The 72,089-nt window shown below is 34.3% G+C and overlaps 1 protein-coding gene across 2 annotated transcripts; it reads left to right on the forward strand.

The window, feature by feature from the left end:
• Positions 1-8,399: 8,399 nt before the first annotated feature.
• On the forward strand, positions 8,400-41,186 carry LOC129946790 (protein trachealess). Of its 2 annotated transcripts, XM_056057121.1 has the most exons (10): positions 8,400-9,557; positions 22,484-22,722; positions 35,667-35,734; positions 35,813-36,086; positions 36,155-36,276; positions 36,722-36,793; positions 37,245-37,438; positions 38,177-38,283; positions 38,375-38,522; positions 38,671-41,186. In XM_056057121.1, exons 1-10 carry the CDS (start codon positions 9,331-9,333, stop codon positions 39,932-39,934), a joined length of 2,715 nt encoding a protein of 904 aa, XP_055913096.1. In that variant the 5' UTR covers positions 8,400-9,330; the 3' UTR covers positions 39,935-41,186. The 2 variants fall into 2 exon arrangements, with proteins under 2 accessions (XP_055913096.1, XP_055913097.1); XM_056057122.1 differs by lacking the exon at positions 36,722-36,793 and having other exon boundaries at positions 38,671-41,185.
• The last annotated feature ends 30,903 nt before the right edge of the window (positions 41,187-72,089 follow it).

A 72,089-nucleotide genomic window follows, 5' to 3' on the forward strand; every position in this document is an offset into this window, starting at 1 on the left:
GGACAGAACACTCAAAATCGCAACATGGAATGCAAACGGTCTCTTACAGCATGTATCAGAACTAAACATCTTTTTAGACATAGAGCATATAGACATTTGTTTGGTGTCCGAAACCCACCTCGCTATTGAACAAAATCTTGATAATAAATTACCAAACTATACATGTTATCACGCTCCGCACCCAGCTGACAAAGCTAGGGGAGGATCAGCAATACTTATAAAAAAGTGCTTAACACACTTTGAAGAACCAAAGTTTACTAAAGAAAACATGCAAGTAACAACAATTAGTATTGGTATAAAAAAGAAAGAATTCAAAATAGCAGCTATATACTGCCCTCCGAGGCGCCCTCCAACTGAAGAAGACTATGCAGAACTCCTACATTTGTTAGGACATAACTTCCTTGTTGGTGGCGACTTCAATGCTAAACACACCCAATGGGGATCTAGGCTCATAACAACAAAAGGTAAACGGCTATACCAAGCAGGCCGAAAATACAACTGCGAATTTTATTCTTCTGGTTCGCCAACATATTGGCCATCTGATACTAACAAAATACCAGACCTTATAGACTTTTTCGTAGTTAAAGGTATTAAACGAAATCATATAAGTGTCGAAGGTAATTATGATTTATCATCAGATCATACTCCAGTAATTTTATCACTGAGCGAAACAGAAATAATAGAAAAAAGTAATCCCAAGCTCGTGAATAACAGAACAAACTGGAACGAATTCAGAGACAAACTTGAAAATTTTATAAACCTAAGATCCCCTATGCAAACAATTGAACAAATTGATCATGAAGTAGAACAATTTATTGCTGATGTGCAGCAGGCTGCAGAAGAAAGTACTCAAACTATTTCGAATGCGAGAGAAAAAGAAATAAAATATCCTATCGAAATAAAGGAGTTGATATTGGAAAAAAGAAGAGCTAGAAGAAAATGGCAATCCACGAGATTCCCAGATGATAAGGTAGTTTTTAACCGTCTTAACAACGAATTAAAAAAAAGAATCTGTGAGTTTAAAAATGATTCACTAAGTAGATTCCTGAAAAGTCTGACGACGGATGCTTCTACAGAATACTCCTTATGGAAAGCAACTAAGCGCCTAAAAAGACCTCAGACACAAAACCCGCCGATAAAATCTCAAGATGGTAAATGGATCGGAAACCCGAAACAAAAGGCTGATCTCTTTGCTGAACATCTCGCGAATGTTTTCAAGCCATTCCCAGCAAGCACAGCTACAGATCCCTTACAGTTTGTTGACAGAAACGACGAATGTGAAATACCTTTTGTCACGCTCAAAGAAGTAAGAAGCATGTGTCAACATAAGCTGTCAAACAAAAAATCACCAGGGTACGATCTTATAACTGCTCAGGTTCTGAAAGAAATGCCTCTTATAGCCTTCAAGAAACTCCAATTTATAATAAACGCATGCCTTAAACTAAGATATGTGCCACATCATTGGAAAATTGCGGAAGTCATTGTTATACCTAAACAAGGTAAGCCACCAACAGAAGTTACATCTTACAGACCAATATCGCTTATACCAATCATGGCAAAAGTTTTTGAAAAACTGCTACTTAAAAGGCTTAACAAAATAATTGAAGAAAGAAGACTAATTCCGAGCCATCAGTTTGGATTTAGAAATAAACATTCCACGATAGACCAAGTGCATCGAATTACGGATGTTGTGGAAAAGGCACTTGAAGAAAAACAAGTATGCTCGTCTGTATTCTTAGATGTTGCTCAAGCTTTTGACAAGGTTTGGCACTTGGGACTTGAGTACAAACTGCATAGGGACTTCCCCAGGCAGTACTACGAAATACTGAAATCGTACATTACGAACCGACTCTTTAGAGTACGGTACGACCAAAATTACTCGGAACTTAAGAAAATTGAAGCCGGTGTACCACAAGGAAGTGTCCTAGGACCAACCCTGTATCTGTTATATACAAGGGATATTCCAGTGGACATCAACGCTATCATGGCCACCTTTGCTGATGATACTGCAATATTGGTGCCAGATAAATCCGTTACGAAGGCTACACAAAAATTGCAAAATGCAGTCGATAAAGTTAGTGATTGGACGCACAAATGGCGTATCAAATTAAACGAAACAAAATCGACGCATATAAACTTTACAAACAAAAACATAAACAATGTTCCAATTTGTATAAACAGTACAGAAGTACCTTACTCCAATACCGCCAAATACCTTGGAATGAATTTGGATGCAAAGCTTAAATGGAAAGAACACATCAAAAAGAAAAGAGAAGAACTAAACTTGAAGTACAGAAAAATGTACTGGTTAATAGGAAAGAACTCTGACCTATCTATCCAGAACAAACTAATGTTATATAAGCAAGTATTGAAACCCGTTTGGACATATGGCATCCAACTATGGGGCTGTACAAAGAAAACAAATGCTGAACCCATCCAAAAATTCCAAAGCAAGGTCCTTCGTGGAATAATAAATGCCCCTTGGTATATAAGAAATAGCGATCTACATCGTGACCTTCAAATTGAAATGGTTACAGAAGTGGTTAAGAAACACGCTGTATCACACAATAAGCGGCTGCAAAGTCATACTAACTCTGAAATGGAGACCGTATTAAATGTACGAGACAATGTTCGGAGATTAAGAAGAACCAAGCCTCATGAGCTGATGGGCTAAAAGCTACGGGAAAGTGTTATAACCTTAAACTTCCCCCAATGCGATTTTAAAAATTAAGAAATAAAAATCATTTGTCGATCTTTCATAGATTGGTCCTGATTCACCGGTGGTTTTAGTGCGGTAAGAGTCCCACACTACTCGGTACCGATTCTTACCGAGTGTCTTTTGAAGATTTCCATCGGATATAAAAAAAAAAAAAAAAAAAAAAAATTAAGAAGCTTCCGTTCCACAAGATATTTCTTAAAATGATAATTATTCAGTGTTTCCATGACCTTGGAAAGTAGAAATGATAGTCAGAGGGGGAGGATGATTCTTTTTTTTAGGCATTTTTCTGTAGAGTATTAAAAATGGAAAAGCTTACGCAGTGGTCTTGCCAGCGTTGAAGAACACCTCTTCAGAACAATAGGGGCAATACTATCCGGCACAGCGTAATTGTGTGCAACTCTAATTATCAAACTTAAAAAAAAAATGCGAGATAATTCAAATTAATAAGGAACAATTTACGAAAGTGCAGCAGAAAAAACAACATTAACTTTTAAACTCTTATCCTGAAAGACTGTATAAAAATTGACTTATGTTGTTTCTTCTTATGACCATAAAACGATATTATTACATTTTTATTGAAATCAGCATTTAAAAAAATATCTCTAAATACAATTTGTTAACTCTATGAGGCTAAAAGGTACACTGAGGCGTATACGTACTTTTTTATATTTCTATTACCTATAACCTTGTTTTTTGTGATCTTTGCATTTTTGTTTTTCTGTGATATAAGCTGTTTTCTTGAGATTTTCCGCTGCATACCTGATTAAGCACTATTATAAGCTCCCCCTGCAATGGCTGTCCAGGCTGAACACCACAAACTACCCCTTCCCTTTCTTTCCCAAACTAGTAAATAGAGTTTTCCAGCTGTCGACTGTCATACTAAAGCTACGTGTCCTTTAAAACAAAAACCTATGTGCTTTGTAGCATAAACATCAAAAAAGTAAAATCCAAGTTTAAATCTCCTTTTCAGTCAGGTCTTGATGTTTACCTCACGTCACAAAAAACAAATCGCATCTCGCATGCAAAATACGCAAATATTGTTAAACCGAAATATTACTAGTTTCAGTGCGTTCGCTAAATAAACCTAAATAAGGATTCCAATTACTCACCACATGTTACGTTATCTATGTCTGGTCTTGGGTCTACCTCAAAAACTTAATACTAACTTCTTCTGGAACACGCATGTATCCACGTATTCGAATGAAAAAGATACAAAAAAAAAAAAAACTAGATTGAAAACGTTCTTCGATGCGAACAAGATTTGCGTTTTAAATGAGCCCCATGCCATTTATTGTCAAGTTTTGGATGTGTTTGTGCGTTTGGTTCTTATGTGTGTGTTGGGGGGAGGGCTTTGAATTATTTTAGATACTCAGAAGCCAGATTGAAATAACTTTTCAATATTATCGAACAAATTGTAGAATCCAAATCCATCTCCACCGCAGAACAACACAGCACCCCCCAAAACAAATGCTTTGCACGTAGATTCATCTTTTCGTAACCCTAAAAAACGATGATGCCAAAGAGAAAGGACAAAAGCCCTATCCGATGTTTTAGAGGGTTTAAATGGGCAGAACGTCGTCGCACGTGTTAAGGGGCTAACTGCTAAACGAAAAGAGAATTCAACTCCAACTCCATCCAGATTCAGGAGGAAAAAGAATATCTAATAACAACAATAACAAGAACAACACCAACTTTCGTTCAATCGTTCGTTCTACATGGACCTTGACGTCCATGTTGGATTTACGAGTTACGACTACGGCGACAGCGTACGAACGGATGTGGGTATACGCGCGCTGCTGTTCTTCTTGCAAATCACGAATTTTGCAGCAGCAAAAATGCTTTGCGTCAATTTATGAATGGAATCGGTCTGAGAGATCACGTTCGTGCACTGCCAGTTACAAGTCTGTCCATCACGTTCCATCTGGACGCCATCACCACCGCTACTGCCTTCGCCGCCGCCACCGCCGCCGGTTTCTATTTATGGAGGGTGATGTTGGTGGGTAAACTGCATGCCCATGCCCATAACCATACCCATATTCAAACACACAACCTCAACCGACAACAATAGATCCCCTAAGGGTGGAAGCTCTAATGAGTCTCGGCCGGGAACTATTCAAACATCTGGGTCAAGTTTTGAGGCAGACGCAGACAAGCATCAGCATAGCTGGGAAGGTGCTTGGTGCTACTTGCTGCGTCTCTATCAGGTTCTCCAGGTCTTGGCACCTTACTACGGGACTAATGAAACGTTACGTTACGTGATGCGTGCAAGTAATTACTTGGCCGACCGACGACATCATCACAATGTAGCGCCGGCCAACTATACGACGACGACACGGACGCCCGCCGCCGCCGCCCTCCGCTGCCAACCCTCTTCGGGCAACACAAAATGTGGAGCAGGTGATGATCGACATTTCTATTCAGCTCAGATACGCGATGGAGCTGAATCGAAGTGGTGCGGTGCGGTGCGCAGGCAGGTACCTGGTGTCGGTGGTCATGAGGGATTTGTGTATGTCGACAACAATTTGTATTCGGGATTCGTTTGGTCTCGCACACTCTGCGTGTTCTCGTATAATATTCGTTGGTCTCAGTCCAGTCTCAGTCTCGGTCTCGGTAGTATAGGCATAGGCAAGGTATAATGCTGATGGCGATTTAGACTGTGATTTATTTGCATTCCGCATTGGAGATCTGATGTACGTTCATATATATTTTTTGTATGTATGTACGAGCGTTGTCCCAAATAGGACATTTAACGGTTTTTGAAAGTTGACTTGGGTTCTGTTGATGATATGGTTGGGGTTTAAACTTATTGAAAAGAAATTTTTGCGACGCGTCACGTCTATGAGAAATCGAAATTAAGAACAACAAAACAATTTGTTGGGCTTACCTAAGCAAGTATACGACATACCTACCTAACTTCTATAGGTTATAGTTTTGGGTTAAAATGTTTGGGTTTGGTGCATAATAATTTATGCTGAATGAGTATCAGCAAAACAGGTTGTTTATGGGTGTTTTCGATTTGAACAACAATCAATAAGAATTTATAAGCAAAGTAGCAATTCTTTAAATGTGTTATGTTCTAAAAACTTAAATTATTTCTATATCTTCTCTGAACTTTATTAGTCTTTGGGCACTCCTTGGCACCAAATAAAATTAAAAAACGAGTGAGTGGAATTGGGAAATTCGATCACAGAGTTTTTGGAACAACACGGGTTTGACTTAAATTTTAAGGTTTGTCATTTGCATTTTGACAGTTTTAGGACCTTAATGGCTTAATCACAAACACGCTTCAGCTTCGGCTTCACCTGACGTTTACGAGTTTAGCCATAGGAATTCAATGTATGCATTCACAATGGAGCTTCGGCCTCACGATTCATTTGACAGTCGTAAGGAAAAAAACGTAATGTAACGTAATGTGACTCCAAACGGAAGCTCAACAGCTGTAAAAAAATGTCAACAAACAAAATATTTGCTCTTTGGAAGGATGAAATAATAGAAATGTCAAAGCAACCTCGAAGCAGGCGAAGCCGAAGCTGAAGCGTGTTTGTGATTCAGCCATTAACCATTAGTTTGTAAGTCAAAATCCACATATGTCACACGCTGGTTATGAACAAAAATCAATAAGGTAACGTGAGCAAGACGACTAATGTCAGGATTCTAAAAGCCCACAATCAGCCTGTTCTTTGCGGCAAACATATAGAAGAGTGCTTACAAGTATTGAAGGTATATAAAATGTGAAGGCATTCAATACTCTTTTTTTGAAATGACGTATCTAAATAAATACATTCCGTTGAGAACTAAGGCCTAGTGACTTACAAATTTCAACCATTCCTGTGTGCGAGTAATATTGTCAGGTACTTATGTAAGGGACCTACAGTTTGCGGTCGAATTTTGAACGGCTTATGTATTTGAGTAAGCACTTTTCATAACAAGAATTACTCTTGGAGCATTTCTCAATTCCTCGCAAGAGGCAGTACCCCTGAAAAAAAAACTTTTTGGTGCTGGGATATAATTCAAGACCTCATCACGCCACTGGTACTACGACGAATCTACCTACCTAATTAGTGTCACTTGAATTTACATGTCTGACTTTTGTGGAGAGAATCCGAAAAACATTTCTAACGAAGGTAGTTTTGACTAAGGACAAGTAGTTTTACATGAGTCTACAATTCTACATAGATTAAAAGTAAAAAATTTAAGCCTTGAGTTCTTTTGTCGAAACGTTGGGCCTCCACATGTACCTACGACTTGTAAGTAATTTGCCGTTTTTTTAATATAGAAATTTGTTTGGATCCTGGAACCCTTAGAACTTTCGTAGACTCCTAGTTTACTATAATCTGTAATTATTTCTAAAAGAACCTTTCTTTCTCCCGAGTCTCGGATTTAACTATTGGGGAAAAGGAGTTAACCATAATTCAAATTTAAAACTCAAAACTCTACTAGGCATTTCAAAGAATGGATTTTGTGTTTTCTCCTCCTACCCAATTCCACCACGAAAAGAAGCACTTACCGTAAGATCTCAAATACTATCGAAATGCACCAACGGCAACACCAGCAACGGAATTCAAGTGACAGAATACATATTACACAAAACAGAAACCTCACAAGTCTTCTGCCATAGTAAATAAAACCTATAACCATCACCCCCGCTCCAGGAAAATAAAAAGAGATAGAAAAAAAAGCTATTTCATTTTGCATATTTCAGTCACATAGGCAGAGCACTCACACAAACAAACAACAACAAAAAAACAAACACATAAAAATACTCTACACACTGCCTCATAGTTTATACCTACCTTCCTACAACTTGAAACGTGAAGCTATGTGCTTGACACACCAACTATACTTTACTCTTCCAAAATCCCAAGCTCCAAGCTCAAAAAGATAGATAGGTATGATTTGGAATAAAAAAAAACAACCAAAACAAACCTGAATTCTTCCTCCCGCATTCACACCATTTTGCCCTAACCGCAAAGGAGCGAAGGAGACGCCCGATAACTCCTAATTGTCGCACATGACTTGTTGAATCGAGGCGTGGTTGAGAGTGGCTCTCTCAACAGAATAACAAAATCTGGTGCTACGAGCTATGGTAGATGGTCCTGTTCTGCCTGTCGATGTCGAACGAACGAACTATAGAAACCAAAGACCAAGTCAGAGATACAAGCTACTCTTCAGCTACTCCAAACTCACACACTCTCACGCGCACGCCATTATGTATTCGACGGTGATTCGACAAATCCCCTGGCAGTCACGTCCCGCCCATTTACGAAACCCGAACCTGAGCGGCTTCTGTGCGTGATGCTGCTTAAAATGCCACTGGTGCGCCTTGTACATGACTAGCGCAACGGTCAGGTTCCAGTTCCAGGCCTCTCGTACTCGTAGCTCGTACTCGTACACACAGTTATATTTGACTAAGGCTGTGTGTGTTGTGTTTATCTAACGCGATGGACGCCGTTCATTCGTTAAGCAATATGAAACAGTGTTTGTGCGCACCGTTGTATACACATCGACTTCAAAGCCGAATCGACATCCACCCTTACCGTAACCAACAACAAGCAACAACAACAACGAAGGCCTTACCGTCTTACCGTCATCCTCATCGTCAAACAAAAAGTTATTCGTGGCTGCACGAAGCCAACCACTGAAATCATGCAGAGCCTTTAGTTTCGTTTGTGACGTGAGTTATTCTGCACGTCCGCAGCAGAAACAGTTTAAGGAATATACACCGACCGCGTTCAGTGGACAAATTTCTTTCTTTTTCTTCTTTTTCACTTAAGCTGTCAAACAAAAGATCTTATACCTTCCTACGTTATAGGTATTTACTACTAACTAAAGTCGAACATAGATAGCTCTGACAATTTTAAGACGTTTTTTTTGTATTTTTGGCCGCCTCGCCTCATTCTGCTGCCGTTATTGCACGGCGAAGGTGGTGTGTTGTGATTGTGATTTTGTTTCGTTGTGTTACGTTACGTTTCGCATTATCGTTGCTACGTGTCGATTGTGTCTTGTGTGTGATTGGACTTGACTGAAGTGTTTTCCGAGTGATGTACTGCCATTGCATGTCGATGGTGTCTTCTTCCTTTTCCGGACGTCAATTGGTTGGTCACACGAGTGAGTGAGAATTCTGGCTATAGTTATTACGTGCGGTCGTACTTTTTGCGTGCGTGTAATTTTGTGGTGCATTGTGCATTGTGCTCCTTGCACCTTGCAATCATTTGTATGTAAAACGCGCCTGAGCTATCGAAGAGGATAGTAGTTGTTGTTCACTCCTACGAATACGTGTTTGTGATTTTATTAATTTTTTGAACTATCGTCGCTGAATTCTTTCATTCAAAAAAAACTAATGGAGTTCCTTATCCGTTGTCCATTCAATAATAATACAAAATAGTAAAAATAAAAACAGATGAACTGTTGACCGCCATTCAGGAAACGGAAATACAAAAAAATGTTAAATTAACTCTTTCTTAAGTCATTCTCATTAATCGTAAACTAAATGAATGCGTTCAGACAAAAGTGCGAGAAATTATAATTGCCTATTTGTGAAAAATCCTTTTCGGCGGTGTGCGGTGTTTAAAGGACGATATTAATTTAAATTCGAAAAAGAAAAACTCATAATGTTACCTTATCAAGCTGTAGCAATGGATTATGCTGGTTATCAAAGACAAAGTTCAAGTGTCCCAACGGGACCGATGGCAATGAGCTCATTAGGAATGGGTGGATCACCATTTGGACATTCTTGGCTGGTACCAACTCAGGATTTGTGTGCGGTTCCTTACAAACAAATGCCAAATCAACATCAGAATGGAGGAATGCATCCGAATCAACAATCACTGGAACCTGGGCACGTTATTTTTTAATTTTTTTTATAAATTTTCCTTACATTTTCTTTTTAATTTGTTGATCCCACCATATTCAGAAAATTATAGAAACTTACCAAAGTCTTAGTCGTTAAGGACTCTAACAACTCATGGAAGAGGAGCAAGAAATATTTTCAAAAACATACATTATTTATAGGAAGAAACTCATTTGGATCAATTAAATATTTTGAAGAACTTGAACCTTTTTTGAGCTAGAATTAAAAAATCTTACTTCATTCTAAAAATACAAAAAATTGATTGCTTTGACTTCTTAAAGAATCTCACTAAAAACTTGAAAAACTTCATCAGATGAAAATCGACGGAAGCATTTTCTTGGTGCAAACTGTTTCTATTATCCAACACATTCAGCATTAAACGTTATTAAAATCATAACATTCATAAACTTGCTCAAAAAATAAACATAGCCTGATAGCGACGGAGGTACAAAAGTTAATATTTGTATAAGTTTTCATAATTTGAGGATTGAACAGGGTTTTCCTGATGACCTGAAATATTTGTAAAACATAACATTTAAAAAAAAAAACAACAAAATAATTCGAATTCGATGAGCTCAAAAGCATATCATTAAAGTCCTTGATTTTTAATACTGTAGATAAATGTTTAATTAGTTTCAACGAAATGTGATAAGACCGTCAAAATAGATTCCTTAAACGCCTCAACGCGACGGCTCACACTTTTACCCATTTCTTCATATTGATAAGGTGTTTTTTGGCTACTGTCACAAATTTGGTCTTGACAAATAAAACACACTTCAGTTCCATAAACTTGAAACTTTTTCATTTAAAGTTGACATCTCTTCTGCAACCGAAAACAGACTTTTCGAAAACTGAGCTACGAAAAAGTGATGCTTTCGAAATGAGAAGCTACCGAAGTACCGAACAAATCTCTGGAAATTATTGGTTGATGAAAATAAAGGTTAATATTCAATACATAGAAATTCTTATGTTTGAAAAAATTGTGTTTTAGATAAAGGCAATTTTTCGACACTTTTTAGAGTTAAAAAAGTCATTACAATAAATTTTTTTACAAGTTTCTAATTAAATGAAGACATAAAGTTAATAATGAAGATCGAATTGAAGTTACTGAAACATCGCACTCTGAACTGCTCAGGGATTCATCTTCTACCTGTAGTATACCTTCTGTTTCCCAACACCTTAGTTTTATTTTTCTATCTCTTTTATATTTTGAAAAGACAATCAAATAAACAGTTAAGGGTCGTGGCATAAATTTCCTAATCTGTCAAAATAGTCTGTACAATAATTTCTCTTTACAAATATTTCTGCGAACACACGTCAGTGATAATAACTGTTTTCCTATTTTCGATGCACCAGCACCTGTAAGAGGTGAAAAGGCAATCATATGGATCTTGAACCAGATTTGATTTATGGGTTTCTGGTATTTAAACATCAACATTATGAGTCCTTATGTTTTCTTTTGTTCCCTTTGAAAAGAAAGACAACTTTTTTAATTGAACGTAGACATCTTTAATTTATTGTCAAATTGAGTTTAGGCACATTTTGTCAATACCAAATATAATCAGATTTTTTAAGAAAAGATACCATCAATTTGAATGATATCAACTTCAACTATTTAGGATATTCTTTATGGAATCTACTAAAAGTTTGATATAAAATGATAAACAGGTTTTTCTATAAACTTTATTGGTTATAGTTTCTTTTTGAAAGTTAAGTTATCTTTAGCTTCTTTTGATGCCTCTTAGGTAGTTTTCACTTCACTCTGAATCAAAATTCTTTGCCGAAGAATTAAATGATATTAAACTGATTTCTTGACTCTTTTATTGCTAAATTAATAGTCATGACTTATAGGTATCTAATTTAGAGTTGGACTTGAAACTCTATCATTAGGTTATGATTTATCTTTTCAAAATAATCTTTTTTTTGAATGGAGTTGTTTGGAAAAAATCAGTTTCACAAGATTTCTAAATTTCAGAAAATTTGGATATTGCAAGTCGCATGTTTTCTTAAATTTGGCTAAACATGTTTAGAAGTTTGTATAAAAGAGTTTGAAAAGTTCAATAAGTAAAACTGTTTTTATTTGAAAATTCAAGTCTTCTTAAAGTTATTTTAAATCCAGAATTATTTAATTTGTTAACCTTAAAATTAATAAACAAATTTGTTTTCCTTTAGTCTACCATTTCGTTTTGATTAATTTATTAGAAATTGAAAAACTAAATAGACAATGTTTATTCTGAAAAGAAGATTTTTTCCAAGGGTAAGCAAAATTTTGAAAAATAAAATAACCACCTCCTTCCCTACGGAATTTATTTAAAAAAGGAAATTATTTTGAGACTTCGAGTATACTAGATTTATTGTCATCAATATTCCATTTGGACCATCTAACATACCAATTACAGTTTTCGAAAGAATAAAGTTTTTTCCTGCTGTTTTTTGAGAGGAATAAGATGTCTTTAATTCGTATCTCGCCTTTAAATTGTTCACATTAGGTTTTTAAAATATCACATCAAGTTTTTAAAATAAAATATAAACAACTAAATTTCTAAAACTACCCAAAACGGGGTTCTTAAGCCTAAATTAAAACTCAAAATATCTCTTAAAAATAAATTATATGATGATTTTGAAAAGTACAAATCTTTCTCTTTTAGATACAATTCAAAGCATTTTAGTATCTTACTTAGTTTTTGGAGATTTGCATTAGTTATTAGTCTTTATTTGAATCTGTATGAAGCTTAGTTAAAAACATGAATATTATATTTTTAGATGATATTTTATTATGTGAAGTTTAAATTCCAACCGTTATTACAGGGTATTAACAATTTCATAAAAATCATAAAAATAAAAACACTTTGACAAAAAAGTAAATAAATACGGTTTTAATATTTTTTTAAAATGTATTTTAAATGTTTTTTTTTTCATTTTATTACTATTAAATTATTAATTGTAAATCTTTTATTAAAAATGACCAAGGTTGTTTGATGAGTCATGGAGTCCTTCAATCTTTGTTATATTTCACGTGAGATTGAGTACCAAACTTCTAAAAATCCGATTTTTTGGATGCCGCTTGATTTTTTCAATTTTGAATTAATTCCCCAAGTCTTGACACGGATTCGAATCCAGAGCGCGAGGGTCACTGGGAAACATCAAATCAACTTTCTTAAAAACTTCTTTTTGTAACTTTTGCCGAGTACGTGGGCTCGTTATCCTATTGAAATCGCAACGTTAAGGGCATATTTTCTTCTGTCCATGGCGGAATTGTATCCCTTAAAATCCCGACATAAGTTTCCTTGGTCAATATTCCATCAACTAGAAATATTGGACCTATTCCCACTAAGAAAAATAACCCCATATGATCAGACTTCCACCTCCATGTTTCACTGTCGGCTTGGTGTATCGTGGATTGTACGCTTCATTTTTTGGGCGAAGAACAAAATGTTTTCCATCCGTTCATTTGCCATTATCTTAACTCTTTCAATGGATCATAGGGCATGTGAAACATTTTGGCAAAAGCCAGGCGATTCTTCATATGACCTGATGGTTTAATAAGGGATCATTTCTTGACCATGGAGCTGGTATTTTGGACACAAGCAAAACTCTCCAGATTGTCCTGGAACTTACTGCCCCAGCAGGCTCAAAGTTCTTCAATAAAATAAAATTATTTAAGTTATTTATGTAGTACCCGTAGCATGATGGTTAGTGCGTTGGACTGTCATGCAAGAGGTCTTGGGTTCAATCCCTGCCTGTGCCACCATAATTTAAAAAAATACTTTTCGCGGGTACTGCCTCTTGCGAGGAATTGACAATTCCTTCAAGAGTAATTCTTGTCATGAAAAAGTGCTTTCTCAAACTAGCCGTTCGGATTCGGCCTTAAATTGTAGGTCCCTTCCATTCCTGACAACAGTACTCGCACACAGGAATGGTTGAGAGTTGTAAGTCACTAGGCCCTGGTTCACAACGGACTGTTACGCCGACGATCTAATTGCGTACAGAACGGCCCGAAAGGTTGAGGTTATTAGAATTCTCTTGCAGCGTGATTTCGACAAGATTCAGCGATATTGCGACGACTGGAAACTGAAAATAAATGTCCAGAAGTCAGAGACAATTCTGTTCCGGACTCCGTTGGCTAGGGCCACGAGGGATACGTGTAAGAATTGGCGCAAGATGGTCATCATTGATCTTCACGGGCAGCCATTGGCGAGCAAAAGTGTAGTGAAGTACCTCGGTATCTGGTTAGATCAGTATTTATATTTCGACAGACATATAAATGCTGCTCTGACCAGGGCCAGAGGAGCCTTCGCTCTGACGAAACGGCTGTTTTTTAGCAGTCGGCTTGACCCCAGAGTGAAGGTAATTTGCTACATGGCCCTCATACGGCCAATGATCGTGTATGGTTGTCCTGTGTGGTTCAACGTTGCCCCTTCTCAGATGGAGAAGTTTCGGGTGTTCGAGCGGCAGTGTTTACGACGCTGTACCGGCTTATATCGAACAGCCGAATCTTCTTATGTGCATTATTATTCCAACGAGGTCCTGTACAACGGGGCTCGAATCAACAGAATTGACAATGTCGTGATAAAACTCGTTCGAGGTCACATTGCAAGAGCTATGTCTTCGACCAACAATTTAATTTTCGGGGCGTTCTATCCGAACGACGAGTATTTTGAGAGTGCACGCTTGAGCGGCTTCATTCCCCCAGAGGCATTCCTCTTTTTAGATAGATGCGGTCTGATCCAGGATAGATTGGCAGTTCCGTTAATCTACCACGTCAGACGAAGAACCGTGGATAGGCGACTCCTGTACAATCGGGACGTCATGGCACAAGGCGGAGCAGAGCTCCTTCGGTTCAGTAGGGCTGTGTCCGAACGGGACCGAACTGATAGGGTGAAGCAGGAGAACCAGTTTTGGTGGCTTCAATCGGCACTTGATATTGGGTAGTCGGGATGGGGTTTTAAGCCTTGGCCGGCTTACATACTTGTTTTATAGTTTTAGGGTTTAGTTTTAAGTAGAATAGGCATGGTGGCACGAAAAAAAAAAATTAAAAAAAAAAAAAAAAAACAAAAAAACAAAAAATAAAAAAAAAAAAAAACATTACAAAACATTAAAAAAAAAAAAAAAATAAATAAAAATAAACAAAAAAAAAAAAAAAAAAAAAAAAAAAAAAAAAAAAAGACAACGAAATATGAAAAACAAAAATGTTAGATAGTTAGATTTGCTGCTGTGGTTGTTCTAGTTTTAAGTAGTTTATAGGTAGAATAGGTAGTTTAAGTTAGTTTTTAAGTTTTATTTAAGGACCTTATTTTAAGTAGTTTGTAAGTAAAAATAAATAAAAAAGGTTATTGATATTAGTTTTTTCAAAATTTTCTAATAAAAACAAAACAAATAAAATTTAAATTGAAGTAAAATAGATCTTAAGGCCGAAAGGCATTAGTAATTAGTGTTATAGTTTAGCTTAGAGTGTCCGTATGGGACCATTAAGTTAGTTGTAAGTTATGGATAATTAGGCTAGTTTTATGAATTTTTGTCTAGCTTTAAGATAGGTTAAGGATTGAATAAATAAAAATGAATTTGGAAAAAAAAAAAAAAAAAAAAAAAGTGCGTTGGACTGTCATGCAAGAGGTCTTGGGTTCAATCCCTGCCTGTGCCACCATAATTTAAAAAAATACTTTTCGCGGGTACTGCCTCTTGCGAGGAATTGACAATTCCTTCAAGAGTAATTCTTGTCATGAAAAAGTGCTTTCTCAAACTAGCCGTTCGGATTCGGCCTTAAATTGTAGGTCCCTTCCATTCCTGACAACAGTACTCGCACACAGGAATGGTTGAGAGTTGTAAGTCACTAGGCCCTGGTTCACAACGGACTGTTGCGCCACCCCATTTGATTTTTTGATTTGATTTAAGTTATAAGTAGTTAAATAATAGAACTTTATTATTTACTTATTTTTTTCCTGTGAAATCTTTATTGCAAAACCTTAAAACAAATTCTTGGCTGTTCTTATTTTGTTGGTCAAACCGTTGGCACCGTGAACAAATGAATTGCAACTGATCCCATTGTTCTTGGTTTTAATCAATACAAAATATATTATGAAACTTACTTTGCTTACTTCTCTGAAATGAAGGCTTTGCCTTTTGTTGTTTCATTCAAACGTTGTTACTGTTCTTATTATTTTGGCCATATATATACTTTAAGTTAAGTTTTAGTGCTGATTTCGAATCCAAACTCCAAATTTAACTTGAACAACACATACTTACCTTCAAACCATTTTGCCTTTTTGCTTTGAAAACCATATTAGCATAAATGGATTAGCGTTTCTTTCAGATTTTTGTAAGACAGGTGAAATCAAACAACTTTTGAAGTTTTTGTCGAATATTATATGAAATAATAAAATTATTTCAAAGATTTTTATTTAATCTAAAAGAAAAGGTTTAAAAATTGGGAATATCATCACGAACTTTTAAAGACTATACTTTATAAATTAAGATAGCATCAATAAGCCTTTTATAAGTGTTTTCGAATTTTTAATAGTGATATTTCAAAAACCTGAAGTCAGATTTTAAATAAGGCCACTAAAACACACTTAAAAAGTTGTCGGTCTGTGTTATTTAAGCATTGAAAACTATTTTCTTTCGATTGCCCCGATGGGCCAAACTTTTATTTTCAGGATTTGAAAAAATAAAATATTTTTTAAAGCTTCACCATAGCGGTGTTTTTGTGATATGAGTTCACAGTTATTACTCAATCAAGTTTAGGTTACAAAAATTATTTGAATAACAAGGAGACTCGTGTCGTGTCGTGTCGTGTCTTGCGTTCAATCCCTGCCTGTGCCATCCTAAATTTTTTCTATGGGTACTTCCTCTTGTGAGGAATAAGAAAATCCAAGACTAATTCTTGTCATGAAAATTTCTTTCTCAAATAAGCCTTTCGAATTCGGCTTGAAACTGTAGGTCTCCACCGTCGCCCTAACAACATTACTCGCTCACAGGAAGTTGAGAGGGTTGTTAAGCTCTAATTATCAACGGACTGTTGCTCAACCTACTTTTTGTAATACCATTGCTTCTGTAGTCTTCCAGAGTTTGAGATATATACAAATTCATATTTTCTTGTATCCTCCGCAGTACAGCAATAGTCCATCCATTTTAATGATAAAAAGTTAGGCTTAATATGACTCAACGTAACATCAGTTTACATAAGTTCGTCAAATCAGACAAATATCATCCTTTCCTTACATAAATTCCTTTAAACAAATTGCATCCTTCTTATAGTTACTCGTACCCATCGCTTAGGTATGTACAAACATCATTCTTTCTAAACAATGAAAATCTCTATAAGCATCCCGTTCGAAATCCAGACGAAAATATTCTCATACTTCATAACAACACTCTGTCAAATGAAGAATAACATTAAATATGTCATCATGGCATATAAGTAATTGTCAGTAATTTATTTCCGTCAAAAATATAAGTCAGACAAAACAAAAACCGATAATACCTGTCCACATACGTTCATCATCGAGATGATGAAATATACCTGCGATGTGCTTAGCAATTCTATATGGCAAGGTATTTATTTGAAAGGTACTGATGGTAAAGTCTTCTTTTATTGTTGTGGTCTTGAATGTATAACTCTATCATACTATCACTATCCATATAGCTCACATAAAAGTTGTTGAAAAGATACTCCTGGTAACAAATTAGCCGACTTATCTGTCACTGCTTACATGAGAAAACGTCTGCTGCTGCTGCAAACATATCTATCTTTTTTATTTAAGAATATCTTAAGAAATATGATAATTCCCAAACAAAGGTTTAAAGACGAAAATATAAAACAAAACGTCACTTCATTCATCGTCCGTCGCATATAGTCTTCTTCGTCTTCGTCTTTGTCGTAGTCGTCGTTGTCGTAATCGTCATCGTCGGCGTGAGCGTCTTCATCTCGCGGCATTACTCTTTGAATCAAGCGCAATAAACTGTTCAACATTCAACACTCTATCAAGATGGCCATCCACTGTATTCCGCCGAATGGTCCATGGCAGTAGAAATATCCAGTGGATATTCTGGTCTCTCCTCCGCTGCCGTTGGCTGTCACTTCTGACAGAGGCAAGCGGCTTGGTTTGAAACTGTCAAAAGCAGATTAAATCAGCTGTCCCTGGCATATGGAAATGCTCGCAATGAGCTAAGCATGCGTACCGTTCATATACATATTTGTTGGTTTTGTTGCTTTTTAACTTTTATTTTATTACACTGTTTGTGGGGAATTTTTATAATAATTATAATAGGCCTTACGTTTGCCACGGGCCAAAGAGGACAGTTTCCGCCGAAAATCTGGGTTTTAATTTTAGATCATAAGATCTCTTATCGCAGCCAAAAAGAGAACGTGATCCATACCTTAGGTATTTCAGTCTCTCATTTTTGAACAGCACAATAAAAGTTTAATTTAATTTATTACAACCTTTTTTCCCCAAAAACTTCTGCCTGCTTCTGCTTTAGATACAAATTAGTTCAACTTGAGCATGAAAAACATGAAAACATGCAAACAAATTCGGTAGCAATCAATCAGCAATCAATTTTTCCCTTCAAACTAGAGCAACACCATTTAATTTTGCAATAACGTTTTGTCGCACTTTGACAAATGATGTCTGCAGTTTTTTTCCAACTTCCAATAAACTCAGATGAAAGTCAAGGTATTGGATAGGAAAAAATTCGTTTAATCATTTTCTTGTCATCATGAGTGACGATATGGCAATGATGCTAATGCGTATGATTCAAAGAAATAAAATAAAACGAAGGTATTTTTCTGTATAGTCTTTTGGTTCGTTATATTTTCAAAACATTGATGCATTTCATGCTTCATTTGTTTCGTTCAATTTATCTTATCGGAGTTCTTCTCTCTTCGTTTTCCATCCCAACTGAAGAATTCACTTAGAACACTTTGAAGTATATGATGGTAGGTAAATGTGTTTTTTGTTATTTTTTTCTTATATAAATACGAATAATACTAGAAAAAAGGCAATTCTATTTTCTTAAATTGACAGGTGACGAATGACAGTTGCGTTCTGGTCTCCCTTCTCTCCCTCTAAACTCTGTTCATCCACACAAATGACACTCAATCAAAACTACAAAGTATTTCCATGTCTTCTTTTTTGACATCAAAATCGTGTTGTAGAACATACAAGCTAATCGCTCGTAATTACCACCCTTAGATAATTGTGTTAGGCAACCCCATAATTACGTGTTTACAAGCTAATTTGGCAGGGTTCTTCTTCGTTTATTCGTCGTTTACACGATGATGTTGATGATGAGATGGGGTGAATATTGGCTTTCCCCATATGACAGAGTAAAATAAAATGAGAAAATGTGAATTCTTCGTTAATTTCATCAGTGGATGTCAGTCTTTAAACGAACAGAACTTCTAGAAGAAAAAAGTAAATGGCATGATGTACATTTTCATACATAATCCACCTTTTATCCTTCAAAAAAAAAAATAGGACATCTATGTTTTAATTTTTGGCAATCGCATCAACAACAATACCATTTCATCACACATAAAATATTTAATCCTTATAGAATTTGCAGGGATTAAGACGTCTTGAACAATACTTTTCTTGTGTGGTTGCGGTAGCGTGAATCAGCTTTATATCAGTAGAAATGATCTTTTGATCTTGGCGCTTGAATCTTAGATACGAGTAAATCGAATGTTGATATAAAAGACATTAAATATTGTTAAAGATTTTACCACAAAACAAAGTCACTGAAGTGCAACAACTAATCCATTTTGTTTTGTGACATAATTTTGTGTTTACACTATGAGAATTTTGAAAAAATGGAGAAAAACCGAGGTCATCGATTGTTTAGGCTGTGAATTTTCTTTTAGATTGTTTTCTTATCTTTTGAATTCGTTGTTAAAGTATTTTTAATAATATTAAGGAAATACAAAATCTTATAAAATAGACTTATTTGGTGGTTTTCTGTGTTTTTTATGTTGTATAATTAGCGAAATAACTGGAGAAACACTCTAATATCTCGTCAAGTTTTGAAAACTATTTTCGTTGGAAATATCTAAGTGATAACTGTTATTATTATGTTACTTTTTACTTGCCGCAAGATCGTACATTGGCTTGAAAAATGTGTGGAAATGCTCTTTTATTACATCCAGATGAAGCAGAAAAGTAAAAGTATACACAAATCTCAAGTAAACGGAATATTCATATAACATAAAATTAATAATTGTCAACAAATCATAAGCAATACAACCTAAATGTAAATTTTGTATAACAATCTTCTTCTTTCTTATTAGTCACGGTATTTTTGTATCTGTCACTTTTGAAGTTGTAATCATTTGCCTATCGACAACTAAAAACTACACCATTACTTAAAACGGAACGATAAAAGTTTAAAGGACGCATTTTAAATGCACTTCAAAAATGTTCTGCGAAATTTGCAGAAACAATTCTGAAAACTTAAACGCTTTTAGGTCGTTATAGTAAACAACCTTCTTGACTGACAATAGTGAATAGGGAAGAAAACTTTGAGCTGCTTGTAAAAGTAAAAGGTGTTGTTGTTGACCAAAACGTCATGTCGTTATTTCTAAAAAGTTATTCCACAAACGTGTTTTGTATAAAGACTTATTACTTTTAGGATTAAGTTAATAGAAAATGGTGTTGTGATAAGACATTTTTATCGCAAGAACAGTTTTCTGACTTCTGACCGTCTTATATCCCAAAGATGTGATCACAATTGATTTTTCAAAAAAAAAAAAAATGCATGAATCGATAGTACGGTCCATATAATTTAATGTTTGAAGATTATTTAATGCAAATGTTGACCTTGACTGCGCCTCAAACGGTCCATCCGCTTAGTCCAATTTTGGCATACTCTTTCCAACGTTTCGGCCGGTATATCACGAATAAATGCTTCAATGTCGTCATTAAATGCGTCAATTGCTTGTCTGTATAGACATGAGCTTTAATATAGCCCCACAAAAAATAGTCAAAGGGTGTTAAATCGCACGATCTAGACGGCCAATTGACCGGTCCTGAACGTGAAATAAAATGTTCGCCGAACTCGGCTCTCAATAAGTCCATTGTTGCGCTTGTTGTTAGGCATGTGGCACCGTCTTGTTGAACCACATGGCATGCAAGTCAAGTTCTTGCATTTTGTGCAAAATAAAACATAGATATCATCTCACGGTAACACCCACCATTCACAGTTACATTACGATTCGCATCATCTTTGAAGAAGTACGGTCCTATGATGCCACCTGCCCATAAATTGCACCAAATTGTGACTTTTTCTGGGCGCGTTGGTAGCTCTTGCAATGCTTCTTGCTGATATTCTTTCCAAAATCGACAATAATTCTGCTTATTTACGTACCTATTGAGCCAAAAATGAGCTTCGTGACTCAACACAATTTTTCGTTAAAAAAGTGGATTTTAAGCCAGCTTTAAAAGAGCCCATTCAGCAAAAATTTTACGTTGCAGCAGGTCATTCGGCTTCAATACTTCCACTAGCTGTGTTTTGAAAGGCATCACGCTTCAATCCTTCAGCAAAATTTTCCATGTTGTTGAGTAACAGAGGCCCATTGCTGCCAACGGCAACGAATCGATAATTGATGGTCATCATTAACACTGGCCGATACAGCTGCGTTACTTTCTTTAGTTCGCACTCTACGTAAGCGTGTTAGTGGTTTAATGTCCAAGAACGTAAATTTGGTGCGAAATTAAGTCACAATAGCCCTAAGATCCGCTTCAGTGGTACGACTAAACTGACCATACAATGGATGAACTTTCTTAACAGAGCACGCATTTTGATAATTAAACTCAATGATTTGCAAGCCTTGTTTGTAAGACGATTCATGGTTAAATTATTGACCAAAATGAAGATGTTTGACAGTGAAACAAAACACGAAATGTGCACCAGTTTTTTCAAAAAGATAATAGCTAAAAAATCACCCTTTATATATTATTTACAGGAAACGAATTTCAAAGAAGTTGCGAAATCTTTTATTTTGAATTCAATTCAGAGTTTTAAAAATACAATACAACAAAAATACAAACTCATAGAAAAATCAATATTTAAAACACTAAGGCTTCAGTTTATTAGCTTTGTCATTTATAAAAGAAATTTTAAGGCATCAAACAATACATGACCTTTGAATCTTCTAAGAACTTCGAAGATTTCAACTAAATTTTGACAGCATATAATTCGAAGGCAGTCAGAATTTCAAATAGGACACGTTCATGGCTCTCCACAAAAACATATAAAGTGAAACTTAAAATATATGCTTATTTATGTACTTAAGTTAACATAGACATAAACATATCAACTAAGGAGTTCTCATTGCTTAAACTGATGGATTGGGTGGCGAAACTCGTGTCAGTAATGTATCTTCTCATTTTTTGTCGTCCATCTAAGACACACATCCTTGACACTTTCAGGAGACTTACCTACCTACATTTCCTTTTAACATGAACTGGGGACTGACTGAAGTTATCCATTTCAAAAATACTCGTATTCTCTACAAAACTAAAATATCACATTATGTCCTTTGTCTATACATAAATGGGACACTTTGTGTCCACTCAGCATCGGAGATGGCATTCCATTTCCTCAGAAACCATAAAATAATCTCCGGGGATTCTGTATCTGTATATCGTCATCTTTGCAAATATTTTCATCACTCAACAGCAATTTCCCAAAAACAGAAAGGGGGAAGATTGAATTGAAAGTTTCAGTTTTAGTTGAAGTCAACTCAACTTTTGATATAAAGTTGTCCTTGTCATTTAAGAAGATGGTTGGTCCTCAACACTCTTTAAACATACTAAATTCTTTTATGTACCTATCGATATTACTCGTATTCTCTTTATCTTTAAAAAAAAAAAGAAATAAATATCTAATCGTATATTTGTATTTTTTTTTGTTTACAGAATTTTAGAATTACGAAAAGAAAAGTCACGAGACGCTGCTAGATCTAGACGTGGCAAAGAAAATTATGAATTTTATGAATTAGCCAAAATGCTTCCATTACCTGCCGCCATCACAAGCCAGTTGGATAAGGCATCAATAATAAGACTGACAATAAGTTATCTTAAGTTAAGAGATTTTTCAAGTCACGGCGATCCGCCATGGACGAGGGATAATTCAACAAATAGTAAAGTTTTAAAAAGTGAGTATTTCTTACTTAAACACATACAAACTATTTTTAACTTTCCATAACAAGTTATTGATTTGATTTTGATTTTTATTGTAGCTAAAAGTATTACATTATATCTTTATCTTAAATATATATTGCACAATTTACAGAGATTGGTATATTATTTACCTTACTACGGCCGAAATTAAATGAGTTTTTAACAAAACATTCAAGGATAAAGTATTGATTGAAGGAAAAGCTACTTAAAAACCTTCATCAAAGAGCATAACAAAAGTGTATAAATAAATACATACATTAATAAATATAAAACAGAGGGAATGGTTGGAGTGCAGTCAAAAGCTAAGAGTACGAAATTTCAATAATAACTTTAACAAAACTGTATCAGTATACAAATTAAAGATAAATAACAAATAAAGTGTCAATGAGCACAAATCAATAGCATTTAGAAATGTTAACATACATAATAATAAATAAATAAATGAATGAATAAATAAATAAATAACACATAAATTCAAAAATAATAAATACAAAATAAATAAGTAAGTAAATAAATGTTTATAAAAAGAATTGAATAAAACAAATACAAAACTAATAAGTATATTAAAAAATAAATGAATAAGTTTACAAAAAAGAGGCTGGGATGCGACCCACACTGAGAACTTCCCATCCCGTCTGTCGATTTGTCTTGCTTAAAAGTTTGTAGGGTTGGGTTAAAAAAGTTGTCAGATAAATTATTCTTACAAATTTTAAAATTAACAACAATATTTTTCATAAAAAGAAATATTTAAGTTTGAAAATCTATTTTTGTTTTATAGATTTTAAGTCGAAAACAAAATTTTATCAATTTAAGTAGCATTTGAGAGCCGAACATCAATTTTTACCAAATTTTATAAAAAAAAACCACTGAATATCGAAAACAATATTTTCTGCGGTATAAAAAGAGTTTAAAGACAATTATTTAATTTTTAAAAGCTTTTTAAGTCGTTATTAAACTTTTTAGTGTTTTTTTTTTGTTAGGTTTGTATTATTTGTAAACAAACTGTCTATTAGATTTTCCTCAAAATTTTTCTGACTATTGGAAACAATATTTTTTAAAAGATATAAGTAGTGTAAAGCCAATATCTCAAAGTTTTGAAAGATATTTCTGTCGAAAATAAATTTGTACCAACTTTTTAATTTTTTGTAAAAAAACTGTCAATTCGATTTTCTCAAAATTTGACTGAATGTTGACTACAATATTTTTAAAAAGACAAAAGGAGTTTAAACCCAATATCTCGAATTTTTGAAAAGATATTTGAATCGAAAATCAATTTCTACCAACTTTTATTCAATTTTTTGTTTAGGTTTTTATTTTTTGTCAAAAAACTGTTAATTTGATTTTTCTAAAAATTTGTCCGAATGGTGAAAATAATATTTCTTTAAAAATAAAATTAGCTGGAAGCCAAAATCTCAAAGTTTTGAAAAGATATTTGAGTCAAAAATCAGTTTTTACAAACTTTAAGTATAATGTTTTTTTATGTTTTTATTTTTTTTATAAAAAAACTGTAAATTCAATTTTTCTCAGAATTGTACCTGATTTTTAAACCTTCATTTTTCGTTGTACAAAATTAGTTTGGAAATAAAATAATTTTCTTTTCGTAAATTTTTTGTTTCAGTTTTTTCGATTTTTTAAAAAACCCATAATATGATTTTTTTCAAAAAATATACTTGCTACAATATATTATATAAAATTAAATATAAATCTCTAGCGCTTTTGGTTTGTGAGATATTTAGGGTTAACCACCCGCGCAATTTTCTTGAGAGCCCTTTCTGCATCTTTTTGACTTATTATCTTTATAACAAAATATATTTGAAGTCGATATCTCAACTGGTTCTTGAGCTATGAACAACAAAAAAACTTCGCGAACGTACGGACGTACGTACATAACACGCACAGACATCTTTCTAAAAATCTAAAATCTAAAAATTTCTAGGGACCTTGAAACGTTGAGAAATGCCAACATTTTCAATTTGACAAATCGGACCCATTACAATAACTTCCTATGGAAAGTTAATAAATAAATAACAAATAAATAAATTAACAACAGCAAAGAAAGTGTAGTTAGATAAGAAAAATCATTCTTTTGAATATTATACCTAGGAAGCTAAATTTGAAATTCTTTTAATTTTATAATTCTATCAGAAATATATTCAACATTAGCTAACATACGTAATTCGTTGGTTGCAAAATGCCAGGGAAAGTTTAACATCATATTTTTAACAACTTGTTTTGAGAAGATTTTAACCTTCGGACATGGCTTTTTGCGCAGCCAACCCAAACAGGTGATTCGTATGGAATAATTGCTTGAAAAATAACTTTGAATATAATTAGTTTATTTTCATGACTTAACTTTGATTTACGATTAATAAAAGGATATCGTATTTTAATGGTTACGTTTACTTTTTTATGATTTCTTGGATATGAATTCCAAAAGTTGGTTTACTGTCCAAGTGGACAGCAAGGTATTTAACATTTGATTTCCAGTTTGCTTCTCCGCCGTTGATTAAGAGGGAGTTATGTACTTGGCAAAAAACAGGCTTTTCTTTTTCGAACAAAAAAGATAGCCTGAGTTTTCAAAGCATTTATCTTAATCTTCCAATCATTAAAATATTGTTGAAGTGCATTCAAAGAAGATTGCAAATTGGTTTCAATAACGGAACCAAGTGAATCAGAAGAAAATACACAGGTGTCATCTACAAATAAAGCTTTATTGCAATTTTGCAAAACAGGAAAATCAGCAGTAAAAACTGAATAGAGTATTGGGCCAAGAACGGATCCTTGAGGCACACCTGCAGTACATTCGAAGATTTGAGAAAGATTTTTATTGACAGAAACAACTAAACTTCTTGGTGACAGGAAAGCCTTCACAATTTTTACTATTCACAAGGGAAAGTTGAGCGTTACAAGCTTGTGTAAGAGCCCGTAATGCCAAACAGAATCAAATGCTTTCTCAACGTCAAGTATAACCTTACCGGTACTTTTACCATTCGTAAAATTGGTTTAATGATTCTAGTTATTCGATCAATTTGGTGGACTGTAATAGTCAAAACCCAAATTGTTCAAGAGGCAGAATATTAATATTGTTAATGTTAGCCATTAGCTTGTTTTTAATTATTTTTTCAAAACACTTACTTACAGAACTCAGTTAACTTATAGGACGATAAATTACAGAATTGCTTGCGTTTCTTTCCAGGTTTCAAAATTGGAATAATTTTAGCGTTTTTCCAATCTATTGGAAAGTAGTTTGTCTTAATAAAAGAATTGAACAAATTTAAAAGAAATTTTATACCTGAGCTTGGAAGGTTTTTAAAAAAAAGGTTTTTTATGTTGTCAAAGCCATCTGACTTTCGCGTTTTCAATCCAAGGATTGTATCAATACCTTCCATAATTGTAATATACTCTTCCTGATCATTTAAGTTACTGGAGTTGATCGAATGCAATGATTGCAGAATTAAAGATTCTACATTGATATTTGTTGTGGAGCAGTACCCGTAGCGTGATGGTTAGTGCGTTTGTCTATCATGCAAGGGGTGTTGGGTTCAATCCCTCCCTGTACCACCTTACTTTTTTACGGGTACTGCTTCTTGCGAGGAATTGACAAATCCTCCAAGAGTAATTCTTATCATGAAAAAGTGCTTTCTCAAATTAACCGTTCGGATTCATCATATAAACTGTAAGTACCTTCCATCTCTGACAACATTACTCGCACACAAAAATGTTTGAGAGTTGTAAGTCACTAGGCCCTGCTTCTTCATGGACTGTTGCGCCACCTAATTTATTTATTTATTTGTTGCGGAGTTATTGGTTAGTATATGACAGTCGGTAAATATTATGCCTAAAGCGTTTGCCTTTTCATAAGAAAAGAAATTATTGCAATTGATTGGATTTGTCGAATTGAAAATTTTCTCGACGTTTTAGGGTCCCTAAAATCTATTTTTTTTTTAATTTTATGCAACGAAGATAACGTTTTTGACAACTTTTTATCAAAAACTAAAGACCCGAAAAAAACCTTACTAGAAGTTTGTTTGATTTTTGAATATCTTGCTAAGAATTATAGAAATTGATTAAAAACTAATTTCATTTTATAAAAAAATATACTTTCAGCATTCAGTAAATGGGAAATATCATATTTTTAAAAAATCCAGCAGTAATTTTTTTTCATAAAAATGTGATGTGAATAAATAAAAGTATTGACTTCAAAATGATTGCATTCTGTGCTAAATTTTGTTGTTAACTCAAGGTATTGTTCTTAGAAAAGTCCTATCTGTACTTGTTTATATAAGAAATAAAAATTTTCAAGAAATGCTACTAAAACTGTTACAAATTGGGTTTCAACTAAAAAGCTCGTTAACAAAAATAGATTTTAAAATAGAAAAATTCATAAGACTTCTTATTTAACAAAAAACCTACAAAAACAACAAAATACTGATAAAAAATGATTTGACGTCAAGTATTAGGAGAACAAGAAAAGTTGAGGATGTGCTCGCTCCGTGAAGATCTCGGCAGATTAATTGTAAATAAGATTCATTCATTGCTTCCTTTTTAAAAAGAACCCTCAACAAATGTCACAAACTTCACAAACTTCACGCGGTTACAAATATCTCCCCCTTAGGCGATTTAAGATAATCTAAGGCTCGCTCACACTAAAACACTTCATAAACCGTTTTTGTTTTGACAGCTAAATATTTCAAAGTGTCAAATATTGAAGTAATGTCGTGATTTAAAAAAAAGATCTTAGAAAGATTCAAAATAATTGTTTAAAATTGACAAATCCCTGGCTTAGCTATCTTGTAGGTGCTGAGAATGCATTAATGTCATGTTCTTAATCCAGTAAAATTTTACGCTAAGAAAAATATTTAAAACAATTCAATTCTCACTTTGAAAATATGTGTTGACGAATTTAAACCTTATTTTATTTTTGTATTCATTATGTTGCCAATAATGGGTTGGCCTCGCATTTATAAACATCAGTGTGTTCAATTAACGGCAAAAATATGCAAATCGCTTAACATACTGATATGCGTCAACGCGTATTTTCAAAAACAAAAACAAAACAATCATTTCTCGACTTGATAATGTGTCCTCGCTTAAATTCAATGTCCCACATGACCATCACAGCATTACCCTTGATTGTGTCTCAGAAAATATTAATGTTGTTCAAAAATCAATCTTAAAGCCTTCATCATGAGTTATTTAAACCTCAAAGTTAGTCATTCTATTGTCAAAAATAAAATAGAAAATAAAATAAAATTTTATAAAAATATAAAAAAACCTCTTTAAGTAGGTATACTTGTTTATATATATTTATGTTTTGTGTCTGTTAAAATAGAAATCAAAATGGCCGATAGAATGTATTACAAAGTAATAAGGCAAAATGCGAGTAAAATTGTGCTCATTTAAAATTCTGTGAGTGTCCAATTGAATGTTTCACCAACCTACAAAACAAAATAGGAGGGAAAACGAATAACAAAAATAAAAAAAAGAATAAAATGAAGAAAATAAATAAAAATAAATGGAATTGTAGTGTTGGGGTACCTATAGAATTAAATTTATGTAAAAATGTCGCGTATTTGGACGCAGCAGTGCTTTGAGCTCCACCATAAGACAAAATAATGCACAAACAATAAAGATATTTCTATTTTAAATTTTCAACGCAACCAGAGTCCAGAAAAATATACAAAAGAAGTTTATAAATGTGAATGCAACTATAAGAAGTATACTTTTGAACTCGGTTCGTAGGTACCTACAATCCGACCCACATTGTCCCTTATGCTATTGTGGCATGATGCGGCAGGAAAGAACATTGAACGCAAACCTCTATTCATGCTTTTTGAACACAGTCCGTCATCGTCACCGAACGACGACTTCAACGAAGACGCATTCACCGTCACCGCCGGTAGGGGGCAGGTGATGAGAATGAAAAACGCTTAGTGAACCTGTCCCAAAATGGCCTCTATCATACTCTTTGTAAATAGATATACGAGTTTCGAATATATACCTTTCCTGTGTAATGGACGACAGCGACAACGACTCCGAAGACGACACATTATGTTGTGTGTCAACAATAAAGGAAATGCCAATGGTGATATGGCCATTTGCATATCAATCGTACTTTTGGATTTGTCAAATTAAAAGAAAACAACAATCTCCTCTCTGATGTCATTTTTGACAGACACCTTTTCAGAAAAACCAAACTTTAATACTCGAAGTTTCTATATTTTTATATTTTTTGAACTACGAAATTCGAAGAACTCAAAAATCGTCATCATTGGTTTTTTCGGTTTAAAATAAAATACAGGGAGCCAAAAAGAATTTAATGACAGCTCACAGAATTAATTATGGGTGGCTACCTAAATGCAAATAAAATGATAATAAAAATAATCGTTTTTTTTATTTTTTAATGCCGCCATATATCTTGTATTGGTGGTTTAAGTGACAGTTTTTCGTTTGCGTGGTTGTTTTTAATTTCAAAAATGGCGACTGACCACAGAGTCACAAATTTCAATAAAATGACTTCAATAAAATTTTGTTGAGAGCTTTCGAAATTTCAATAAAACGTGATTCGAATGCGAATGGAATGCGTTTGTGGTTTAAATATAAACGTATATAGATGGGTATAGGTAGAAACCCACTTTCGTATTGAGAGACAATGTGACATTGGGTGATATATAAAAATGTAGAAATATACAGAACAAAATTTTAACATCATGTGTCAATAACTTCTGACAGTGTCGTTAATAAATTAACTTCGAGCATATAGCTAGATCGGAATCAGATGAACGCAGGCAAACACTAGTTGACAAAATAAACCTTAAGCAACTTCAATGTAACATCCATAAATATCCTAACTACGATACATTTAAAAGACTTTTAAATGTTAATTTAGATGTAGGTCCAGCTATATCATTAACTTATGTATAATAAATAAACCCCTATAATATTTAAAAATGTATAGAATAAAATAACTACAGATAAAGTAAATAGTAGGCTTTTGAATACATTTTTACTAGGATCTAACCTAAATTATTATTTACAAGTTTTCATTTAACAGGCATTTATGAAGTAAAGTATTGACAGCAGTAAAATACAATAGTTTGACAGCTGACAGTTTAAGGTGAACAACGCTTCGATGTATTTAGAAGCATAATTGAGAACTGTCATCAAAAAAGTACCATAGTTTTTTAAATCAACTAAAGTCCCATTCGGATATCAGAGGTAAAAAAGAGGATGTGATGCGACTCACACTGATAACTTCCGTCCATTTGTTTTACTTTAAACTTTAACAAAACATTCATAAAAATATTTTGTGTGAGATAAATAATTTAAAATTAATGTCTCAATGGCGAAAAAACATTTTGTTAAAAAAATTGCCAGTTGAATTTTACTAAAAAAATTACTAAAATATTTTCTAAGAACAATACCTTGAGTTAACAACACAATTAAGCACAGAATAAAATGATTTTAAGGTCCTTCATTTATTTCACGAGATATTGAGAAACGAATATAAAAAAATTTCGTATACTATGTATTTCTTGTAGATTTTAATTTTTTTATGAAAAACTGACTGTTAAGTTAAAAAAAAAATACTGAATGTTGAAAACAATATTTTCTATAAGATAAAATTAGTTTTAACCCAATATTTTAAATGTTTAAAAAGTTCTTTAAGTCGAAAATCAATTTTTACCAACTTTTAGTAATATACCTACATTTTTTTGTAGATTTTTATTTTTAATAAAAATCTGTTTTTTCAAATTTTTTAATTTTATGATCGTTATTCTTCAGCGTTTAAAATTTATTTTAAAGATAAAATCATTTTTTGTTAAAAAAAAACATATTTTCGTTCAGTTTTTTTGATTTAAAAAAAAAAAATTATTTGAGTTTTTTTGTCTTCAAAATTATGTAAGTTTATTATCTCATGAACTTTATTAGTTCGTGAGATATTTTGGGTTAACCAACATTTTTTGAGAGTAGAGTCTTTTCTGCATCTTTCTGTATTCTTATCTGCAACACACAATTTATTTGAAGTCGATATCTCTACGGGTTCTTGACTCTGGAGATTTGGAAGATGAAAAAAGCTTCCCGAATGTACGAACGTTCGTACACATGCACACACAGACATCTCTCTATAAATCTTTTATTTAGATTCTAGTTACCTTCAAATTCGTCAAATTGGACCGACAGCAAAAACTTCCTATGGGAAGTTAAAAATAAAATACTCACATCGAAAATTCTTAAATATACGGTACCAGTTATTTTTTACGCTGACGACGCTGCGTTTTTATGTTTAATTTTCGAAATTTTTACAGGATCTTCAATTTTAATAACTTAAATAAGACTGAACTGTGTCAATAAATGGCAAGAATTTTTGAAATACAATACCTTTATTTGTAAAGGATTTTTTTTTAAATAATTTACAGACACTTAAGGGGTTATAAGTACCCTTTATGTGTTTACATTTAAGCACAGTGTGAGCGTTAGAAAAATAGGAAACGAAGTCTAGATATTGGTGCACGAGTTGGCCAACGCGTTCCACATTCTCGATGTGCGGTTTAAGAAGGAATATCTATACTTGACAGTACCACGAAATTGAGCTCAAGGTTAAACTGATGAGCTTTCCTGGAAGTGCAAGTATTACGACTGCACAGTTAAAGGGGTGGAATGCAATTGGCGTATTCGACAAAACGTTGTTTGTAAAAATATCGATAAAACCACGAAAGCCATGTGTTTGAGGGATGTACGAGGAGTGTTCAAAAAGTACCCGGAATTATTAAATTTCGTGGGTCTGGAGAGTCCGAAGGTCAAAATTTGTTTTTATCGTGTTGCTACACATGTCCCTAAAGTATGATGCAATTTTCAGCTATATTCACTGTTTACTTTGTCTGTGGTAGTTGCTAGGGTTCGACGTGTTTTTATTGACCAAAAAAACAATCGCATGAACATCGCTCAGGAGCTGTTAAATGACGTCAACGACTATCCAAGTTTGCTTGAAAGGGTCATAACTGGTGATGAAACATGGGTGTACGGTTATGATATCGAAACCAAAGCACAATCGTCCACCTGCATCGTTGCATCAGCAACGTCAAGTTCGATAAAATGTGAAGGTTTTGCTTACTGTTTTCTTCGATTATAATGGCATAGTGCATCAAGAGATCTTACCACAAGGTTGTTCGGTTAATAAGAACTATTAACTTGAAGTTATGCGAAGTTTGGGTAAAGCAATCCGAAAAAAAGGGTCAGATTTATAGACAAATAATTTATGGCTTTTGCACCACAATAACGCACCTGCTCACTTGTCGTTGCTTGTTCGTAATTTGTTGGCCAAAAACAAAACATGCCCCAACCTCCATATTCACTAGATATGGCTCCGTGTGACTTTTTCCTCTTTCCAAAGTTGAAGAGACCCATGAAATGACGGTGTTTTTCCTCGATTGAAGAAATAAAGGCCGAATCGCTGAGAATGCTCAAGGACATATCATAAAGTGAATATCAAGAGTGCTTCGAAGATTGAAAAAAAAAACGCTGGCATAAGTGTATTATATCCGGGGGGACCACATTGATGTAAACGAATAAATAAATATTTTTTGAAAAAAAAAACGAAAATTCCCGATTTTGAACACACCTCGTACATGTGTTGTTTATAATTATATTGCCTTTCATTTTTAAAGCACTTTTTTGAATTCTTTACAAGAGATTTAAACTAATTTTTGGATGTGCCATACTTCTCTTCAAAATTTGATATTTGTAACATTTAATAGTGCAATTTTGTTTACTTAAAAAATATAACAGTGTTACAGCTAACAAATTCAGTATTAACAAAAATAAAGCGCTGCATGAATTGCCGAGCAATAATGCTATAACTTGTGTCTTTATATGATAACCCATTCTCTAGTTTCTGAAATGCAACGAAACCCAACCAAAACTTTGAAGAACCATCGCAAAAAAATGTCTTCTTTCTTAGATAAAAAATGTTTTTTTTTTTAGCGAAAATCAATTTGGATTTCGGTCTGGAAAGTCAACCGAAGATGAATCATAATAAACCGACTATGGCTCTTTTGATATGATCAAAACCTTTGACATGGTTTATCATGATTTACTGCTTAGTAAATTATATAACGCAGGATTTAGAGAAGTTATTTTTCAATGGCTGAAGTCATATTTAAAAAAAAAGTTCAAAAAACAGTAGTTAATGGTGTAATGAGTAAAGCTCGATATATACCACAGTGGTGTACCACAGGGCTCCGTACTCGGTCCCTTGGTTTTTTCTGGTTTATATTAACTCTCTCCTTAAGTTGCAGTTGAATGGCCTTGCTACGGCTTTTGCGGATGATATATTATCGTTTACATACCAGTCAAACTCAGAACATAATTGTATAACATTCAAATTGAAGAAGATTTCAAAATTCCAAAAACTTGGTTCTCGGTTCATAAATTAATCCTTAGTGAAAAAAAAATAAAATAATGTCATTCAAAACTTCTATTCATCAGCTTTGCAATTACAATATCATATTTCATGGGTCGAATTGTAGACAATTCACCTTTCCTTTCCATAGTTGTTCTTGTTCTGATTCTTGTTTACAAATTGATTCAGTGTACAGTTTTAAATATCTAGGAGTTACAATTAACTTTAATCTTAACTGGAAAGATCATATTTTCAATATAAAAAATTATTTGGTACTCATTAGTTCATTGCTAGACAAATGTATGTGTTAAGACCATTCTGCTCAAAAAGAGTTTTAACTTCAATTTATTACGGGCTTGCGCACTCTAAAATACAATATGGTTTATCTATGTAGCTGGAGTGGTTCATATGCTACTACTTTGAAACCCTTGTTGATTGCTCGAAAACATCTAAATAAAATCATTTGCAACAAAAATTGATTAACTGAAAGTTGGCCCTTATTCAAGGATTTGGGAATTCTACCTTTAAGACATCTTTACATTTTTAAAATAATGAACGAATTTGTCAAGCAAAGTGGTAAAATTCCCAGTAGGAACTAGCAGCTATATAACCACCCATAAATAATATGCATCTTGTCAATATTCCCACTGCTCATAAAATTCATTTCTCTAACTTTTATACTGTCACAGCACCAAAGTCATTTAATAACTTACCAACTTTTAAAAATTTAAAATCTTTTTCTTAAAAAAGTTAAAGACTGGCTTTTCTCAACTGATTTAAATTGTATTGATAATATTATTTTTAAAGAAACTTTGATGTATAAAAACTGAGTATTGACTTATTATTATATTTCTTTTCCTCTTAATTTATATGAAAATGTTCCAATTCTAATTCTTTTTACAAATCAGAAAGATTCTCTTTCTTGTTCTTGATCACGCCAGAAAGCTCATTTTGAACAAAGAACTTTTTTAATAAAAGTTTTCGAAGACGTTTTATACAGTGGTGTATTATTAGCCCATTTCTATTTATTTTTATCAGGTACTTTTTTTGACACATTCAAAAATTCTAATAAGTGTTCCTTCTTAAAAATCAAAGCTATTTATGTATGCCTACCTTTTTATTAAATAAATTCAGAGTGCTGACAAATAAATCATACATAAAAAATGAAGTAGGCTTACTTCCGACACTCCCGCCCAAATCTTAAGACAAAAATTATTGCAACCCATATGGGAGTCCCGGTCCAATAACCATTTCAAGCTAGAAGTCCTTTCCACAATATGATTACACCAACACCCGGGACTTTTATATATATAGAAAGGTTATAAGGCGCACTCATATATGATTGAAGTCAGTCATAATAATCGTAAAAGTGGGTAATTGAATTAAGGGATGACCATTGACCACATCAGCCCACCACGACCGCATCATACCAAAAGAACATAACAGCTTCGGTTCAGCTGAAAAAATATTGTTATTATTCTCGTGAGTTATATTTTTATTTTATTATTCGTTTTCCCTGAAGGTATCGATGGGCCGAAGGGAGGCTGTTGAATTCTTTGCGGGATCGAGTTCGAATGTCCATAATTCCATCTATGGGCAGTGTAAAAATATCCTAAGGGCGATTGAATTAACATTAAAAACATAACTCAAAGTGGATTCGAGAGGGGATGAATGGTGGTATTGGGCATAGAATTCATTGAATATTAGCGGATTCAAGTGTGTTTTATGGAAGTGATAAATAAATTGAACCTAAATAAATAAATAAATACAATATAAGCCACAGGCGGTTTGAGTATCAAGGCCAACGGCGACAACCGACGTTAAAGATATTAAACAGAAAACTTAATGCTTTTCAATTTCATTACAAATATTGGAAATAAAATCAATAGCTTCGAATGTTTCTTAGTCTCAATAGAACAACACCTGTACTTGGAGAATGTCTTGACTTGAATATGAGTAAATTAAATTATTGGAAAACTAATTTCACTAGACACGAAAGTCATTAAGTAACGACTTAAAAAAATACAAATACAACAGAGTATTCTAAATAACTTGGCTTGATATAGCCTGGGCCTAAAATATTTCACAAAAATTACTTTATCACTGTTTTTATAAATCAGACCACATTGAAAATGGTTTTGAATGACAGAAATCTCTATATAAACAGAAACGTTATTGAATTGCTATCCTAATTTTGTATTCCTTGGTCAGAAGGAGTTTAGCAAGTTAATATTTACATTTCTTTCCTTAAGAATTAGCCGTTCGGATTCGGCATATAAAATGTAGGTCCCGTCCGTTTCTGACAACATTACTCGCACACAGGAATGTTTGAGAGTTGTAAGTCACTAGGCCCTAGTTCTCAACGGACTGTTGCGCTACCCAATTTTTTTTTTTTATTCCTTAAGATTTAAAACATAGACAAAATGAAAATATACCTATTAACCTAAACATAAATTAAATGTGTCTATATTTTTGTATGATTCTTAAATTCAAAAGTGTTTTCTTGCCGTTTTTCAGGCGCAGCCATTCGAAGAAGTCCCGCTGTTGAACTCTTCGAACAACACCAAGGCACTCATATTCTTCAGGTTAGTTATTAATAATAATTATTTCTAATTTTCAAATATATTAATAAAACACATCAAATCTATTTATATCCAAAACAGTCACTAGATGGCTTTGCACTTGCTGTTGCAGCAGATGGAAGATTCTTGTACATATCAGAAACAGTATCAATATATTTAGGTCTTTCGCAAGTTGAAATGACCGGAAGCAGTATATTCGATTATATTCATCAAGCTGATCATGCTGAAATAGCTGAACAGCTTGGTCTTAGTCTTACCAGTGGAAGCAGCGGTAGTAATGGCGCTGGTCTGGCGTCACCTTCATCAGGTGCATCTGATGAAGGAGGTGGCAATCATGGCACAAATAATCCTGATGGTAAGTTTTTTTTTCAAACTTTAAACTTTGAACTTCGTAATAAATATTTTTGTATTTATTTTCTACAGTTTCCGCCCAAATGTGTATTAATTCAACGACGATGTATAAAGGTTTCGAACGATCATTTTGTGTTCGAATGAAATCGACGCTAACAAAACGTGGCTGTCATTTCAAATCTTCTGGTTACAGGGTGAGTAATAAGATATTTATAATTTTAAAAATAGTGGAATGACAAAATAACTGTGATTAAAATATTTAAATATAAACAATGTATGCACAAAAAATACAAATTTAGAGTAAGACTGTTTAAGTTAGGGTTTTATTGCATGTTCTTGTAAGAAAGACGAAGCGGACTTTAATTTGTACTTTTTTTTACAAAATTTGACATTAAATCTTTTATACAGCTTTATTTGTGAATACAATTTAAGCCCTCTAAGTTTAATTTTTGTTCTCTTCTTAATTAAAGTCCGTTTTCAACTTTTATAATAATTTAAAAAGTGTGTTGTATTATTATTATTATTATTATTTTCTTGCGAAAAAAGAAAAACAAAACAAAATTTAAACGAATAAAAGTTTAAGCTTTCATCACTAATTAAGTGTCGTATACATTATGTTGTACCCTATATTATCTACAGGGAGGTGATGTTTCCGATAAGAGTTGCGCCAACGGTGGTAAATTTGGTAAAACATCGGCTTCCAATTATTCGGTACGTATCAATAAAATCAGTCTCCAAAATAGCCAACAACAAGTTAAAGTAAAATCTAATTTATTTTTGTTTGTATGTTCAGATTTAAATATTTGATTTTTTTCTATAACAAATATAAAAGCTTTATAAAAATTTGAAAAAGCCCGAGTGTAATTTATTTTTATTTTCCACAAGAAATAAATTAAAAATAATAAACATTGTTCTTAAGTTTATGACATTTTGTTTTATTTTTAAGTTTTTATTAAATAAATATATAAGAAAAAAATACCAAACTGATTTATTGATCAGTATCGAATACATGTTTGAATTTTATAATTTATAAAATTAGCTATAAGAATATAAATATATAATTGCTTGCAATAAAAATCATTCACATTTATAAAACATTGTGTTATTTATTTGTTTATTTGAATAATTTTTCAATATTTTTTTTTCTTTTGTTTACTTTCAGGTGGTTTTGTTGTTATGTAAACTTCGACCGCAATATACATTTACACATGCTAGAAAGTCGCAACCACCTTTGTTGGGTATGGTTGCTTTGGCGATAGCATTACCACCGCCATCTGTGCATGAAATCCGATTGGAGTGTGATATGTTTGTGACAAGAATCAATTTTGACTTCCGAATAGCACATTGTGAACCAAGGTAAGAAAAAAGTTACATCAAGGAAGAACAAAGTTTAATTAGGTCGAAGCTACAAAAACTTGTTGAGGATTAGTGGGCGTGGCAAAGAAAATAATTATGTCAAGTTTAACTTTAACAAAGAATAAATAACATTTAAGAGATCCTCGAGGTTTCATTTCCCTTCTCCTTTAAAATTAGTCTGGAGTTTTGGAAGAAGTGGTTTTATTTTGACATTTCTCTTCATGAAATTTTTCATTACCGATTTAAACATTTAAGTTCCATAACTTCACCAATTTTATGTTTAACATTTTAAATCGATTTTGGAGCATTAGCATAGACCTTATTTTTCACGTGGTACCAAAGAAAACACCTCAGACACAGCGGGTCTGGAAGTTTATTTTGCAATGCTGCGAGGGACCGCAAAACTGTCACCATTTTTGTAGAGCAAATTAGATGCGTTCTTAAAGCCTTTTTAGTCAAATGTCAAAAATAAAAGTCTCAAAACTGACTTTTATATAGAAGACAAGTCTTAGAAACAAGACATAGAATTTAAATTAGCTTCTTCTGTGTATATCCCAAATTTAAGATTTATCAAAAAATATCAAAACCTTAACCGTCAAAAACTTATAAGTTGACCATATTGATTTTAATAACCGAGTTTTAACCTCTACTTGCCTTAGATTTACATAATATGTATTTGTAAATATTAATTGTTGTAAGTTTTTAAAGTCTTATTCCATTTTTTATCTTTTTTTACAGAGTATCAGATCTGCTAGATTACAGCCCGGAAGAATTAGTTGGAAAGAATTTATATAATTTAATTCATGGTGAAGATTCTAATAAAATGCGAAAGAGCCATATGGATTGTAAGTATTCGACTTTAAAAGTTTAAATTGGAACTATTATTATTAATTATTTTGAATTAACATATTTTTTTTTCTTTAAAAAAATTTGCAGTAATAGAAAAAGGACAAGTTCTCTCGCCCTACTATCGAATGATGAATAAAACTGGTGGTTATACTTGGCTACAAACTTGTGCAACAGTTGTTTGTAGCACGAAAAATGCTGACGAACAAAACATAATTTGTGTGAATTACGTAATAAGGTAAGTTTATATAGAAACATATTTAAACTGTAGCATAACATTCAAGTCCACTTTATCGCAAATCACTATAAATAAACTTTGTCTAAACATTCAAACTTTCCTTAAAAACTTACTAAACTCCTCCTATTGTATTTTTATTTAATTTAAGTTGTCGAGAAAATGAACATCTTATTTTGGATACTTGTCAACTAGAACCGAGTGCAGATTCTGTCAAAGACGAAGAATCCGGAACAGACAAAGGAGCTGGTTCACCCGGTGGTGATCCCTCCACCGAAGGTCATCCTGGATCAGCTTCCGAATCAAAAACATCTTCACCGAAGACTGATAACGATAGTCATCATCGGACTAGAGCACGTAATAGCACAACAAATCTAAACAACTCATCAATATCAATGGCAAAAGATTCTTCAGCGACCGGTGCAGGAACATCGATGGGAGAAGAATCAATTGCGGCAGCACTAACACCAAACACTGTAGCGGCTCCAACAAAAAGAGGCCAAAAGCGAAAAATCAAAGTTGAAGAAGAAATCGTGTCTAATAATAACGAAGTTGCAATATCATCGCCTGATCAACGAGAGACTCCACGTAGCCGCCATCCATCTGTTATTGAGGAGCATGCAGAAACTTCCGTTAAGGATCTCGAAAATGCCATGTCAAAACACTTACCCTCGCCTGGTGGAGGCCCGCCAACAACTGATTTTAGTGCCGATGCTCTGTTGAAACAACAACAACAGCAGCAGCAACAACAGCAGCAAGAAAAGAGCAGTACGATTCAGTGGATTGGAACGCCGCACTATCAACAACCGCCACCAATGCCTGCCACTGCTCTACTTCGTCAGTTGTATGCCAATAGAGAAAGCGTTATACGAGCAACAGCCCGTCAAACACCCACTGGGGTATTCTACAGTGACAATCAAGGCGGACCTCTCCCAACGCCACCTGGCAGTGAATCGTCGTATGACAACCAGTATCTGCTGCACGGACATACGCCGCAAAAAACAACCGACGCCTTCACGAATCTCGTGTCAACATACGGCGGTTACCACAGTTCCATAGATTACCATAATGCCATGACTCCACCAAGCTCTGTTTCACCACGAGAAACTAATAATCTGGGTGGCAAGAACTCTTCACACACATCGAATGGTGGTTACGAATATGCCGACCCCCTTCGTGGTGGCCAGTACAACACTCCAACCAGTACGGACTCCGGCTCAGCTCCTCCATTGCCTTTAAAACCTCAACCATACTCAGCCGCTGCTGCTGCCATGCACCATCATGCGGCAAACACAATAGACCCTGCATCGGCTTACGGTAATCTGGAGCAACCCCAATACTTTTCTCCACATTCCGGGTTTCATTTATACCATAAAGGTGCCCCCTCAACAAGTTGGTACACAACCCCGTCGTAGACGGTGTTCGACCAAGAGTGCAAGCAGACAGCTAGACGGCAAGCTTAACTTCATTTTAATGCCGGGGAAATGTGACATAAGCATAATAGCTAATGATATTGATTGTTTGACTGAACTCATCCCCCATTACACTTAATACATAAATGAGTTCCAACTATGTACTATATGACATTCGATTTGAGGTTAAAGTTAATGTTTCACTGTCAAAAGGGAGACATGTTGGTTAATCCAATAAATGTCACATAATAAGAGAACAACTGTCAAAAAAGATAATGTGATTAAATGAACTCCCTAGTGATTGTGCTGCTCTCTTTTAATTGACAGTAGAACTATAACCTAGCATCATCATAACTGTAAAAAGTAATAATGTAAATAGAACAAAAAATTAAACTACATTATATTGAATAAATTTAAATTAGTTTTTACAAAATTTTAATTAATTAAATTTAAAATTAAAATCAAAACTTAAAACTTGTTAAAACAAAGAAAATTAAAACAAAATCACAAAACAAAAAAAGAAACATTCAATGTTGTTAAATTATTTTTAAGTATTTACCTCCATATTCTTGTAAAAAGCAAACTACTACTATACTATGTATTGATTAACTAATACTCAACTTAATATTCAAATACTCAATAAAATAACACTTAATTATGATTGATTTAAGTTATAAATTGCAAAACTATGAATGAACAAAAGATTTTAAAGACTTAGATAGTGTGCCAATAAAAAAAGACAATTCCAGTCTCTCAATCTTCAATCTCTCTGTCTCTCTCTTACTCTTTTTACTTTTTGTATTTATTATGTTTATTAATTTAATTTATTTACAATGTAATTATATTAAAACTTATTTTTAAAATAAAATCACTTATGTACTAAAAATAGTTAAAAGATAACATATCACTGTTGTTAACAGCTGAATTAGTTTAAGTTTTATTTTTTCGTATCCTTAACAAATTTTGTGTAATCTGCAAGAAAAAATCTTTTAAAAATTTTTAGTTTAAGTTTTTATTATGAGTGTATTTTTATATAAAAGTGCAACTGGGATGTTTTATTTCTGTTAAATTTTGATTAATTTTGTTAAATTTAGACTAATTTTTTTCATTGAACTTAAAAATTAAAAAAAAAAAAATTCTTTATTGAAAATTTGTTAATCCGTGATGCTTTAATATTTTTGTATTTTGTTCTTACTTAAACTAGGTAATTATTATGTAGAATTTATTGAGTAAGTTTTTACTATAAAAAAAATGAAAGTTCGCTATAGGTAGCAAAACTATAAACATTAATAATTAAAAATTAAATAATTATAACATGAAATATCAAGTGTTTTATATCCGAGTAGACTTTGGGACATTCATTGTTTTGAAAGCTCTATATTCAATAAGTTTTTAGCTTTCAAAAATATAGGAGTCATTTTTGTCTTCCTGTTATGCTATTGAATTTTTCCAGCGTAGATAAACCTTGAATACAAAGTTACTAACACAGGGTTTTTTAACAGGGACACTACAAAAGTAGAGCAAAATTGACAGCAATCATTTCTCTGCAGTAAGGTTTGCTATTAAAATTTAAAAATCAGTGGCCTTACTTTAATCCAATTTATGGTCTTCATAATCGTCCTAGCGGATCAACTATTGAGCGTCTAGTGGAAACATTGGAATCCACAGGCACAGTACAAAATGTTCCCGTGCCAGTGAGCCAGTAGTGTAGAAAATATTGCTGCAGCTGAGGCAGAAAGCCCAAATGTGTCTCTCACACGTCGTTCTTAAGTGTTGGGCATCTCTGTGACGTCGTTGTGACAAATTTTGGGAAAAGATCTTGGCCTACATCCCTACAAGATTAAATTGACGCAAAAACTGAAGCTGCTTGACCACCAGGAGCATCTTATCGAGCCCTTCCCATCAGTTTATCGTAAGCGCCAAAATAAATTTTATCGTAAAATTAAGTTGTCTTTTTTAATGAAAATGTCGCTTACAATAAAATGACGGGAAGGGCTCGTTATGTTCGTGAATTGGGCTGAGCAAGAACTTGAAAATGATTCGGATTTTCATCGAAAAATTATCTTCAGCGATGAGGCTCATTTCTGGGTGAATGGCTTCGTCAATAAACAAAATATGCGGTATTGATCAGGCAGCAATCTACACGTACTCCATGAGTCATCATTGCATCAAATTAAGGTTAGGTGCAGTTTATGGGCCGGCGGCGTCATTGGGCCATACTTCTTTCGTGATGATCAAGACCTGTACTTTACTTTGAACGGGGATCGCTACCGTTCCGTGGTGCCAACAGGGATGCCACAATCAATTACAATTATTGGTAACCAAGTTTGGGGAACGTGTTAACTCACGAAATGGTCCAGTCGCTACGGCGTTTTGGTTGATGGGTGATTCGACGCCGTTAGACTAATTGCAGTGGGGGTACGTTAAGTCTATGGTCTATGCGAAAATTGATAAACTTCGTACGATTATCGAACGTGAAATTACAGCAGTTTCGACCGATTAACGCTTGAAACCGTTGAAAATTGGGTTCATCGTCTGGAAGTTTATAAACCTATTCTTCTATGTAACTTGACTCTAAGTGCATCGGTTCCTATTATTATATAATTTTATGAATGTATAATTTTTTCTGTTGCACAAGAGAAAAAATAATTTTTAAGAAAATCACATGACAGCGCATCACCTTGTCTAAAACCTTTTTTGACGTCGAAAGGTTCTGTTAAGTTGTTTCCAACCTTTATGGAGCAGCGTGAATTCTCTATGGTAATCCTGCACAAACGGACGAGTTTGGCAGGGATGCCAAAACTAGACATGGCTCTATACAGCTCGTCCATGTAGATGCTGTCATATGCCTTGAAATCGCTGAAAAGATGGTGGGCGCGATTTCGTTTTTTGGGTTTTTTCCAGGATCTGCCGTAATGTGAATATTTGGTCAACTGTGGACTTTCCTGGTATAAAACCACACTGATAAGGAGCTATCAGGTTTTTGACGATGGGCCTTAGACGTTCACATATTACGGCAGAGAAGTCCTCTATAGTTGGTGCAGTTTAGGGCGGGTCTCCTTTTTTCAGGATCGGGCAAACAATATTAATGTTCCATTCATCTGGCATGCTTTCTTCCGACCATATCTGACAGATAAGTTGGTGCATGCTCCTAACCAACTTATCTTCAGCTGCTTTAAAGAGCTCGGCATTCAAGTCGAAAGTTTCCACTTTCGTCTTTGCAGCCTGTAGTTCTAGGTTTACGTACCTGTGAATTTCGTCTCCCCTATTCATAAAACTTTCGAACTTCATTCCTGCTTTTTAACCTCTCAACATCTTCGACCGTATGCTTCTCATGCCCTCTCTTTTTCCTTCTGAGAAGTCGGCGTTCCTCTCGCCTCTTCTGCTCATAGAGCTCATGAGCAGCTCTCGTCCTTTTATGCAGCGCCGCTTTGAGTGCCTGTTTGGCTGCATTTGCTGCCGACACTCTTAATCAAACCAGGGATTGCTTGTTGGTGGCTGTTTGAAACCTAGCACATCAGAGGCGGCTTCTCTGATTGCATCTTGGCAATGTTGCCACTGGTTTTCGATACATTGTGTTGGCGGCAGAGAACTTCGAGAGAGGTTACTTGTAACTCGGTCGGAAAAGGATTTGGCGATCTCTGGCGATTGTAGCCGTTCGACGTTGTACCTTCTCCCAACACCTCCCTGTGCTACCTTGGCTACAACGAGGTAGTGGTCCGAGTCGATGTTAGCTCCTCGGAAAGTTCGTACATCCATGATACTGGAAGCGTGTCTGGCGTCGATCGCAATATGGTCAATCTGGTTGACGGTAGATTGATCTGAAGAAGTCCAAGTTCCTTTGTAAATGTAGAGACTGGCTACCATTACGTTTCGCCCCGCAGCAAAATCTATGAGCCTGAATCCGTTGCCGTGCAGGCTGTTCTTGCCGATCATTCCACCAAAGATGTCTTCCCTTTCTAGCTTGGCATTAAAATCGCCCAGGACTATTTTAATATCGTAGCTAGGACACTCATATGTTTTGTCTAGGAGCTCGAAGAACAATCGAAGAAGCGGTCTAGGGCCTCCGCTAATTCTTCGGCCGCACGTGGTCTGTTAAGGGACCTAACATTCCACGTGCATATCCGAAGTTCGTTGTCCTTAATTCGTTTGCGTTGGTTGTCAACAGTAAATCCGACCGTATCAGAGACTTGTTGGTGCTTCGCAATTATGAAAGGAATAAGTTGTATTATTATATTGTTTTGGGTTTTTAACATTTGTCCATTTAAAAATGTTAACAAAAATTAAAAACGGGGATTTTAAGCCTAAGTTAAAATTCTTAACAGTAAATTGTATGATGATTTTGTAAAGTACAAATCTTTCTCTTTTATATACAATTTAAAGCATTTTAGTATTTTACATAGTTTCTTGAGTTTTTATTTGAATCTATATAAAGTTTTTAGAAGAACTTGAATTTAATACCTTAATATTTTCGAAAATACGAATCTTAATCCACTAATAATTATTTCTAGAGTTCTAAAAACACCCGTTTAAACATTATTTTTATATTTAATAATATTTCAATAACTTGATATAGTAAATTTGTTTAAACAACACGAACCGAACTCATTTTTAAACTGTTTTGCATTTCTCTGTTGAAAACTATTTTAGCAAAAATGATTTAGAGTTTCTTTTAGATTTTTGTAAGACAGGTGAAATTAGGGAACTTTAAAAGTTTTGAACTTTAAGTTTTTGATCTTAATATTGAAGAAAAGGATATATTGGGAATATAAAATACTTAATTAATTTAGAAAGCGTGTTCTTATACGTGTTTTTTTTTAATTTTAAATAGTGATAAATCAAAAGTTTAACGTGATACATTAATTTTGAAGTTTGATTTGATTTAGGGCAGCCAAACCCCATTTAAAAAGTGCAATTACTTCGAATCAAATTATTCGAAATCTAGTTCAGGTCCATTAAGAATAGCCAAAATATATAATCATGGTTATAAGGATGCAAAAGACAGTTGGAAATTAATATTTCGGAACTGGAAGAATGTCTTTTGAATTTTAATTACGATTGCAAGCAAGGCCCTGATGTAATTCCACCAATTATTTTGAAGAAATGTGAACTTGCTATATCTGAGCCCCTTTATTACATTTTCAATGTCTGTCTTGAAAGGTAAGTTTCTTTCAGCGTGGAAAAAATCATTTCTGCCTCCAATTCATAAAAATGGTCTTAGCAGGAAGTAAATAACTACCGTTCTATTTGTAAATTATCAAGTTTACCGAAACTCTTTAAGAAAATTGTATGTGAAAAGTTGACATTTTTCCCCTAAGAGCATATTTCACCTTTTCAACATGGCTTTATTTCAGGAAGATCCACACCCACTAATCTTTCTTACTTTTCCAATTTCGTTTTAAATAAACTTGAAGAAGGCTACCAAATTAATGTTATTTATACCGATTTTGCGAAGGCTTTTGATAGAGTAGTCATACTATTTTGATTGAAAAACTGAAACAATTTGGTTTTCACACAAATATGTTGAAATGGTTGGAGCCCTATCTTAAGGGTTGTATACAATTCGTTTGTATTGATCAAGTGATGTCTAGTCCTATTATTGTTACCTTGAGTGTCCCGCAAGGAAGCCATCTTGGTCCCCTATTTTTTTAATATTTCTCAATGACTTGGCTGATAGCTTCTTAAATTCTAGTATACTTTTATTTGCAGATGATTTGAAGTTTTTAGATGCATACATTCTGTAAATGATTTATTCTTTTGCAAAATGATCTCCAAAAGTTAATAGAATGGTGTACACTAACCAATAATTATTGAACGTTAACAAATGTCAATTTTTTTTATTTTGCCGCAATTTTTCAAAAAAATCTTCTGATAACAAAGTTAATAACTTTGTTCTTGAAATAGTTTTGGAGAAAAAGGACTTAGGTGTATTGTTTGATTCAAAACTAAACTTTAGCAAGCATATACGAGTAGAATATGTTGTAGCTAAATCCAATTCCATGGTAGGTTTTATTAAACGTAATTCAAAAGACTTCATGAACAATTCTGTCCTCAAATCTCTATTTAACTCCTTTGTTAGATCAAACTCAGAATACTGTTGTGCGATTTCGAATAATTACTATAATATTTATTCAAATAGAATTGAAATGATCCAAAAATCGTACTAGGTTTATAATTCAGAAATTAGGTAGGAACATCGAAATCCCGTTGTACTTGACTAGATGTAAACTTTTTAGAACTCAGTCACTTGAAAATAGAAGGAAAATGTTTTCAGTAATACGTGACATTTTGTTGCATCATATCAAATGCCCTTTCCTTTCATCGTTGATAGATGTGTATACTCCCTTGCGTCAAATAAGAGAACATTGCTTATTCCGAGAAAAGGAGTATAGGGTTAACTATGTAATGAACCTTTAACTCGCTGTGTCAGAGAAACTAATCTGATTTCAAATCATATTAATTTTAATTTTCATATAAACACATACACTCTTCTGAAAAATAATATAATTTTGTAAATAATTTATTGTTAAAAATCTTACAAAAATTAGGTCCAAAGAGAACATTTTTTCATTGCGTTTTTATTTGTTGTATAGTATATGTAGTCATTTTAGGTTAGGTTCAATTAAAATCTTTAAATTCATGATATTTGTCCTTCGACCATCATTATCGCTTCAACTACTTCAAAAATAAACTGTGTGATGGGTAATAATATCGCCTTACTTTGATGTACCTATAATCAATCGATTTTGATTCAATACAGTCAAATAATTCTTAGATTTTCTTCCATCCCTTCGTACCCTTACAGAAGAGTAACTATAATGTTCATTTCATTAAAAATAAATAACACCAGCGAAAAAAAAATCTGAAGGATGTTAAAAGAATAATTTGCATAATTTCATATTCATTTAATATTTTCGACACACCCACACCTCTCTTTTTTCTACCTATATACAAAAGAAAAATGCCAGAGAATGTTTTGGGGCAAGGACAAGGGCAATGTCTGTCGCTTTCCAAACAAAAAAGAAACACATAATAGCTAATGGCTTCTAATTTTTATAAAACGCGGTCCTCCTCCGTTTGCTTCCTCGAATTCCTGTTTTCTGTTTCCATCGACATTATCATCATCGTGCCTATCTTTAACAAAGTCTCATCAAATTGCAATATCTGAATATCGAGAATATGAAGTTATTCTTTGTCTGGCGAAGGCGACATCTTATTAACTCACCCTCATGTCGAGGCACAGTGCGGGCGGCGTTGTCCCGTGATGAAGTAGAGGCAGTGCGTACAAAAGAGGCCCTTTCTTTTCCTTGTTTTACTTATCATTTATGATTTATTTATACAACAATATGTTGTACAATATTAATATGTGGGTGCGTGGCATTTTCGGCGCTGGCGGAGGATGGGAGGTAATGCAATCGATTTGAATAATTTTCCAATATATTACACCGATAGGACTAATTTTTCTCTGACGCTATGATTGGAAACTTATTTTTGGGGGATTCGTAATTGTAAACATGAATGACTTATAGACTATTTACCTATAAAGCTGTTTGAAGAAAATTTGAAATTAATCATTTGGGGTCTGTTTGGGGTCAATGCATGTGTAGTTGATAGTAGGATAAGTGCTCTTTCTATAGCTTTTAGAGGATGGTAAAGTTGAGTTATTTTGAAACCGTAGTTGATCAAGTTAAACTTGAGCTTTTCTTACCGTACTCAAAGAGATCTTAGAACTAAAACATTAAACTAAAATTCAAGGTTCAGCCGATTGGTTCTTATGATTGTATTGTCGAAAGGATTTTGAGAAACTTGATTTCATCCTGTTCTAAGAAAACTTTGACTAAAAAATGTGATTATAAACACATTCAACAAGCTACAAATTTAACTATTGATTCATTTAAGGCATTCAAAATGCTTAACGCTTAACACAAACTTTAATAATAAAAAAACGTAATATTTAAATAAAAAATTAGTTCACCCCCATAACACAGTGATATAAAAGTAATTTTATTATTTACTGTAAGTAACACAAAATAAGTACCTAAACAATTTGGAAGAATTTAACTCAAAGGATCTTAAGGAAGCCAAGGCAGAGCAAAAAATTATTGCACGCATAAATTATCCTTTTTTCGCACCGCACTCAATAAGACCTAAAAAAGAATAAACGCAAAAGAACGCAAATAATGTTATTCAATCCAATTTAAGCAATTCGCATGGCGAGCTTTTGGACCAAAAGAAACCCCCAAGACCTTTTTTTTCGTCTTTATTATTTGTTCAAAGTGCCTACCTTCCTATAGACGTATCTACCATACATAAAGTCACATGAAGACGGTTGTTTCAGTTCGGTTCGGTAGTGGTATGCATTAAATTGAAGAGAAATTCCCTTTCAATTCCTGTCAATTTGAGATACAATCCCTAAGGGATGCATGGTCAAGTGAGTCTTATGCAATGCCAAATAAGATTTTCACACATTGAAAGTAATACTTTTTTCTGGCACTCCGGGGATAGGCAAGGCATAGGTTAGGTGGGTAAGTTTTCTTGTACACAAAAGTCACTCGGGGGCATTTGCCGGAAACAGTTCTTTGCTTTTCAGTTTTTTTTTCTGTCTTTTTGGTCAATTTGAACTTACATATACGAACTGCTGGGAAATGTATCTTTTTTGTGTACTCTATATGTGAAATTCAATCGACAAGTGAATCCTTAATTGATTTGGGAGTTGCATCATTAGTCAAAAAAGGTATTAGGTATTCACATTAACAGAGATACGACTGACAGACCTTTGCTTACATTAGCGAAAATCCTATGTAAAACATCATATATCATGATAAGTCTTGGAGGACCAAATACATGTTTTTTTTTATGTTTAGAAAAGGCAAACATTCCCCTTAAATTACTGAATACAACGTTCATTCGAGGGCTGCATTGATTGACTTCGAAGTAGCGTATTCGGCACAAAATATCGATTGCTGTTTGCCTTAAGCAGAAGTCGTACAAATCCATGTCTTCAATTTAGGTTATCATAAATCTCTAACATCCACCGTTAACAGAAATGTTGTTCTGATGGTTGTTCAAAGCTGCTCTTAGGTTCAAACTTCGAAGCGACAACGGATGACGATGGTATTTTGCTTTCAACAGCCTGGAGTTTGTATAAAGAAGTATTTTGAAAACTTCTCGCGATATTTTCCTCATCCTAGTGCATAAAATGTTGGGTTCTTGAGATCAATGGTGAGCTGATTTTCTTTAAATGAGTCTCACATTTTCGGCTACTGCAGAATGCAGATTCCTTTGTTTTTTCTCTTCATAGGAAAGGAGCAACAAATGTTCTTTTGAACTACAGGCCCATAGCCAAGCTTTCTTTTATACCCAAGATCTTCGAAAGCATTATCTACGACTCTCACTTCTATTAACAACTGAACCAAGTTTTTTAATCTTAATTAACCAACAAAGGGAAAAAACAGTTGAAACAATCTGCATTCTGCGCCAGACTAAATATACATTAAAAGTAGCGTTTACAACAGCCATTAACTTAAAAAAAAAAAAAAAACTGCCTTCTCAAGAACGATTGGACTCCACAAAGAATCTTCCCTCTTTAATTTTTACACTCTATGCTCCTTTCCATTCTAGTAGTACATATTTGTTTGCGCAAGATCAGATTACATTTCTTGCTCCTGGTAATGCGCCCCCAGAACGTTCCGCCCTGAGCATTTGCACATCTTGCACATATGCTTTGTCCAGCCCTGCTTTAACTTAAGGCCTTTGATTTCGCACCTTTTTTCAGGGTTTTTTTAGGTTCTCAATTTCCGATTCCACTTATGCAATCTCAAGAGTCCCTCATGGGAGCCACCTTGGTCCTTTATTATTTGTCTTAACTATCAACGATGTTGTTAATATCATTGATAATTCAACTATCTCTATTTACGCTGATGACATGAATTTAACAAAGGTTATTTCTATTCCATCTTATTCTCGCTTACTCCAAAATGATCCTGATTTATTTTTAACTTGGTGCAACAAAAATCTTAGAACTCAAAGTACCTAAATGACATAATATATACATCTTTCCTTAAGAACTTACGCACGATGTTACCGTTAATTTTGTGTGTTCCATTCGCAACCTAGGAGTTATTTGCGATACTCAGTAAAATGTTCGATAACATTTTGTTGCATTGGAGCACCGTTTGCTTCATAAATACAGCTTTTGATTGCTTTACATCGTTCTTCAATTGAATCTGTCGGTATTATGATGGAGGCTACAAGTGACTCGAGCTTATTTTTATAAGTAACACTCCTATGGTCATACCATTTTATTCTAGAGATACCTCTTTGGTTGGCATTTTCTGCTGTTACTGAAGATTTTAGGGAACAAATTAATGGCATGTGATCTGAGAAGGTTACACAATTTATACTAAAATCTTCAACCAAATTAATGAAGGGCAACAGTAATCAATCACTGAAGAACCTCTTCTGCTTACAAAAGTATATTCACCATTTTTGTCACTAAACCCTCTGCCAGTAATGCACCAATATCAACAAGAAATTCAATAAATTTGGAGCAGTAACTGTCACAAGTAGAATCTTTTGAATATCTTCTTTCCATAATCGACGATGTAGGAATTAAGTTGCAGTCCACTATTCCTCTAGGGTCTGTTCTCACATTGAAATCCACTCCGAGAATGAAATTGGTGGATGTGAACTCAGAAAAGAAGTTTTTAAGAAGTGTGAAGTCTCTATTCCAATGACTACAATTCAAGTAAAAAGGTATTTAATTTTGTTGTTCTCCAGCGAAACATCCTTGCAGCATAATCATATCTTCCAAATTTGAGCGTTTTTGTAGCAGATATCCATTTAAGTTTATAACCTACGAAGAATTTCTCATAATTTTTAAAATTCTCAGATAAAACAAATGTTTCGAATAAAAAGAAAATTTGAAATTTACAAATAAATTAAAAAAAAATTACATAAAAGATTTGTTTACAAGACCAGCTATATTGTAGAACAAAACCTGACAGGCAATGTTCCACAATATTGTTTTTTTTTAAAGATTAACCAAGTACTCCTTATTGACTTCGTTAAATGAAGTGATAATACCATCCTCATTGCATTTATATTGGCGTCCCTCAACTGAAAGTGTCGAATGCTTAATCTCTGGTTGGGGAATCTAATTTCAGCAACACTCTCTTCAACTGACGCAGATGGAAACTTTCAGATCGTTCGTTCAATGCAAGGTCTTTATTAACTGATATTTTTGTGTTTTTTAAACGGCTCGATGAAGATAATACGGTTTCTTAATCGTTTCCATTTGAAAGCTCAAAAACATACGACGAATCTTGTTGGTTAGAAGGTCCAATTTTTTTTTAGCATTATTGATAGTAATAGCGACTTCAAGTGTGGTGTTACATACTTGCTGAAATTGCTTTTTTGATTCTTCTATAGTCTTAGCATTTAAACCTCTGACAATTATATTCTGCCATTTGGTGTACTTCTCGGCCTCTTCCAATCTTCTTTCAAACCTGGATTTACTTATTTTCATCTTTTCTATTTCCTCTTTCAATACTTTGTTTTCCTCTTCAAGCTTTCGATTATATTGTTAACAAAGCCAACTCATCCCTTGGCTTCATCAAACGTTGGTCGAAAGAATTCTCCAACCCCTATGTCAATAAATTCCTATACACCAACTTTGTTAGACCTCCCTTGAAGACGCTAGTCAAGTATGATTTCCCCATCATAACTCTGTTTCCCAAAGAATCAAATCGGTACAACTTGCCTGTCTTCCTTGAGGTGATAATCTATTCTTATCACCTTAAACTTATTTATCTGCAAAATTTCCAAAAACACCGCGAAGTCACTGACCTGCTTTTTCTACACCAGCTTTTAGCAGGACCCATAGGTTCACCGTTTCTTCCGGAAAAGATTAGTATTTATACTAATCTAAGGAACGTCTGTGTTTCGCCTTTCTCATTGCCATCACCATACAAATTATGGCCTTTTTGAACCTATTAGGAGAATGATGTGAGAATAAGCTTATAACGTGCATACAACATTTGACTTCCTTATTGGTCTTACTTCCCTTAGAAACAATCTCTACAACTGGTTTAAAGTTTTCATTGAAAACTAATGTGGCTTTAAGTCCAATTAGTGTTAATAGCTTGCATTGTATGCTTCACAAAATTTGAACCTCGTAACATGTAAACTCAAAAGCTGGTTTAACAGAATGACTAACTTAGTTCTGACTGCCCGCCTAAATAATCTTCATAAGTCATCTATTAATACCTTTAAATACATATTGGTCTGTGAATGTTCAGCAGGACTATCACTTGATGAATGACATTGAGGACATAACAGAAGCCAATTTTTGCAACTTCTTTATTCATAACCTACATTTTAAAATGTCGTTTACTCCACAAATTCTTCGAAAATAAGCTACTTGCCCATCATAAGACCTCAAGGGAAACGTTCAAAAAAAAAACTATAATCTACCCTAATTCACCTCAAAAGACAATAATACGCTTCAAAGATTAATCGACTGAAAAGTAATTTCTTTTTATTAGGAAATGAAAAACGATGTTAAGCTCTGAGAGTACAAAGTTAAAAATAAAAGAATAAAAACAACAACTTGTCAGGTAGGTGAAACAATAAAAACTTCAATTACCATAAAAAAGAGATTTGTTTTTTTTTTCTTCGATTTGTCTTAAAAAATTGTTTCTTTTTTTAAGGTTAAAGGGACTAAGTTTGCCGTACCTATGTTTTCATTGTAATCAAAACTTTTAAATAGGGTGTTTTTTTTCTTTGTGGAAAATTCAAACAATTAATTTCGAATTTGTAATGAGTTCGTTTTAATACCTATCCATGATGCTTTTGAAATTAATCCAGTTCGATGGGAATTAAGAGGGTGCAGTGCGCTTCTTGTGGCGCACACTTTCATTCATACACTCATAAGCTCACTTGAAAGATTTATGATCTTTTAATTTTGAACCACCCCTCTTAGCAGACTCTCTTGTACCTTCTAATATTTGATACCCTGATCTGATGGTTGTACAACAAAAAATGAAAAAAAAAAAACTGACAGGTTACACAAAAAAGTCCTTTGCAAAAAGCCATAAACACTTTTTAATCTTTATTCGTCCTCTTGATTCCTTTTATTCATTCTTCTATTGAAACTTCACTTTAACAAAAAAAAAACTAGAAGCTACGTCTTTTTACTGCCTTTTGAATTTGATTTGAATTTTATTGGAAAGTTAACAATGTGCCGATGATGAAGTGTGAATTTTTTATTTATATGGAATATTGTGTGTGGGCGTTGGCGTTGGGGGTGATAAAATATATAAAGCAAGTTGTTTAATTCAGGAGCTCTCATCAAAATTACCTGAAGCAATTGTTTTGTTAGAAAACAAGCTTTAATTATTATAAATACTGGAGAATTTTAATGTATGAATTTTGATAGCATGAGTTTTCAAAAGTATTTATATCTTTGCCTTGTTTTGAGAAGCTGATGCTGTGGGGATTTAAGAAAAGCTCTAAATTATAATCTTTAGTGCTTGAGTTCATAGAGAAAGATGCAGAAAAGGAAATTATGTATTCAAGTTCTCATAAGACAATATAAAAGATTTACATTCTGCGATTTATTAATACAAAAATTAACTCAAATAAAATTTCAAAAACTCGCAAAACGAATATTTCAAAATATTGAAAGAACGAAGCCGAGTGCAGAAAAGTACGATGAGTAAGTCTCGATAAAATCACTTCGAAGAGCTGGATGATAGAGAATATTACTGCGAGGCTAAAAAGTTAAATTACACAATTAATTTAGCAACCAGCTTAAAAAGCGACCTGCTTAGAAAGGTGTAAGGATTCAAAGAATTTTTGTAAGGAAGTTGGGTGGAAACAATCGTATGTCTTCAAGTGTATTACAAGCTGAAGTTCTGGCATCCCATTTCCGATCTTTGTTGACATGTCAAGATGACTTACACTCGTTTCATTACGCTTGCCTAGACACAGCCGATGATTTGCTTGATTCTGTAATAGCCCTTGATGCACTGGAACTTGCTCTTTTTAATATGAAAAACAATAAGTCCCTAGGAATTTTTAAAAACTCATCTTTAAAATACAAGCAATATCTTTTTCGTTTTACAACAACTTGTACGATTCCGGTTGCGTTCCCTGAGTTTTAATAAAGCTGTTATATTTTCAATATTTAAGAAAGATGATGCTAGCTTACTTGAGAATTACAGAGTTTTTTCAACATTAAATTCCGTTAGAAAAGTTTTTGCTAGAATCCTATACAAAAGACTTATCAATTGGGTAGAATCAAACAATCGCCTGAGTATGTTTCAAGCTGGTTTTCGTGAGGGCATTTCACCTGTTGACCATATTTTTGCTTTATCGAGTATTGCTAACAAATTTATCCAAAAAAAGATGTATGCTTGCTTTATCGATTTAAAAGCTGCATTTAATACCGTCAATCGAAAAGCTCTCATTTACAAAATGGCCTCAATTGATATATCTAGAAAATTTCTAAATATCTACGAAAAATTTGTATGTAGAACTTGTACTATACAGTTTAAGATGGGGCCGAGATTTCAAAATGGTTTCAAACGACTGCAGTTGTTCCCCAAGGTTGTATCCTCAGCAAAATATTGTTTTTCCTTTACATTGATGATATTTCAGATAATTTAAACGGTGGAGTTTGTTTTTCTGATATTCATATAAAAGTATTTTTTTTACGCGGATGACTTGGTTATGCTAACGATAGCGGATAACCCATCTTCTCTCCAGCTACAAATCAATAGGGGCCAAACGTACTGCAATATCCTTGACCTTAAAATAAACTCAGAGAAAACAAAAATAATGCTATGTAAGGCAAGGAGTTGTAGAAGATTGAGAGAAGAAAGTAAGCAACCACCTTTTGAAATAGTACAGGAATTTAATAATTAATAAATAATTAATTTAATAACTTCAATAAACATGTTAAAAGTAAAGAAGCTAAAGTAGCTCTCAACATAATGTCGCCAACTCTATTCTCAAACAAACACATAGACTTAGAATATAAATACCGAATTTTTCAAGCAACTATTGACACTTGCTTGTCTTACGATATTCAAGTTTTTGGTCATGATACAACGCCTCTTTTTCAAAAGATTATTTCGATTACCTAATTTGACTCCCGTAGTACCCGTGGCATGATGGTTAGTGCGTTGGACTGTCATGCAAGGGGTCTTGGGTTCAATCCCTGCCTGTGCCACCTTAATTTAAAAAAAATTAATTTTCGCGGGTACTTCCTCTTGCGAAGAATTGACAAATCCTTCAAGAGTAATTATTGTCATGAAAAAGTGCTTTCTCAAACTATAGCCGATCGGATTCGGCCTAAAATTGTAGGTCCCTTCCATTCCTGACAACAGTACTCGCACACAGGAATGGTTGAGAGTTGTAAGTCACTAGGCCCTGGTTCACAACGGACTGTTGCGCCACCCCATTTGATTTGATTTGAATTTGACTCCAACCTATGCAATTCACGTAATCATGTTGGGTCCAGAATTGCGCCGATTTATGTTAGAAATTTGAAACTGCATGTCGAATTTCTAACAAGAGTGATGAGTAAACCAAGTACGAATCTTCACACATCTATCATGAAGGTTCTTTTGCGAACAGAAGCATCGCCATTCAAGGAATGGGTTCAACTTGCCCAGTTGCATAAAGTTTCTTTTGAACTGACTGAGTTTAACATACATAGATAACTGGCAAGATAAAAAAATATATTTGGTTGGTATCACGTTACAATATATAAATAAAATTTAATTCAAGTTTCTACCGTCCTTGGTTATTGAGATATTTAGGGCTAACCCAATTGTTTACCGATTTTTAAACTGCTATGGTAAAAAAACCGCACACGCAATTTTCTTGAGAGACCTTTCCGCATCTTTCTTACTTTTTATCTGTATAACTAATTTTATTTGAAGTCGATATCTCTTCTGGTTCTTCAGCTATGGACGCAATCACAGACATCTTTCTAAATGACACTTTGGATTTTGAAACGCCGAGAAATGTCAAAATTTTCAATTTGACAAATCGGACCCATTACAACTTAATATGAGAAGTTAACAATGTAGAATATTAAAATTAATTGATTCACTAGCGGTATTGGTTCCAGACAAACTTTCTGCACCTTTTTATGTTATTTGAAGTTGATGTCTCTGCCAGTTCTTGACATATGGAGTGCAAAAAGGTTTCCAGAGTGTATGGGCGTTCGGACTTATGGACGATCGGAAGCTCAAACTTTTTTATATTCTAGGCCACATCGAGATATGTATGTTTAACTTTTAATTTCAACAAATCGTACCGTTTAAAAACTTCCTCCGGGAAGATAACACAAATTGTTGTTCTGATTATTTTTTTTACTTACTTTAATCTAATCATTTCAAATGTGTTTAAAATACTTAAACACTTTTCCATAGAAGTGAAATGTTTAGTTTAATTTCTGACAAGTAACATTTTAAAAAGCATTGCTTTGCATAAAAAAGCAAAATGTAGCAAGTGATAAATAATAAAATATCACACATTTTTTTTTATTTTATCAAAATTTTTAAAACTATCTTAAAGCTAGACAATAATTCTTTACAAAAAAAACTAGCGTAAACTTAAAAAACTTGAGGATATCTTACTAGCCCTATGCGGGCACTCTATGTTAAACCATTATCTTATAACTACTGCCTTTCGTCCTAGAAAAAATTCTAATGCTAAATAACAATAACTTAACCCAAAAGCAATAAAATTAAAAAAAATTAAAAGCTGGTATCCTTAATCATTATCTTTTATTTTACATTAAACTTAAAAAACAATTAAAAAAAAAACGAACCCATTACAATACTTAAGCTACTTAAAACTAACCAAAACCAATAATACTACTTAAAATTTCTTAAAAACATTTAAAAACAAGAACAGCCACAGAAAGCTTTTTAGGTTTTTTTTGTATTATTATTTTTTTGGTGTCCCTAACCTAATCCTTACACCTAAGTAAGCCGACCAAGAACAAACTCCCTAGACATTTTCAATTTGTGGCAACTTATACGGATTCTCTTGTCTCACCCTATCTCTTCAGTACGTATCGGAAACCGACCTACTGAACCGAAGGCGCTTGACTGCGTCCAGTGCTAGGACGTCTCGACTTCAAAGGAATCGCCTATTTACAGTTTTACGGCTGACGTGGTAGATTACCGGAACCGCTTCTCTATCCTGTATCAGCCCTCGATTGTCTTAGTAGAAGAAAGCTTTTGGTGGAATGTTACAGCTTAAACGTGCACTTTCGTAGTACTCATTGTTGGGGTAGTAAGCCACAAAAATTAAGCGGTTAGTTGACGACATCATGTGCTAATGCTTGTACTCCGACTCTAGTATTCTGTGTAATCCAAGGCAAAGTCGGAAAAATTGTCTCTTAAACACCCGAATCTTTTCCATTTGAGATGGGGCAACACTGAACCATACCGTGCACGTATAGGCAATCATCGGCAGGATAAGGGCCATGCAGCAAATCACCTTCACCCTGCTGTCAAGACGGCTGCTTAAAAACAACGGTTTTTTTTGCAGGGCGAAGGCTCCCCTAGCTCTGACCATCAGAGCAGCACTCATATTTCTGTCGAATTACAAGTACTGATCCAACCAGATGCCTAGGTACTTTACTATACGCAGTAGAATCCGCGAAGTGAACAATCCAGAATTTCGGAAGAATTCCATTGACAAAAATATTTCCAAGATGAGCTGGTATCCATTCTATTCATGTGGGTGCCTATGGAAAAAGGAATTTTAGGAATGCTATTGTAGGTGCTTTTTGTATTCGTTTGTTTTAAGCCACAGAATGCTATAAATCCCACAAACTATTTGCGGTCAGATCAAGTAATGATCGGTTTTTATGCATTTTTGGCACTGTATGCTTATTTCAACCTTAAGGTTACTGTGTTCATTTCGCTGAGCAAAAGTTCAACAAGTTGTTACTTTGTCACTATAAACTAGATCGCTTTGATTGACACCTTTGCAGTTATGGATGATGACATTAATTTTGTTGGTTATACATATATAGAAAAACATATTTGACCTTAAAATTTGTTAGTAACTCTGTTTGAAATTTCAAGAAAAGGAGGTTTAAATACAAAATACAAAACGTTTTTTTTTGTCTAAAATGGAGTGGTAATTTTAAAATCCTTAACCAACAAACTAATAAAAGGTATATAAACAGCACCACCAAGAAAATAAGTGAAATAAATGGTAACAAAAAATGGTGATTTGGATACGACAGATTGTGTAGGAAGGCTATAACTATATTTTATTTGGCGAATTCGACGAATCAGAACCACAGCTAAAAAAGTGAATACAAATAAAATGTCAAAAAATATCTGCACCACACGAATGTGAAATGCCTTACTAAATTGGGGTTATCGGGAACTTCTTTTCCCATGGATTTGTTCCCATATTCGAAAAATTGGTATCGGGAACTTTTCGAAAATGGGAAAAAAATTCCTATGGAAAAATACCTGTCTGAAAATTTCCCCGTTATTTAGTTGTCGGAATTTAAAGCGGAGCAAACAATGTAAACAATTTGCAACAAAATAATAATGAAAATATTAATACAAATTTATCTTTTTAAGGTCGAATTCAACAAATAGTCAACAAGTTCAAGTTTTAATCGGTTTTATGGAAACAAACCGAGATATTGCTAATGATTTCACAACAAATCGGTCTAAGGAAGATTTATTAACATTTTGGAAAGAAGTTGAAAAAGAACTTATTAGTTTGGGCCCACCAACAAAATCTATTTCTGAATGGAAAAAAGTAGGTGATAAGTTGATAACCATGATTTTTTTCTTAATAACAAAAATAGTTTAAGGTATGACTTGATAAAAAAAATACGTGAGGAAGAAAATGTCTGAAAACAAGAGACAACAAAAAGCAACCGATGGAGGCCCAAACAAGGAGTATAAATTCAGTGCGTTGGAGGAAACAATAATTAGAATTTGTGCCTTAGAAGAATCGGTGGAAGGTTGCCCAGATGCTTTTACTTTTGGTCTCCCTTCATGTAGCATAAAGAGAAAGACAGATAGTAATCGAAATCAAATCGTCGATAGTGAAAATTATCCAAATTCATCATCAGTCAGCCGTTCTGTTGAAGTGTTAAATGACAAATCCTTCGACGAATGCAACTGAACCGGAGGAGCAGAACATTGAAACAAATGGTTCCCATATGAAAATTGAACACAGAACTTCAACTCTCGTCCTACAAAAAAGCCACAAAAAGGCATAACATGTGACGTCGCTTTCGAACGAGAAATCGAAATTCAAAAATAACTCTGCAATTAGGTTGAAGAGGCAGTTGAGGCTATGAAGCGACACCAAAAAGAAATGGAATACCATTCCAAAAAAATATGCAGGTCCATTGACAAAATTAGTGAGTTTCAGAAGAAGATGTTGGATGAAACCTAAAGGCACAACCTTGAAATGGAAGCAATGAGAATGCAGGAAATATATTCGGCATCGAGTATGGGCTTCACTGAAATTAGTTTCCGATGAACCTTGTACTGTTCGATGGGGTGTCAATAACCAGGGTTCCAAGGGATATCCAGCATCACCTGTTAAAAATTTTATTGAACAAATATAATAATTGTTTTATTTAAAATATTATTACCCAATAGCCAAGAATTTCTGTCACCATTTAAATATCTTTCTTCCAGCCAGGATCGCAGTTCACTTACTCTCCAAATAAATGAATCATGTGATGCTCCAGAGGGTGAAGCATCTATACAAATCTAATTTTCATCTCGTCGTCGCAAACCTTAACATAGATTAAATTAAATTGAGAAAAACTAACAAAAAAGAAATCTTAAAAGTAAGACGTTCAAACTAAAATATCCTTTCCTGCTTGGGAAAAATATTTCCCAAGGAATTCCCGATAAGGCTGTATATTTCTTACTTTACTTTTTGGGCGCGTTGCAGTGCGGAAACCACTTCTCCAACTCCGAAACAAGATCAAACGGTTGAATGGGCCAAAAATCATAAGGATTGGACAGATGAAGACTTCAACAGAGTCTTATGGAACGATGAGTCCAAGTTTGAGATATTTGGCTCAAATCGCAGAGTGTACGTCAGGACGGTGCAGTGCTGAACAGAAGATACAACCAGACTGTTTGGTCCCAATTGTAAAGCATGTAGGCGGTTCAGTAATGGTGTGGGGATGTTTTTCCTTCGATAGAGTAGGAGATCTAACACGAGTGATCGGAAGAATTGATAAAGAAGTCTATAAAACGGTATTGGAAGACCACGTTTTGGTATCTGGACTTCTATTAATCGGGAAGGTTTTGTATTCCAACAAGACAATGACCCGAAACATACTTCAAAACATTCACTTTTTTTAAGTATTAACTTTTTTCCTAAAACTTCTGTTTAGGGGTTAGGACTCGATATTTCTCAAATTTCAGAGGTGGTCTCAAACTTTTGATCGGTAGTGTATATCCTTTCCCATTTTTCAATTAAATAAAATTCGATAAATTGTGTATAACCTTTAAAAGATAATATACTAAAGCTATTTTTAAATAAAGTATAATCTTGGCTCATACTAAAGCATCAATATAAGCCAAAAAATTCAACTTCTTTTAAAAACTTGCAGATTTCTTTTTTTATACCTGCAACTATATTTGCCGAATTGAAAAACTTTAAATTTATTCTTAGTAAATATTTACAAAAACAAACAAAATCGGAATCACTTATGCAATATCCCAATATCTATTCTATATCATCTAAAGAGTGTGGGTACTACCCCATTTATACCCGTCATGTCATGTCATATAACCTAATCACACCCCGAATTTATTGCCCTTTTCCCATATGTGGAAATATGTTCTATGCGAATTAATGTTAAAAGGACATTCCGGCCATCGAATTCATACAAAAACAATTCAACAGGGGGAAATGGCAAGATGTCGTCTATAAATCATATTACCTACAAGTTTCTTTTTCTTTTTCGTCCTTATGCCACCCTTAAGTCATATCATAAGAATATGACGGCATGAGTTATCCGAAAATATTTGTTAAAGAAAGCTCTAGCAAAGATTTTTTCTATAGTGTATTTTGTTCATATCATTTTCACTTCTTCTTTTGCGGGGGGACAATGAAAAATACGAAGAAGAATTAATTCCAGCTTTAATTTGCTATTGAAATTTAAATTTTCTTAACTAATTATAAAAGTTGCTTTCCTTTGCTCGGCTGGATACTCTTTAAAGTACGATCTGCTTCCTGTTCAGTTTATTAAAATAAATCACATTAAAATCCCAGAGATGATGAAAAATTTGCATAAATAAATTAACTCAAAGGTGCATTGCCACCGCGCCACAATGGGCGGAGGGCAAAGGACTTCTAATGACAATGACAATACTCACCTAAATAAATACAAATCGAAACAATTAACAAACGAATTGAGATGACTCTCTTCGCACTAGCGGCATTGGGATTGCTTTGGCGGGCGGTAGAACTCAAATCCACCATCAAGAATATGATGTCCTTAATTCAATTTAAAATGCCATATAAATATCCTCGGATTACTTACGACCGCAAAATATACAAATACCTACATAGTATACATAAATACTTTGATGAAATGGAATCGAGACGCGCTCAAAGTTAATTTAAATTCAGGACTTGTGCGAGTTTTGTTAATTTCCTTTGACATTGTTTTGGGGGATTTTAATGTTGTACATCCGCATATATTATGTTCTATCCTTCAGACATTCACTGAAAGCTGAAAGCAATACAAACTCTACATTTTCTTCGGTATTTATATCCACATGTCATATACGAACTTAATACTATTTTCCAGGATTGGAATGAGTACATAAATGAGGTCCTGGTTTTTGTTCTGGTTCTGTTTCTGGTTGGGATTCTATCTCTGAGCCTTGGTCTGTGTCGTCGTGATGAGAAATTCTTTCATGCTGTAAATCATGATTACACTTAATTTAGACGTCAGCCAGCTAAAGAGGGTGTAGAATATAAGTTTCTGTGATAGTCCTTGTTGGTTCATTAAGATGCCAACAATGCCTCATCTTCGATATCATCAATTTCTATTCTTTCTTTCGATTCTGTGCATTTGATGAAGTTGCTGATTATTGGATTGCAGTTATTAGTGAAGCTTTACTGAGTTAGGGTGGGGTTCTTATACTGGTCATTTAAGATATTGCAACTTAATATTCCTTTATTTGCTCGTAGGTGTGACAAAAGTTATGGTTATTTGCCTTCTTATAATATTATACTATATGTACCAAGGTTCAAATATTAATCATAAGCTATTAAATTGAAATGGGTCAAATTACATTACGTAGACTTACTTTGTTTTCGGTAATGTTGGAAATACAAACACCCGTAGGTAATAAAAGTCTTATAAGTATTTCCATATATTAGAATATTTTTCATTTGAACGTTATTTTTCACATGGGTGTTATACACGTATAACCTAGTACCATTTAATTTGAACATTATTCGTACTTTGCTTACATAAGTCCTCAGACCTACAAAGCCAGTGGGTTGTCCTAGCTAAGCTATCATTACTTTTTTCGAAGCGTGTATTAAACCAACCAAGCTTGTACTTTACACAGAGATTGGTCATGCAAGAGCTCCTTCAAATTTGAAGATTTATCTTGATATTTTGTGACCTAGCTGAAAAATTCAAGACTTCCTTTTATATTGAAAGAGCGCCTTTAAAATCACTTTACATTTAAAGATCTCCCTTGAAATATCAATACCTTCCTTGAAATTTTCAGACTTTGATCGCTTTTTCAAGACCTTGTTTGATATTTTAAGAGGTCCATGAACTATCCAGACCTCTTTATATTTTAAGACGTTATCCTTAATATTACAAGACATCACCTGATATAACAAGAACTCCCTTGATATTTAACATATCATGATATCTCGAAACCTCCCTAAATATTTCAAGAGTTCCCTTGATACTACAAGAGGTACCGTGAAATAAGGTCAATTTTCAGCTGTTGGTCCATATTGAAGTCTGATAAAGTAAAAAAAGGCCACACTATTTTAAGTTAATAGACTAATAGATAAATATCTAGATATATATCCTCCATTCTCCATCTATGCGTATGGGACCAAAAATCTCCCAAAGAATTTTTCTCTCGAAGCATCCTAAGACGCTCTTATCTTTCCTCAGCCTCAGCGCCATAAATGAGAACCAGGATGATGAGTGTCTTATAGATGGAGATTTTAGATGCTCGAGGGAGGACTTTACTTCTCAATTGCCTTCTAAGTCCAAAGAAACATTGATTTGCAAGAGTTATTCTTCGTTTGATTTCAGCGTTGGTGTCGTTGTCTGTGTTAATAGCGGTGCCTAGGTAGACAAAGTCCTTAACTACCTCAAAGTTATAGCTGTCCATGGTGACGTTTTGTCCAAGACGTCGTTGTTCAGTGTCCTTTTTTGATGACAGCATATACTTGGTCTTGCCCTCATTGACCACTAAACCCATCTTCTTCGCTTCCGTCGCAATGCTCAAAAACGCTCCACTGACATCACGCTTTGATCTTCCAATTATGTCAATATCATCTGCGAATCCGAGTAATTGGATGGACCTTTGGAAGATTGTGCCTTTAGTGTTGACGGTTGAGTTTTAGAAGAAGTCGCATGACAGTGCATCGCCTTGTCTAAAACCTTTTTTGACATCAAATGTATCGGTAAGATCTTTTCCGACATTGTTAGAGCAATGTGCATTCTCCATCGTCATTGTGCACAAACAGATAAGTTTGACAGGGATGCCAAAACTAGACATTGCTCGGTAGAGCTCTTCCCTATAGATGCTGTCATACGCGGCTTTAAAATCGATAAAGAGATGGTGGGTATCGATTTGAAGCTCCTGGGTTTTTTCCAAGATCTGCCACAGTGTGAATATTTGCTCGATAGTGGACTTTCCTGGTCTGAAGCCACACTGATAAGGACCAATCAGGTTGTTGGCGAATGGCTTCAGACGTTCACATAATACGGCAGAGAGGATCTTATACGCAATGTTAAGGAGACTGATGCCTCTGTAGTTGCGCAGTTAAGAGGGTCTCCTTTCTTATGTATCGGGCACACTATGCTGAGATTCTATTCATCGGGCATGCTTTCTTCCAACCATATTTTACAGATGAATTGGTGCATACTCCCTACCAAGTCATGGCCTGCTGCTTTGAATAGTTCGGCAGCCATGCCGTCAGCTCCATCAGCTTTGTTTGACTTAAGTTTAGATATAGCTATCTTCACTTCGTCAGGGTCGGGTAGGCGGAATTGTTGGTCTACGTCGCCGAGGTTGAGTGGTTCTATCTCCCTTACAGCGGAATTCGGTTCGTCATCGCCGTTATATAATTTGGAGAAGTGACCTTTTCCATATTCTCAGCATCGATTGCGGTTCTACTACGATGTTCCCCTGATCGTCTTTACAGGCTTCGGTTCGTAGCTGGTACTCTTGGGAGTTGTTTTTTACCTTTTGGTAAAATTTACGAACCTCATTCCTGTTGTAATATCCCTCTATCTCCTCGATCGCGCTTCTCATGCTCTCTTTTTTTCCATCTAAAAAGCCGGTGTTCCTCTCTCCTCTTCTGCTCGTAGAGCTCGCGAGTGGTCCGAGTCAATGTTGGCCTCTCGGAATGTTCGGATATTCTGGATACTGGAAAAGTGTCGTGCATCGATCGCAATGTGGTCAATCTGGTTGACGGTTGATTGATCAGGAAATTTCCATGTCCCCTTGTGAATATTGAGATGTGGGAACTGCGTACTAGCTACCAGAACGTCTCACCCCGCAGCGAAATTGATCAGACTGAATCCGTTGTCGGAGGTGGTGTCGTGCAGGCTGTATGTTAACACAACGAATATTGAAATATCCAATAACACCACATGCCCAGGCCAACAAACGAAATCAAGGCCAAACAATAAATGTTCCCATAAGCTGCACTTGCTTAATGCTGACTTGCACTCCCACGGTCGTCGTTCTGTTCAGCATTATATTTCCAGAAATATGAAAATACAATTTCCACCAGCATTATATTTCCAGGAATATGGAAATACAAGTTCCACACCGACAACTTGAATGGGTATGCTTAGGAAGACATTATATCATTATAAATATCAGTGTAAGATAATTTTAAGTTGAGTCTTCTTTGATCAATAAACGCGACACGTCGCACTAGAAATTGAAATTGTGTTTTTTTTTATTTCTAAAGCGAGAAATAACATAACTGGCGCCCGAGCATAAAGTACCCAAGCATAAATAAAAGTACCCGAGCATAAAGTACCCGCGCATAAATAAAAAGTGCCCGAGCATAAAGTACCCGAGCATAAATAAAAGAACCCGAGCATAAGAAAAGAAACGTGTCGTACCCGAGCATAAAAGAAAAAAAAAACGTGTCGTACCCGAGCATAAAAGAAAAAAAGTGTCGTGTCCGAGCATAAAAGGAAAAAAGAAAAAAAGTGTCGTACTCGAGCATAAAAAATAGTTTCGTAACCGGCCATAAATAAAAAGTGTTGTGCTCAAGCTCAAATAAAAAAGCTTCGTACTCAAACTTTTAAATAAAAAGTGTCGTGATCAAGCTCAAAAATCACATCTGAGCTTAAAGTGACTGTATCGAAGAAGTTAAAACTCCCCTGGAAAAAAATTAAGGGCCCCTAAGTAGCTGCACCAGCAAACAGGAGACGAGATTCCGTCAGCCGTTCCAGGAAAGCAACATGCTAAAGCAGTTATTTGTTGCAGTTTTGTACGTATTTTAAGGAAAAAAATATTAATTAATAATTAGTATAATAGTGTAAGAACATAAAAAGAAAATTACATAGAAAATTAAAACGATACTAGATTGAAAAAAATATAGTAAAATTGCAAAAATTAAATTTAAGAAAGAAAAATTAAATCAAATCTAATAGATTAGTAATAGAATTCAAGTTAATCAAAACAATACAAAAAATCAAATTTCCCTGTATTGAATAAGAAAAATTTTTTAACACAAAAATCTATCATAATGGCAAATAATAATAACCTCGCAAGACCCCCAATACTTGAAAACCCACCCCTAGTCCAAGCTCCTCAAATAAATCAACAACCTCAACAAATTAACCAACAACCACCTCCCCCTGTAATTAACCAGCGACCTATAGTGACAGCAGCTGACCTCACTGCCGTCGTAACAAATATTGTAAGGAACGTCCTTAGAGGAGATTCCGAACAAATTGTAAGGGACCAAGCCATTAATCCTGAGTATCGAAACAACTTATCCGAACTCGATAAAATACCGGATATCGTTCGAAGTCTGAGAGAATTCTCAGGCAAAGAGGGTGAGTTTAGTTCATGGCGTAAGAGCGTTGAACGCATTCTCACGATATATGAACCTACAGCAGGTTCACCTAAATATTACGGCCTCCTTAATGTTATCCGAAACAAAATAACAGGAAATGCCGATGCTGTATTGGAAGCCTACAATACACCTTTAGATTGGAAAGCAATCTGTAAATGTCTAGCTCTGCATTACGCAGATCAGAGAGACCTCGGTACTCTCGAGTACCAGATGACTTCACTTGTACAAGGGAATAAAACAACCCAACAATTTTACCAAATAGTTTACAATCACCTATCCCTCATACTCAATAAAATATCCTGCATGGACGTAGGTCCAGAATCACTTTCCCTACTTACACGTACGTATAGAGATAAAGCTCTAGATACCTTTGTGCGTGGCCTAAACGGCGATTTACCAAGACTGTTGGGCATCCGTGAGCCAACGGACTTGCCACAGGCATTAAATTTATGCCTTAAACTCGAGAATCAAACATTCCGAGCAACTCATGCAAATCAGATACATAATACATTTCAAAACAAGGCGTGGCAACATCCTGTACCTCAGCAACCACAGAGGAATATACCACTAATGAGACCTCAAATCCGTCAACTACCAGTGAAACAAAATTTTTATCCTGAAATTGCTCACTTACCACAACAAAATTTATATCCCACCCCACCTCGTCCTAATCAAAATTACCATCAGTATAATCACCCGCCACCCCGTCCTATGGCACCTAAGCCACAACCCAAGCCTGAACCGATGGAAACATCGACAATAGGATCCGCTCATGTGAATTACCAAAACCGACCGCAACCTCCTAAATATGCGGGAAAAAGACAGCAAAATACATCTTTCCAGAACCAAGTTCCACACAAAATACAAAGGAACTTTCACATAGACATTAACAACCCAGAGCCTTCAACCAGCCTCTGCCCTAACGATGAGATCGTTAGTGACCTTGTTTTACAACCAAGTAACTATATTTCACCAAATGATGTATACGCTTTCTACGATACAAATAATTTAGAAGAAATAAAACACGATCCGGATTTAACTCAATATGTTTTATCGCAAAATTATGAAGAGTCAAATGATATGGAATTTAGCGACATAAATTTTTTAGATTAAAGCCCTCTTCGCTACCATATTTTTCCTGTAAAACGAAGAATGGGCATATTTTTAATTTTCTCATTGATACAGGATCCAGTAAAAACTATATACAAAGCAATTTAATAAGATCACCTATCCCAAATGAAAAAGAATTTTTAGCAAAATCCATTGCTGGAGATGTGCGAGTGACACATCATACCTTTCTGAATCTCTTCGGCCAAACAGATAAAAAATTAAAATTTTTCCTTCTTCCTACTTTGAAATCGTTCCATGGCATATTAGGCAATGATACGCTTAAGGATTTGAATGCCGTCATTTATACAAAAATAAATCTCATGACAATCATGGATAAGGTAAAAGTAAGGATTAAACAATTAGAATCCCATTCCGTAAACGCAATCAATATAAATACAGATCATATGACGAAATCTCAGGTAGAGTCCATAGAAAATATAGTCCGAAAATTTCCATCCTTACTGTCCCAACCAAATGAAAAACTTACCTACTCAACAGCAGTTATAGGTGAAATCCGAACGAATACAGATACTCCGGTGTATTCAAAATTCTATCCCTACCCGGCCTCACTCAGAGATGAAGTCACAAAACAAGTCAAAGAGCTTTTTGACAATAATATCGTTGTACCATCACGCTCTCCATACAATTCCCCTGTGTGGATCGTCCCAAAGAAATCAAATTCTTCGGGAGAAAAACAATTCAGGCTTGTGATAGATTATAGGAAATTAAATTCCGTAACCATCTCTGATAGATATCCGATCCCAGAGATCAACGAGGTTCTTGCCCAGCTAGGAAAAAGTAAATATTTTTCCGTTTTGGATTTAAAAAGCGGGTTTCACCAAATCCCTCTCAAACCTTCTGACAGGGAGAAAACCGCATTCTCCATAAATGGAGGAAAATATGAGTTTACTAGACTCCCTTTTGGGCTGAAAAATGCCCCATCGATATTTCAACGTGCAGTTGACGATATATTACACAAATATATCGGCAAAATATGTTATGTCTACATCGACGACATAATTATATTTAGCGAAAATGAACAAGACCACGCGTTGCATGTAGACAAAATCCTACAAACCCTTTGTGAAGCAAACATGAAGATACAAATTGATAAATGCCACTTCTTTAAAAAAGAAGTAGAGTTTTTAGGCTTTATTGTATCACACAACGGTTTAACAACAAATCCAAATAAAGTTCAAGCTATAGTAGACTTTCCCATTCCCAAAACACTTAAAGAGCTAAGGTCATTTTTAGGACTGTCTGGATACTACAGACGGTTTGTAAGAGACTATGCGAAATTGGCGAAGCCATTAACAACAATGCTTCGTGGTGAAGAAGGTCGTATTTCTAAGAATAAGTCAAACAAGACCCCAATTTCCTTATCAACTGAAGCAATAGAAGCTTTCAACAAGCTCAAGAAATCCCTTATATCCAAAGACTTACTCCTCGCTTATCCCGATTTCAAAAAAAGTTTTGAACTCACGACCGATGCATCGGAATATGCAATCGGTGCAGTGCTTTCTCAAAACGAGAGACCCGTCATGTTCATCTCACGAGCCTTAAGCAAGTCAGAAGAACATTTCGCGGTAAACGAAAAAGAGATGCTCGCCATAATCTGGGCACTCAACAGCTTTAGGAATTATTTATATGGGACAGCCCACGTTAAAATATTTACAGATCACCAGCCCCTCACATATGCAATGAGCAACAAAAATAATAACGCGAAGATGAAGCGTTGGAAATCGATTCTCGAGGAGTACGATTACGAAATTAAATACAAGCCAGGTAAAAGCAACGTCGTTGCTGACGCACTTTCCCGCGTTCCACAAGCTTCTCAAATTAACTCTCTAACCGCCTCCCAACACAGTGATCAAAGCTCAGCTCACAATCTTATTCCAAGCGTGGAAAGTCCTATCAACGTTTTCAAAAACCAAATCCTACTTCTTATCGGCGAAAATACAAAATATGAATTCAAGATTCCGTTTCCAACCTACCATCGGCATATTTTCACTCAACCAAGTTACTCGACGGACCAATTAATCTCAATATTTAAAAAGGTCCTAAGCCCAAGTGTTATCAACGGACTTTATACCCAAGAATCTATTATGGGAAAAGTTCAAGAATTTTACCCACTCCATTATCAGTCTTTCAGAATACGGTTCACCCAAACCAAGGTCACCGATCTCACAAACCTTACCGATCAATGTGAAGAAATTCTGAAAGAACACAACAGAGCTCACAGGAGCTGCAAAGAAAATAAAATCCAGCTTTTATATAAATTTTACTTCCCAAAAATGAACGCTCGTATTTCTGAAATAATTAAACAATGTAGGATTTGCAAGGAACAGAAATACGAACGCCATCCGAATAAACCCAAAATTCAAGAAACCCCAATCCCACAGTTTCCCGGTCAAATAGTCCATTTCGACATCTACTCAACAGACTCAAAACTAATCCTTACCGGAATAGACAAATTTTCAAAATATGCGCAAACACAAATCATAAAGTCTAGAGCAATTCATGATGTAATGGAACCATTGAGGAAGCTCATATTTTCCTTCGGCGTTCCAAAACAAGTAATCTTTGATAACGAAAAATCGTTTCACTCAGCAACAATTTACTTCATGTTGAAAGATCAATTGGGAATCGAAATTTTTACAACCCCCCCATATAGCAGTTCAGTTAACGGTCAAGTGGAAAGATTCCACTCGACACTATCAGAAATTATGAGATGCTTAAAGGCTACACGCCACCGCATGACATTCGACCAACTTCTAGACTGCGCAGTATATGAATACAATTACTCTATTCATTCAGTAACAAATAAAAGGCCAATAGAAACCTTCTTCGGCAGAATCGTCAGCACAAATCCAGATCAATATGAAGCAGCTAGACAGGAAAATATTGAGAAATTAAGAATTAAACAGCATAAAGACTTGGAAAATCATAACAAATCCAGACAAGAATTAAAGGAATATTCACCTGGTGAAACTATTTACGTCAAAATCAATAGAAGGTTAGGAACTAAACTTTCCCCTAGGTTTAAGAAAGAAACTGTCAAAGAAAATAGATCAACTACAATTCTTACAAAATCAGGAAAAATAATACATAAAAATAACATAAGAAATTAACCTCTTACAGATTTCCCATCCTACAAGGATTCGGAGAAGTTCAAATATTGGACTACTCCAATGCAAAAATCATTACAACCCACATGGGCACTGCAAAAATCCAAATTTTTACATTTAAGATTATACATGTTATAGATTTAAACATGTATCAGGAATTATTAAACAACATCCAAACCGACATCAAACGTCACATTGACGAAACCGATACAAATCTCCCATATATATCCCATCAGATATCCCAAATTTCCAAAATCCTCGTTACCCTCAAGCCAAAAACCAGAAATCCCAGATCCCTTAACTTTATCGGAAGCGCATGGAAATGGCTCGCCGGAAGCCCAGACCACGACGACTTCCAAATCCTTAAAGCCCATACCCACAAAATTCTAAAGAACAATGAGAAACAAATTATAATAAACAATGCCTTGGCCAAAAGAGTAAATGAAATAAGCAACATAACAAATAATTTAATAGAAATTGCTAAAATAAACCAAATTCCAAAAAATGAACTTATCTTAGATGTAAAATATAAATTAGATATCATAAAAGAAGAATTACTTAATATAGAATACGCCCTACTTTGGGCCAAAAACAAAATTGTAAACTCTTTCATCCTTTCTAACACAGAAATAAAAATTGTAAAAGAACGATTCGAAAATAATAAAATTCCATTCATAAATTTAGAAGAGGCATTAGAATTCTCAGACATAAGAATCGCCTCGAATAAGTCAATTTTACTTTATATTATAACAATTCCTACAACAGGAACTGATATTTGCAAAAAGATATTAATAAAACCAATTAAGTATATGAAAAAAGCAATTAAACTTCCATTCGAAAATGTACTTTATTGTAATGATCAAATATTTGGAATAAAAAACTATTGTAATACATATAATGAATTAACTATTTGTAAGAAAAATGAAATTATAAACTTAAACTCAGATAATTGTATACAGAATCTTATTAAAAGTAACCCATCAAGTTGTGAAGAAGTCAACAATCAACATATCCCATCCATAGAGGAAATCAACCCTGGAACTATTCTTCTAAATCAGTTCAACGGAACCATACTGGTAGAAAACAACAACATAAATTTAACTGGCTCATTCATTCTCCAATACCACAATACTTCGATCTTCATAGACGGTCAAGAATACTACTCTAAGGAAATTCCCATAGCAAAACCCTTACCAGCGATTCTATACTCAAGTTCATCAGTCAAAACCTACAAGGAACTCTTAACGATGGAAATGCTTAAGGAACTTCATATAAACAATACAGAACAAATAACAGAAATTGAGGAACAAGTAAAGGTGCATAAAATAGCAAACTACAGCCTCTCATCCATGCTAATACTCATAATAATAGCGATCATAGTAAAAGTAATGATTCCCACAAGAAAAGAAATAGTCATAAAAAGCAAAACTCTAGATGAATTATCACCAAAACTTCCGGACTTAAATCAAGATGAACCAACAACATCATCACCAATTCCGATATTTTACCTGTCGAGTGAGGACACTCGAATTTGAGGAGGGAAGTGTTAACACAACGAATATTGAAATATC

This window comes from Eupeodes corollae, chromosome 2 (assembly GCF_945859685.1).
Source record: "Eupeodes corollae chromosome 2, idEupCoro1.1, whole genome shotgun sequence".
In the NCBI taxonomy this organism is placed as follows: Eukaryota; Metazoa; Arthropoda; class Insecta; order Diptera; family Syrphidae; genus Eupeodes; species Eupeodes corollae.

Bases quoted from the DNA above. Each gene is read 5' to 3' on its own strand.
- LOC129946790 (XM_056057121.1), top strand. From the start codon at position 9,331: ATGTTACCTTATCAAGCTGTAGCAATGGATTATGCTGGTTATCAAAGA. The intron at 22,723-35,666 runs GTGAGTATTTCT...GCCGTTTTTCAG, and splicing joins AAATAGTAAAGTTTTAAAAA to GCGCAGCCATTCGAAGAAGT. The intron at 36,794-37,244 runs GTACGTATCAAT...GTTTACTTTCAG, and splicing joins CATCGGCTTCCAATTATTCG to GTGGTTTTGTTGTTATGTAA.